This window comes from Benincasa hispida, chromosome 2, assembly GCF_027475165.1.
Source record: "Benincasa hispida cultivar pf3 chromosome 2, pf3_genome.v1.1, whole genome shotgun sequence".
Taxonomy (NCBI): domain Eukaryota; kingdom Viridiplantae; phylum Streptophyta; class Magnoliopsida; order Cucurbitales; family Cucurbitaceae; genus Benincasa; species Benincasa hispida.
The window spans coordinates 20,909,645-20,981,733 of record NC_143479.1 but is presented as its reverse complement, the minus strand read 5'-3'; the positions used below and the strand labels follow the sequence as shown (position 1 = coordinate 20,981,733).

The following is a 72,089-nucleotide window of genomic DNA, read 5'->3' as shown; positions in this document are numbered from 1 at the left end:
ATCCTTTGTCAATCATTCCGTTAATTCTTGTCTTTTATTTTGCGTTGTTAAATTGCGCTGCCATGATGAGTAGTATGCATATCCTTAGCAATATTTCTTATACATTGCACTTTCTGACTAACACTTAGATAATTCATCGCAATAGCGCTGCTTTACCTTTTCTATTTCAAGACTCTGCTCAAACCTTCTTTTCAAAATTTTGATTAAATGTTTTGTCTTTTCTGTCCAAAACAACGTAATGAGGACCTTTCGCATCTCTAAATTTGGGGGTGGGGAAGGTCTAAGCAGATGTGATCTAGCGGATGCGTTCATTTATAAAAAAAAAAAAAAATCATAAAACCTCTAATGCCAGCGCAAGGGAAATCCCAACCTGATAAGAGTTAAGTCGTGAAAGGTACCTTCGTAGTTGAATGTTCGCATGTCACCCATGGGAGCAATTCAAAACGAAGGTAGGTTTCCAGGATCGACGCAATATGAAAAACAAAAAAAGGGAAAATAAGAATTTAAGAGACAACTCCTCTGACCAGCAAAAGTAAAACTTGGCTGAGAATCAAGAGTTGAAGTTGAGATTGGTACATAATCGAAGACTCGTATGTCATCAATGAGAGCAAGCCAAAACGAAGGGTGTAACCACGATCAACAATCTCTAATAAAATGACGCAAACCAGGCCACCACATAAAGACGCACCTAGTTGTTTTTGCAAGAAGAGGTAAACATTCTTCTCAAAACTAGAAGGGAATTTTTGGGTAGAGATTTGTTGTAGAAAAGAATAAAGTAGAGCATGCGATGAAATGTTAAAGGATAAAAGGAATTTCCATTGTTGAGTAATTTTGTGGAGGTGGAGCATTCGAAGCAGCCGATCAACGCAAAGTTAGGATAGGAATTAAGTGAAATTTCCTTAGTTGAAGATATGCTTGAGGACAAGCATATATCTAAATTTGGGGGTCTGATAACTTGTAGAAATACAAGTTATTTATGCTGTTTTATTTAGATATTGTGGCAAAATGAAGGGAAAGTTGCGTCGATAGTATAAGAATTGGCTAAGAAATACGAAAATTATAAAATGTCATGAATGCAACCACTAACCTCATTACGATGTCGAAATAGAATGTTCCAGTCTCTGTTTTGCAGAAAATAGGTCACCGCATGCGTTAATGGCTCAAGGACAAAATGTACAATGCATCTACCTCGCATGCGCCAGTCGATAAAAAACGAAGAAATGATCAATGCAATGGCGGCGCATACGACGATCGATTAAGGGTTATAGAGATCAATGCATTTCAACTGCATGCGGTAATCAAAAACAACACCGCATGTGGCGATCGATCAAAGATATGAAGAGCAACGCATTCGCGGACGATTCTGACAAGTGTACAGCTTTCTATTGTGCAATTCTAATAGATTGATCGTGGAGCAGAGAGGAATTTTCCACTACGCCATGGCAGGAATTATCAGAATTATACAGTGGGACCACCAATTCAAAGAGTCAAGGTCTTGTCTATAAATAGCTTCCTTGAATTCATTGCAAGGGGAGAGAGGCTGGTCTGAAGAGACTTTACAGAGAAAATCCGGGAGAGCTACGAGACAAGGCTGAAAAGTGAGTCTCCGAGCAAGGAATTCTTCCGATTCTCGAAGCTGAAACTTTGTGCAAGAGGTCATTTCTTACCGGGAAAGCAAGCCTGAGAGAGAAGCTTTCCCCTCCACTTCATCCATATGCCAGCAAGCAAAATGTCTCCAATCAGGATCTATCTCAAGATGTTGACACTCTTTCTGTATTTGTTTCTATTCTTACATTTCATCACTGTGTTCATCTTCTTTAATCTCTCATTCACAGATCATGTATCAACGCTTATCTTTAGATTTAAATGCTATTATCGTCATCATTATCATCTCTCTGTCCCTTTCCATACATTTATCATCCATTTTCTCCATGATGTGTTCTTAATCCCCTGGGTAAAAAGGAAGAATTAAGCGAGTGAGTTAATCTGTGTTAAGGTAATCAACTAAGTTTAGCTAAAGCATGCTCGACGGCATCTTCACCTATGAGAGCAGAAGTAAAGATGTCATTCCGCCTATCGAGAGAGGGTTAGAAGAATGCGTTAACTAAAGCGAGAAGTATTTCCAAAGATGGAAACAACCTTACGTTCATCACATTCTTCTCTATTTCACCATAGACGTATGGGAACGCGGCCGATCACTGAAAGGTTTACGCCAAGGGAAAGTGAAACCTTAGTTGTGTCCTTAACATGATTGACGAACTTGCGATGTTCTATCTCTCTACTCATTCTTTTTCTGCTTCATACACAATACTTGTCATCGCATTCATTAGATTCTTTTGTACAACTTCACAGCCAGTCCTCGCCTATGTATCATAGTAGTTTAGGAATTTACTTTATCAACGCATTTTACTTTTAGCACAATTTATATTTTTGTCAAAACCAAAATTCTTTGTTCTTTATTATAACCAGTCGCATATACCACATTAGTATCGCATCTAACGACAACAATCCCCGTGTTCGACCTCGAATCATTCTGAGAAATTTGCGTTGGAATTATACTTGGTTTCAACGCAAGGAAACTTGTGACACGCACTACATCATCGCATACTACGAAGCATATCACTATCAACGCATATACTTAGAACGTAGTATCGCAAAGCACTTGAGCGCATAGCACAGCATCACTTTCATTCATTCATCAACGCAATAGATGAAGATAGATCCATTTTTATCGTCATTAAATTTATGGCAACATGAGCTTGTAGCATAATATCTATCATCACAGTGCATGTATAATGCTTAATAAAGATAACAAAAATTATTATTACAAGTTTATGGTGTCGTTGAAGGGGACATGAGCTTGTATGATTCATATTCATCATTGTACATATGCTTAAAGATTAATTTTTACCGTTACAAGTTTATGGCGCCGTTGCTGGGGACATGAACTTGCATTACATCCATCCACAGTAGCGTGCATAAGCGATACAAAACATACACAACATAACATACATTTTATATCCGTACAAACCATCATATTCAGTACGTGTTCACGAACAGAGGTGCCTTCCTTCATTTTGGAGCTGAAGATGTGTTTTAGAGCCTCAAGCTTGAGCTATCCAAACGGCTGTCCGAACATTCCCCGCAGGGACTCCATGATCTCACGTGTTGAGACCATGGGCTCATGGTTCTTGGGCAACACATCACTAAAACTGGCCAAGTATAGGCTCAGGCCTTTTGGTTTTCCCGTGTCCAACGCTCGTAGTTGCTAGAACATTTCAAGTAGTGTCATGAGGTGGAATAGGAGGGCAGTCCTCCATAAGGACAAACTTCAGATCCTCGATGATGAGTATTGTCGTGAGCATATGTTTCCAACTCGAATAGTTTTGGTCATTCAGTTTTTTGGCGCTAAGTAAACTAATAGTGGCTGTAGCCATTTAAAACCATTGCTGAAAAATGAATAAACTTTATAAGACTTTGTAAAAACCAAGTTTTTAACCAATTAGTTTTAGCAAAATAGATCCCAAGTACCCTAAGTGATAAGACTTCTATTTTGCAATGATGCTCCAACGAGGCAGGACAAACGTCACCGGTGGGGTGATCAGATGTCCCTTCACTGAGATGAAACACTCTCAACTATTAGGCAGAACCAACTCTTGGAACTGAACTTAACAACCACCATTCGTCGATCTAGAACAATTAACCCTTAATAATTCCACGTAAGTGTAACCCCTCGTTTTCAGCCCCAGAGTCCCGCTTTAATGCGCCCACCGTAGGGAAAAAGCAAATTAGGACAAGAGACTAAGTAACCTTATACTCTTACAGGAGATCAAATAAAGAAACGCGCAAAATAGCCATCCTATAGGCGGACAGGGTGCCTCGAGGCGATGCACAAAAACTTTATTTAATCCAATGAGAGAGACCGTAGGATATGTTGTCACACTTCTCACTCCCACTTACTATGAACATTCTCTCCATCCACCTTGATATTGACCTACCCAAACACCATCCTTTAGGGGGACACTCCTAGGGTGTCACAAGGTCGAGGATAGATCTCACGGTGTAGACTATGAGGGAGAAATGCGAGAGGTGTAAATGAGCACCAAAATCCCCAAGTACCTCCCACTAATGTTCTACCTAGGGGTTTATTAACCTAGACAATCCGGCTACTGATTATAATCTAAGTCATTTATTAAGACTGTGAGAGGTGTAAAAACAACTTTTGTCTTTGAAATAAAACAAGTCCAAGTAGTCACATTAGACTCTTTAAAAGACTGTCCTTAACTTGCATGCATGCATCAAATCTATCTAATTCACCTTTCCAGGTAGGTTTCTAGGTAGAGGTGTTTTGTTACCATCACCTTAAATGCCCCAGCTTAGACAGAACCCGCCTTAGACAAAAGGTCTCTTATAGATAGATTTACTACACTTTAACCTTTTACTAATTATTTTAGTTCTAATTTCATTTTATAACCATTTATAAAATAAACACTAAAACACACATGCCACATAAGAAGTATTTATAACGCTTATAAATATTACGCTAAATAAATAATGCATACATAAATATAACCCCTATATTATATAATGCATGACCATGCACTTATGTAAATTAAATCATGCTTCACTAAATCATAACACTTATAATAAAGAGAATATGCATGACCAACGCATAACCTAAGGTGGGATTTATCTATATGTGCATACCATATGACATAAAAAAAACATACATCACATGTATAAAACCATGGATTAATGGACCGGGATGAAGCAATATAAAACCGGAATGAGAAAACTATCTATTGCATTATTCTGCCAAGCAAACCAGGTCTTGAACCATAGGGCGAAGCTCCCATCGTTTAGTAAACGCCTCCAAGTAAACAATCATGTAGCGCACACTAGACGGTAGCACAAAAGCTAAACAATCACATAGACAACAATGAGGCCGCGAAGCCAGATCCTCTAGACGATCGCTTAACATGCGAAAGGTAAACGATTTACCACGTTATTACTCTGCGATCGTATAGTCAGTAACTAAGTGAGTAACAAAGCGATGAGGCTTGCTAAGCTATACGATCGTCTAGTGCATACGCGCGTTAAACGACAACTGAGCATCTGATACACAGCGATTGTCTACCTCATCGTCTACACGACACGACCAACGATTGATCATCTTCTTCTTCAAAGAACAGCAACCCTTGCTCTGAACTTCATCTTGAATGACTCAAAACTCAAACTAACTTTAAATTTACAAACTGGATAGAAATTAATTGTGCCCAAAAATGCGGGGGCCTTAATAATTAACTTGAGAATTCATCAAACCATGGTTACATACCAGAAAACTCCATTAATCCACACATCCACAAACGAATTAACAATTAAAACAGAGAGTAGACATGTTGCACCCACCCAAAATGTAAATGCAATTCTTTTGTAGTAATGAATTGGAATATGAGAAATCAAAAGCTCTGATACCAATTGAAGAAACTCTTATTCAAGAGTACCTACGAGCGGAAGCGGATCTTTCCAATTCATTGTGACAGAATTTCCATATATACATTCAAACATACTACTATGCATTCATAATGTTAAATTATTGACATGCTCAAAAGAACAATAATTAAGAGATTTTAGAGATCCTACCAGTTGAAGACTTATTCTTCACAGTAAATCTCGATTTTTCTGAGACGGTAAGCTATTACTCAGCAAAACCCAATCGTCTACCTCGAACAGTCTCCACAGGAACAGAAGAAAATGGGGATGATACCACCACTCAGAGCCCTAAGTATTCTTGGAGTGAGAATCCAAAGGATGAGCTTTGTTCGGATTTGGTAGAGGGAAGGAGGAAGGGAGATCGTATACAACAATCAAGCAAGTGGGAGACAGGCTCATCTATCGTATAGACAAAATGATTGATCATTTAGGTGAAGTACAATCATGTAGAAAAAGGTAAGCAATCGTCTAAACAATTGTGTAGGAAAAACTAAGCGATCGTCTACATGATCGTTTAGTAAATAGCGGGCGCTAAACGATCACTTAGGAAAAGGTAAACGATCATTTAGTAAATAGAGCGCGCGAGTGTAATCGTTAAGCGATCGCTTAACAATATCATATAGGTAAGTGATCGTTCAAGCACTATCGTATAGGCACAGGTTTTTCTAAGCAATGACACTCTTCAACACAATGTCCGCACATCCCATGCTTAACACAGCGTGAGCTATTTAAGTGTCTCAAAGTGATTTTTCAACTTACTCATCCATTATGAAAATAGAAGAGACGTCGTCCTATTACTCCTTTAACCGTCCAATTAATAGATAATGAATATCATCACATCATATTCATAACTTATGAATTAATATCATATATTAATCATAGTATTTTTCCTCCACTAGATATAAATCATATTTATATCCAATTTCCTCCAAATTAATGTATATCATACATAAAGTTAATTATATCATATATAATTAACTAGTTCAATTACATCATATATAATCGAACTCCCTCTTGTCAATTTGAACATTTCAAACTGACCCAAAAACTAACTCTCAACTTGTATCCAAGCTACCAAGGGGACCTTATGGACCTATGGCTCGAAGCTCCAACGGTACGTGAATAGCTGACTAAACTCTTTAGCCACGATATCCACCATCTGTTAACTGCCAGGCATTCCACTAAAGACCGATAGTTGAACTCTTCTTAACATAGATATATTTCTATGTCCATTGGATATAACCAATCATCATTACGATGACCTTTCATAGATGCTCATAATTACAGTAGGCCAATTTACCGTTTTTCCCCTGTAGTTACATCTTACTCCTTAAGTACCATTGATCCCTCTAATGAACAATACAACATAGTCCTACTATGTGTGAACACCTCTCGGGCCATGAGAAGGTGTGTGGCGCCACATTGTTCAAGCCCCAGGACCAGCCCTTAAGAGAGCAATATATCTACTTACCCCTGCTTTGAGGAAGGAGTGAACTTCATCTTGTGAAGTTGAGTTCCCAGCTCCCAAATCAGACAAATCCCCAAAGTGGTAGATTTAAGTCGACACTCTGGCCACTCACACCCATGCAAATCATAGGACTGTCCTCAATGCCAAGAGTTCCCAACTCACTCAGGATTGAAGTCATGTTACCTATGGTCATCCTAGTGAAGTGAAGTCTCAATCATGAATGGAGTTATATGTCGAGACATTAACACTTCGAGGTTAGGTCTTATACAAACTCTTTATATAGGATGCCCCTGCTCGCATGTCCCCTACACGAATGATCAGGATCAGACCATCTGTGACAAGTCACAACACTTGTAACAATTCCACAAAGCAGGCTGCATCTGTAGTGTTACCAGGATAAGGTATCCTTCCTATATCCATATACTACAGACTATTTTTTGTTGTCTTTTAAGACATGATCCACTTATATGTCACTACATACATGCTTAAGTTATATAAAGACAACCAGGGATATTAAGTCTTTTGGTTTGTGGTAAAATAAAAAAACATCTAAATGTGCAAAGTCAAAAAGTGAAGTAAATATCATATATATTATACATCAAGTGTTCTTACAAAGTTGTTTACAAACTACAGGACACAAGACTTTAGGGCACAAACCCCAACACCACCACGATTAGATCGTAGTATTTTTATCTTCTTACCTAACAAGTTTTCAACTTCAACCTTATACTCCTTGAACTTGTCAAAGGCTTCAGATTTACATTGTATTAAGTAGAGATATCCGAATCTTGAATAATCATCTATGAATGAGATGAAATATTCATACCCACCCCGAGCTCTAACATTCATCGGACCACAGAGGTCTGAATGTATAAGCTCCATGGCTTCCATGGCTCTGTGTAACCTTTTCCAGTAAAAGGTCGTTTGGTCATCTTGTCTTTGAGGCATGATTCACACACCGGTAAGGAGTTTTCTTCTAAACTCTTTAGAAGTCCACTTTTCACCAACTTCTCAATCCTGTTGAGGTTGATATGACCTAACCTTAGATGCCAAAGATGGGCTTAGGAGAAACCTTTGGTCTTTTAGTTGTTGTTTTCGTACTTAACATTTCAGTGTTAAACAAGGCTTTTATGACTAACGACCTTAGTATATATAAGTTACTTTCCATTGAACCATAACCAATCTTCGTTCCATTCTTAAAAATAAACACTTTATTCTCAGAAAAAGAGACAGTATACCCTTGTTCAATGAGACAAGAAACCGAATTTAGCTGCTCTGTCTCTCGCTGTCTTAAGAAATATAAGGAACTACAAAAACATTATCCAGTAACAGATAATGTTTCTTGTCAACAAATAACTTCAGCCTGCCTACAGTAACAACTGAAACAACCTCACCAGTATCGACTCGTAGAGTCATCTCTCCCTATGGCAACGTTTTCCAGGAACTGAATCCTTGGTAAAAGGAACTGACATGATTGGTAGCACCCTGAAGCTTGGTTTTATGAAGTGGAAATATGGATGCTATGCATTGATGGAATTGTGTTGTGCACTCAAGTTTCCCCAGCAGAATCCAAGTGTAAATTTCTCAGAGTTTCCTGGTAAGTCCAGGGTCAAACACAGGGACTTGTGAAAACAAATTGCGTTGGTAATTTTTACAAAGACTTTGCGGTAACCGTATAAATAAATAAAGTGTTTGGTTTTTTGTTTGCGTTGATGAAAAATAAATAACAAATGCGGCGGAGTTTGAAAAGAGTTGGTAAATGGGAGATGCGGTGAACGGGTTGAGTACGACAATACATAAACCTCTATTTCTATTTATGTAATGACAACATGACATCCACACAAATATGCGATCACATAATATCATTCTCATCTCTAGGATGCATGCGATGCAAGTTGACAAAAAGAGGTTATCTTTAAGTCCCTATCTCTTGTTTATGCAGTTCTAATCTTGCTCTCTCGAGTCCAAATTCTAACCTAGCTCTCTCGAGACATTAGGTTCTTTCTTTAGACTCTCTCTCGAGTAACTAAAAAGGGTATTTTGCACAACATAAAACATGACAATCGCAAGCAATGAACTTCCTAGGTCATATTAGCTTAGTTCTTCTCAACCCATTCGACTAGTTTAGCTACTCATCCATATTAAGAGAGTGAACAGATGTAGAAATAGAACTTCCATTATATAGATATGAAGATGAAGTACAAAATAATAATGCAAGTATAATAAAGAGCCTGGTAGAAATTTCTTGCTACCAGTCGTTTACACTGTTTGTACTCATGCTCAAAATATAATCTTGCTCTCGCGAGAGTCGGCCCGCTCTCTGTTCTTACGCCCCACGGTTCTCTCTCGAGTTGTCTTGAGTGATCTTCAGCACCACCACTCTTCTCTTGCTCCGCCTTAAAATGGAAGGGAAAACTATGGTCAGAGGCGTGAATTAAACGACGAACTAAGAAATTGGTTAACGGATCAACTAAATAATGCCCTTGGTATTTATAGAGCATCCATGGTGAAAAGCGGCTTCTCTTTCTTGGTTGTAAAGATGGGACAGCTTTAATTCCTGACTGATGTGCCGGATAATTATCACCGATAAAGTTGAATGTACTTTGTGACCGTTATTGGTTGTCCACTTAATTTGGATTTAACTGTCATCAGCTTTTTATACCATAGCTCTTAATTATCCTTTCACCTGGATACGCCCACCATGTTGTGCTGACCAAGTTGCAACGATCCTTCTCGGACGAATGTTTGCGAGCACGATCAATGCAAAGCCTTGCGATGAAGATGCATTCGACCACTGATTTCCTATGATCGCAATCTTTGCATTGCGTTAACGCATATTCTGCACAAAAATAAAAAAATCAACTGTTCTAATGCGTTGGACGCATGCGACCGCAATATTAAGAAACTGATGCTTAATGGACGCAAATTAATATATTTCATCAATGCAATCCAACATTGTTTAAGAACTTAGCACTATGATAACGTGCATTTCTGCCCGTTATCACACCCCTAAATTTAAACAATGCTTGTCCTCAAGCATAAGCTAAAGATTCCTTTAGCAAGTCAACCGCAAAGTTCTTTTCCTAGATTTCTCAAGAATACTCCGTTCAACTCCTATATATCAGAATTTTCTTAAGTCTTATTCAAGTCTCCTCTTAAAATATTTCTAAGACCTAGGGACTGCAAGTTTACCTTTCAAAAGAACTTTACTAAATTCCGGAACATCGCATGATTTATTTCAAAAAGAAAATTTTCTACCAGGTTGTCAAATGATTTTATCCTTGCACAAAATATTTCTTCATTGCTATTTTTTTCTAACCTTGCACTGATCCGAATGTCTTGCCTTCGTTTTAGCTTGCCCCCACGTGTGTCATGCGGACATTCAACTACGAGCAATGCACTCTTTCTCAGACTAAACTCATATCGATTTAGCAGTGTAGTTGCAGTCATGGATTTATGTGTTGATCCTAGTGACTTACTTTCATTTTAGATTGCCCCCACGTGTGTCATGCAGACATCCAACTATGGGTAAGTGTCTTTCACAACTTAACTCTTATCAACTTGGGTTTCCCATTGCGTTGACAGTGGAGTTTTTTTTTTTTTTTTTTAAATAGCAAGGTCGGAAATAAATACCTCACCCCCAAATTTAAAATGCGGTAATGTCCTCGTTGCTAAAATGTTAAAATAAGTCATGCAATGGCCATAAAATGCGTTGTAAAGAGAGTTTGAAAGAAAGCTAGTAAATCCCTAACTTCGAGAAATATTTTATGAGGGAATTATCTTTAAGGCTAAGTTGACTCTAATATATACGAAAGAAATAGAAGCATATTTTTCATCATTGAAATCATACTTGGCAAAGAAACAGAATGCGGTAACTCACTAAATTTATCTATGTCATACGATTGCGGTGATAAAACTTTGAAAACTAAAATGCAATGTGATAGAGCAAAAATTGAAATAAAGATAAGGAAGAGTACACCCCCGAATTTTGTGTTGACACTCGCATTATGTATTGACGCATCATCTTTGCGGCGATCTCTCTTCTTTGGGTTGCGGTGATGGAGTAAGATAAGTACTTTGCCGCGTAACATCTCTGCAATCTAGCACATCGATCATTGCTAGAAAAACAAAGAAAGGGTCAAATTATTTTAAACAAAATAAAACTCGTTATCGCATTTTTTGTTTTTTTGTAGAAATAAAAATAAAGATAGTGATAGTGACATAAAGATAGATCAGGATTGAAAAGATATAGTAAAAATTCAGAATAATGGAGAAGAGTTGAAGAATCGATGTTTCCCAAAACTTGCGTCCCTGATAGATTGCGATCATTTGATAACGCAGGGACCACCTACTTCCTTCTATATTCAAAGTTCTTTAGTTCCATGGAGTCGACTTGGCAATGCCAACCTTCTCCATGGTATGCCTTTACTCGCTGCCTATTGACTTTGAATATGTTGGTTCCGTCATCATTTGATAATTCAACCACGCCATGCAGAAATACTTGTCTAATTACGAACAGTCCGGACCAATGTGACTTTAGCATTCCCGGGAAGAGTCGCAGACGTGAGTTGAAGAGCAAGACCTTTTGCTCGACTCATATGTTCTTACCGTATATGCGTTGATCATGCCAGCGCTTGGTGCGCTCTTTATAAATCTTCACATTTTCATATGCGTTGTTCCTCCATTCTTCTAGCTCGACCAATTGCATTTTTTGCGCTTCCCCTGCCTTTTTAAAATCAAAATTCAGTTTCTTTACCGCCCACAGTGCCTTATATTCCAGCTCCAAAGGCAAGTGACACGCCTTACCAAATACCAACGCATATAGGGACATACCTACGAGTGTTTTAAATGTGGTCCGGTATGCCCACAACGCATCGTCAAGCTTTGTCGCCCAGTCTTTTCGTGAAGGCTTTACTACCTTCTCAAGTATCAGCTTAATTTCTCGATTGGACACTTCAGCCTGACCATTTGTTTGCGAATGGTATGCGGTGGCCACTTTGTGGAGGCTATTGTACTTGCGCAGCAGCTCCTTGATATTGTGATTGATAAAGTGGGCTCCTTCATCACTTATGATGGCACGAGGAGTGCCAAAATGAGTGAAAATACATTTCTTTAGGAACTGGGAGACTACCACCGCATCACATGCGGCGTATGCTATTGCCTCTACCCACTTAGAGACATAATTGATGGCTAATAAAATATAGTGTTTACCATTCGAAGGAGGGAATGGTCCCATGAAATCAATCCCCCATACGTCAAATAATTCTAGCTCTACGATAGTGTTCATTGGCATTGTGTTCTTCCATGAAATGTTGCCTGTGTGTTGGCACCGATCACATTTCATTGCGTAGTCAGCCGCATCCTTAAATAATGTAGGCCAAAAGAATCCACTTGCCAAAACTTTGGCTTTCATGCGCTACCCTCCAAAGTGCCCACCATATGATGAGTCGTGGCATTGTGACAATATGCGTTGTTGAGAAGAATTTGGTATGCATAATCGAACAATCTGGTCTACACCTCTCCTATAAAGATTTGGCTCGTCCCAATAATAATGTCTGCATTCATTCTTGAGCTTCTTCTATTGGTGGTAGGTGTAATCTTCAGGAAATTACTCGCAAACCAAATAATTAATGTCCGCAGACTAGGGCAATTCTTCTATGTGGAATAGCTGCTCATTCGGGAACACGATACTCACCTCAATCGCATTGCGATCAACTTCAGGATTTTCCAGTCTAGACAAATGATCCGCAACCTGATTCTCTGTCCCTTTCCGGTCAATTATTTCGATATCAAATTCTTGAAAAAGAAGAACCCATCTGATTAACCTCAACTTTGCGTCTTTCTTTGTCATTAAATATTTGATTGTCGAGTGATCAGTATGGATGAGTACCTTGGTTCCCAACAAATATGCCCGGAATTTCTTCTGTAGTGGTATAATTTGTTTAAGTAGGGTTTAAAGTCTTACTCGCATATGCGATGGGATGCAAAATTGTATTTCTCTTTTGCGCTAAAGCTGCTCCCATCACATACCTGCTTGCATTGCACATGATTTCAAATGGCAGTGTCCAATCTGGCGCAATCAAGACGGGTGCGGTAATCAACGCATCTTTTAAAACTTTCAATGCGTTGAGGTAGTTGTTGTCGAACTCAAATTTTCTGTCAGCCTCTAACATCGCACTCAGTGGTCGTGCTATCTTAGAAAAGTCTTTAACAAATCGTCTGTAAAATCCATCATGGCCCAAGAAGCTTCGCACAGCCTTCACGCTGGTTGGAGGTGGAAGTTTTTCAATTGCGTCGATCTTTGCTTTGTCCACCTCCAATCCATCCTGGGAGACTTTATGTCCCAACACTATACCCTCCTTGACCATGAAATGACATTTTTCCCAGTTGAGCACCAGATTCTTCTCTTCACATCTCTTCAGAATTTTCTCTAAGTTGGCTAGGCAGACTTGATAAGTGTTCCCATAAATGGAGAAGTCATCCATAAATATTTCCACAGAATCCTCGAGATAATCTGAAAAGATCGCCATCATGCACCTTTGGAACGTGCTTGGCGCATTGTAGAGGCCAAACGGCATGCGGCGAAAAGAAAACGTCCCATATGGACAGGTGAATGTAGTCTTGTCTTGATCTTCAGGAGCTATCATGATTTGATTGTATCCGGCATACCCATCCAAGAAGCAGTAAAAATCATTCCCTACTAGTCGGTTCAACATTTGATCAATAAATAGCAGAGGCAAATGATCTATCTTTGTGGCCGTATTCAACTTGTGGTAGTCCATGTATATGCGCCATCCAGTGATGGTCCTTTGCGGTATTAATTCGTTGTTCTCATTTGGGACTACCATCATTCCGCCCTTCTTCGGCATACATTGCACGGGGTTGACCCACGTGTTATCTGTTATGGGATAAATGATGCCCGCATCTAGCCATTTGATAATCTTCTTCTTGACGACCTCCTTCATCGCAGGGTTGAGTCTACGTCGATTTTCAATTGTTGCTTTGTGATCATCTTCAAGACGAATGTGGTGCATGCAGTACATGGGGCTAATTCCTCTAATGTCAGTGAGCGCCCAGCCAATTGCTCGCACATGTTTCTTGAGAATTCTCATCAACGCATTCTCCTGATCTTTGTTGAGCGCAGAGGAGATAATAACTAGTAGCTTTTCATTCTACCCCAAAAATGCGTACTTCAGATGGGTTGGTAGGGTCTTCAATTCATGTGTTGATGGCTCCACTAGGGAAGGTTGCGTTGTTTTTCGTTCTTCTTTTGGCTCTACTTCTTGCGTTGCGATCATTTCTTCTTCTTTGTTTGTTTTTTTTGTGATCGCATTTCAGGCAGCAACAGATGCGCTGGCATCCTCTTCTTCATACTCTTCATCAGACTTTTCTTTTTCAATCAAATTTAGGTCATCATTAGACTCTTGCAAATCTTCTTCATCCGAAAACTTCATGGCACGAAGTATATTAAACTTGAGCTTCTGTCCGTTGATACTTAGAGTGATTTCTCCTTTATACACATCAATTTGAGCACGACTCGTTGATAGAAAAGGTCGCCTCAAAATGATGGGCATATCTTTGTCGGCCTCATAGTCTAAAATGATGAAGTTAGCTGGCAGGATAAATTTGTCAATTGTTATCAGCACATCCTTCACCTTACCTTCTGGATGAACCAGAGATCTGTCGGCCAATTAGAGAGTCACTGATGTGGGCACAAGTTGCCCCACATTTAATTGTCTAAACATTGATAGCGGCATCAAATTTATGTTGGCTTCCAAGTCACACAGGGCTTGCCCAATATAGAGTCCTTCTATCGAGCAAGGAATGGTAAAGCTCCCAGGGTCGCTCATCTTCGGTGGGATAATTGATTTGGAACTTTGCATTAATGCCACCATGGCAAATTTTCTAGCGCCTCTCTTCTTAGTTATCATGTCCTTCAGAAACTTGGCATAGACAGGCATTTCCTCAATTGCTTCACTGAAAGGAATGTTAACATGTAATTTCTTTAACATAGATAAAAAACGTTGGTACTGTACCTCTTCATTTTTCTTCTTCTATAGTCTCTAAGGGAAAGGTGGTAACAGAAATTTCACGATTCCCGTTTCATTTGGCTTCGAGGTCGACGCAACCTAAGGTTCTACTGCTTCGTTTTCTCTTTCTTCTTCTTACGTTACCACAATCTCAAGTTCAGCTACAATGGAAGATGTTCTACTGAGCTCCTTCTTTTCTTCCTCCACAATCTTCCCACTACGCAATGTCACAACCTGACATTGCTTCTTACCTGATCCCCCCGGGTTATGTGGAAGTTCGATTGAAATTGGCAGCACCCCTTGCGGTCTATTTTTCAGCTCACTTACAATCTGGCCCATCTGTAATTCGAGATTTCGGATAGACTTAGCCTGATTTTGAAGCACGGTTTCATTTTTCTCTATGTATTACTTCAATAGGCTCTCTAGAGAAGAGTATTGTAGTTGTTGTTGTGAGCTACTTGCTTGATTGTTCGGTTAATCATTGTTGCGTTGGAAGAATCCTGGTGGCCCTTATTTTTGCGCCACAGGTTGAAAAGTTTGTTGTTTATTCTTACAAGCAAAATTGGAGTGGTTCCTCCACCCGGGGTTGTAGGTGTTTGAAAAGGGATTATTCTTTACAAAGTATACAGATTGTGGGTTTTGCGGGCAATCTTCCATCGCATGTCCATAACCGCAAGCCACACACCTTACAGTGTTTGACTGATTATGTTGATTTGCCCTCCTTGCAGTGTTAGGCTACTGATCACCATTTCTTAGATCAAACTCATCATTGCGGTCATTTGGTTTTGTAATGAAGTAATAGCACCGTTGTTTGCATCAGAATCTTTAATTCTCAATCTCTGGTCACTCTCTCTCCAGTATTCATGGTTCTTAGAGATGCGATCCAGGATATTCTTCGCCTCATCATATGTTTTGTCGAGCAGACCACTAGTGAATGCCGCATTGGCAGTGGTCTACGAAGCAGAATTCAAACCATGATAGAAAATCTCCATTTGAAGGCAGTCTGGTAACCCATTATGTGGACAGTCCTGGACCAACCTTTTAAATCTCGCCCAAGCATCGCTGAGCAATTCGTCCATGTCTTGTTCAAAATTTTTAATAAGCTTCCTTCGTCTTACGTTCTCAGTAGGTGGAAAATACTTTTTCATAAACTTCTCCACCACCTGCTCCCAAGAAGTGACCTCTCCTAGTTCGAGCGAATATGCCCATTTCCTAGCCTGATCACAGAGAAAGAATGGGAACAACGTTAGTCGAACTTCTTCAGCAGAGATGTTCAGGAACACAAAAGTATTGCAGATTTCAATAAAACTTTGGAGGTGAGCATGCGGGTCCTCGCCACACCTTCCTCTGCATTGACCTACAGTTTAGATCATCTGCAGCATCACCGGTTTCATTTTGAATCTACTTCCATCAAGGGCAGGCTTCATGATTCCCGGAGAGAAATCATAGAGGTTTGGCAATGCATAGTCTCTAATCGGCCTATTGCGATCATTTGCCAACAGAATCGGATTCGCCATGACATTATTATCATTTGGTGCTCCATTTTCAGGTTGCTCTGCCATTTCTTCTTTGTCTGATTGTGGTTGCTGTTGGCAGTCTCTATATCTTCATCTAAAAGTCCTCTCAATCTCCAAGTCGTAATTCGTCAGAGATTGAGAGTTCTGCAAAGAAATCAAAAAAATTACTGTTAATAAACTATTTTGTCGAAGTCCCCGATAACGATGCCAAAAACTTGATGATTGGTTTTATGAAGTGGAAATATGGATGTTATGCGTTGATGGAATTGCGTTATGCACTCAAGTTTCCCCAGCGGAATCCAAGTGTAAATTCCTCTGAGTTTCCTGGTAAGTCCAAGGTCGAACACAGGGACTTGTGAAAACAGATTACGTTGGTAATGTTTATAAAGACTTTGCAGTAACCGGATAAATAAATAAAGTGTTTGGTTTGTTGTTTGCGTTGATGAAAAATAAATAACAAATGTGGCGGAGTTTGAAAAGAGTTGGTAAACGGGAGATGCGATGAATATGTGGTGAATGGGTTGAGAAGGAGTTCGACTAACACTTCCTAGAATACGTTCATGCTTTGCTATCATGCAACATGCATACAACAGTAAACCACCTCTCAGTGTGAATATCATGGCTTCTAAGGCTAGAACACATGCGATATATGCGTTAAGTCTATAGGGTCTACACGTAAACCTCTATTTCTATTTATGTGATGACAACATGACATCTACACAAATATGCGACCACATAATATCATTCCCATCTCTAGGATGCATGTGATGCAAGTTGACAAACAGAGTTTATTTCTAAGTCCCTATCTCTTGTTTATACAGTTCTAATCTTATTCTCTCGAGTCCAGATTCTAACCTAGCTCTCTCGGGACATTAGGTTTTTTCTTTAGACTCTCTCTTGAGTAACTCTAAAGGGTATTTTGCACAGCATAAAACAAGACAATCACAAGCAATGAACTTCCTAGGTCATGTTAGCTTAGTTCTTCTCAATCCATTCGACTAGTTTAGCTACTCATGCATATTAAGAGAGTGAACAGATGTAGAAATAGAACTTCCATTGTATAGATATGAAGATGAAGTACAAAATAATAATGCATGTATAATAAAGAGCCTGGTAGCAATCTCTTGCTGCTAGGCGTTTACACTGTTTCTACTCGTGCTCAAATATAATCTCACTCTAGCGAGAGTCGGCCCGCTATCTGCTCTTACGCCCCCAAGGTTCTCTCTCGAGCTGCCCTGAGCGATCTCCGGCGCCACCACTCTTCTCTTGCTCCGCCTTAAAATGGAAGGGAAAACTATGGACAGAAGCGTGAACTAAACAGTGAACTAAGCAATTGGTTAACCGATCAACTGAAGAATGCCCTTGGTATTTATAGAGAACCCATGGTGAAAGGCGGCTTCTCTCTCCTGGTTGTACAGATGAGACAGCTTTAATTCCTGACTGATGCGCCGGATAATTATCATCGATAAAGCTGAATGTACTTTGTGACCGTTATCGGCTGTCGACTTAATTTGGATTCGACTGTCATCAACTTTTTGTCCCATCGCTCTTAATTATCCTTTCACCTGGATGCGCCCACCATGTTGCGCTGACCAAGTTGCGGCGATCCTTCTCAGGCGAATGTCTGCGAGCATGATCAACGCAAAGCCTTGCGGTGAAGTTGCACTTGACCACTGATTTCCTATGATCGCAATCTTTGCATTGCGTTAATGCATATTTTGCACAAAAATACAAAAATCAACTGTTCAAATACGTTGGATGCATGCGACCGCAATATTAAGAAATTGATGCTTAATGGACGCAAATTAACATATTTCATCAACGCAATCCAACATTGTTTAAGAACTTAGCATTATGATAACGTGCATTTCTGCCAGTTATCACACCCAAATCAAGGATCAAGGCAGAATCATCATTATCTACCAAACACATCTCTAAGACCAACAAATCAGATTTACTGTCTTTCCTCCTCTTTTGGAGAGTAGTGGGATCTGTGTCAAAACAACTAACACCACTGGCTTTGTCATCTATCCCTTTATGCTTGAAAAGTAAGAACTGACGTTCAAACAAATCTTGTAATGAGTCCATGATCTCGGGTGCAATGACCATGTTCTCAACTTTTTTGGCCAAAACATCAGGTATGTTAGCCAAAATGTGAAGTCGAGCCAACGAATTACCCTTCATCCACACCTCATATACATTGTGAACACTTCGCGGTGCATCAAGGGTTGGAACTTGAGAACACTCCTCAACCATGAAAAATTCGAGATCTTTTGTCATGAAATACATTTCACACGATTCTTTCAACTGTATGTAGTCAGTCATATTAAAAACACTAAATGGAAATACTAACGAGTTACTGAAAAGAAAAACACATTGACCTACATTAGGTTTTTAAGCAAATACCCATTGTAAAACAAACAACATCCAATAAGGTTTTAGCAAAACTAATACGTTAGGTTTTTAAGCAAATACCCATTGTCAAAGGTTTAGGACAAAAGTCGTCGAAGGGAGGTCAATTATCCCTCCTCTAAATTGAAAAGTTCTCAACCAGTCATTAATACCAGAAAAACTCTTGCTCCTATAACGACTAGCCATCATTGATTTGGTTAAGAGATCATTAACTTACTTAACAATCTCCCGTAAGTGTAACCCGCCATTTTAGGCCCTAGAGATTCACCCCAAAAAGCCAAACTGAAGGGAAAAATCCGATTGGGGATAAACCTAAAGCGACCTTATCCATTTCTAGAGTTCACCTTGATCTTGACCAACTACATAAAACCCATCCGAAGGGGGACACTCCCAGGGCACCACGAGGGAGTACAGAATGATCTTACGATGTGAACCAATGACAGAGACCATAGGACGTGTTGACACACACCCTTCACCCACTTACTATAAACACTCTCTCCGTCCACCTTGATATTGACTCATGCAAACACCATTCGAAGGGGGATGCTCCCAGGGCACCACGAGGCCAAGCATGAATCTCACGGTGTGAACATACAGGGAGAAACGTTAGTGAAATCATAGGCATATTAGATACATTTCTTCCTCCCACTAAGTATTTTATAACTTTTACCTTGGATAGTTAAACAACCTTTTGATCATCATCCATTAAACTCTTTAACGGAGTCTTTGACCAAATTGTCGCATGCTTGTTGAAAATCTATCTAATTCACCTTTTCAAGTAGGTTCCTAAGTAGGGGTGTTACGTTTTTGTCAACTTAAGAACCTCAGCTTAGACAGAACCCGCCTTAGACAAAAGGTCCCTTATAGATAGATTTAAAACAAATTTAATCTTTTATGCCAATCAATTTAATCCTATTAAACCAATTTTAAAAGATTAATCTAGGTTACTAAAATCTTTAGAACCATTTGAACCTAGATTTATCTCAATCCAATTTTAAAACCCTTTAAAAAAAAAAAAAAAAAAAAAAAAAAAAAAAACTTGAGTTCACCCTAAGTCCGCATGCAACTCTTTCTTATTGATTTTAGTTCTAATTTTCTTTATAAAACTTATAAACAGAAACAAGCAAAACCACAATGCTAAGCTAACACATGCAAGGCATTCATAACGATTATAAACAGCCTAAGTGTCATGCTCAATGCATTGTTCATTCATTGCTACTTCTTTTATATAACACTTATACAAAATAGCAATGAAAAAAGCACAACATGCTTCTATTCACCCTTAGACTATAACACTTATAATAAAAGGATGATGCATAATAATGCTCACTGCATGCAAAATATAACTCTTATATTTCATGATGCATGCGCATGCTTTCAAGTAATTTCTTCATGCTAGATTATAACATTTATAATACATAATGCATAAATAATTGCACAACCTAAGGTGGGTTTTAAACTATATGTCAAACACTTTGCTATATAAGCACCATACATCACATGCATAAAAAGAAATGTTGATGAACCGAGTAAAATTTCCTTAAAACACAAAATTAAAGCTAACTATTACAAAAACAAGGAGTCTCTGGTTCAAACAGGTGAACCGGGTCTTAAACCGCTCAGGTGAAGCAACACATCTCCAACCATCGTGTACTAAACTCCTCGCGATCGTCTACACGAGAGAACAAACACTTCGCTCTACCTTAGGCTACACGATACGACCAACTCTTGGTCTTCTTCCTTGTTGAGAACTGCATCTCCATGCTTCGAAACTTCATCACGAACAACTCGACTAACTTAAACTCTTTGAATTATAGACTCGATTGCAAGTTAATTACGCCCAAAAACACAGGGGCCCTTACAAATTAACATTTTGTACTTGAAGAAAGTTTTAACTAAAGGCAATTAAACCCGAAAACATTCATCAACTTCATCCACAAATGCACTTAGCAATTAAATACAAAAGCAGAAAACCCACCAAGACTTTAAAAAAAGTTCAAAACAGAATTGAAATTTGGAATATCATAACAACTTGGCTCTAATACCAATTGAAGGAAATCTAACACGAGGATTTCCATGAGCAACGAAAAGATCATTCCAAATTATAATCGTATATGAACTTTACAATTAAAGTCATAAACAGAAACATACGATTATGCATTAATTACAGAAATTACAACATGAAATACAAAAGATCAAGGACAAACGCTACACACTTTTGTAGACTCATCGCCAATCTCCTTGATCATGCATGCTCGATCACAGCAACCATGAGCGTTCATCCAACTCGATCATTACATTGCACGAACACCGCGCACTCGAACTCAACGATCACCTAGGTCACGAACACCCCGAACAACACAAACAGCCTCCACAAAACCTCGATAGTGTTGAGTTGAGTATGACACCACCAAGAAGGCTACCTTGGTATTCTCAATGTGAGAATTCAGAGGGTGGGTTCTGTGTGGGCTTGGTTTAAGGCAGAACAACAAAGGAAATACAATCATGTAAACGATTGAGCAAGTGGGAGATGGCAGAACCAATCGTATAGGTCGATGCTCAATCGTTTAGGAAAAGCTATACGATTGTTTAACTCATTGCTTAGCTGAGTGTCTATCGCCTACTAACACTCCACGATCGTTTACCTTACTCCAAGTTGTCACTTAGTGAATCCAATTTACTTGACAACTTCCGTGAGGATTTTTTCGAGAGAGGAAATCTCAAAAACACAATTTTTCCAAACTTGCTAAAATTAGGAAAACATTTTTCCTTTTTATCTCACGGTTACCATGAAACCACCAATAACCTCCGACTCAATTGGTTATTACAGAAAAAGAGATAATTATCCAATAATTAATATTATTATAAATATAAATGATAACTAACTTACCATAATATATTTTTGTAACCTATAGTTTTAATATTTTATCTTATGAAACATACAAACCATAGCACTTTTTTTATTCCATGGTACTTAATATAAATCTCATTTACATTAATCCTCTACTAGATGTATCTCATACATCATACCGATCATATTTTATATAATCGAATTACCTCTTGTCAATTTGAACATTTCAAATCAATACCAAGAACTGATACAACTGAATCCATTAAGCTACCAAGGGGACCTTATGGACCTACAGCTCGAAGTTACAACGGTAGGTGAACAATTGACTAAACTCTTTAGTCACGGGATCCACCATCCGTTAACTACCAGGTACTCCACTAAAGATCGGCAGCTGAACTCTCCTTACCACAGATATATTATGTGTCCATCTTAACCAATCAACAGTGTGACAACCCTTCACAGATCGCTCGTAAGTACAGCTCGGCCAATAACCGTTATGCCCCTGTAGTTACATCTAACTCCTTAAGTACCACTGATCCCTCTAATGAACATAAATCATAGTCCTACTATGACTGAGTCCTCTCTTCCAAAGAGAAGTTGTGGCCACTATGTTCAAGCCTCGGAATCAGGCCTTAAGAGAGCAATCTCTCTACTTATCCCTGCTTCGAGAAAGAAGTGAATTTCATCTTGTGTATTGAGTTTCCAGCTCCAAAATAAGACAAGTCTCCAAAAAGGTAGGCATGTTGAGTTGGCAATTTGGCCACTCTCACCCATACTAATCAAAGGATCGCCCTCAAAGTCAGAAGTTCCCAAAACACTCAGGATTAAGGTCATGTCACCTATGGTCTTTAGGTGAGATGTAAGTCTCCAGTATCAACGGCGTTATATATAAAGTCTAGTCATCTCGTGGTCTAGTCTTATACAAACTCTTTGTATAGGACACCCCCACTTGCACGTCTCCAAAAAAATGAATGGTCAGGATCTACCATCTGTAGTAGTTTACAACACTTACAAACCTCTACAAAGCGGGTCATATCTGTAGTGTCACCAAAATCAGGTATCCCACCTTGATCCTTATATTACATACCTATTTAGATTATCACTTAAGTCATGATCCACTTGTATATCACATATACATGTTTAAGTTCACACAAGATAGCCATGGACCTTTGTTTATTGGATATGAGTAAATGTCAAAATGAAGTAACAGTTATTGTATTCATAACAAACAACGAGACTCCGGGAGAATTAGGACACCAATCCCAACAACACGATCGTCTATACTCGCCCAGCATTACTTGACAATCACAAGGAGCTTGTGGATGATTAAGGAGCGAGGCTTTGCCCGGGTGGTTCAAGACCCAATTCGCCTATTTGAACTGGTTGACTCGATGGCTTATGTAATAGTTAATTTTATTTTCTTTTTTTTAGAGGCTAATTATCCCTGTTCATTAATTTTTTTTTTTATGAATGTACATGTGATGTATGTTTAATTATATGTTATAAAGTATGCCATATAGTTTTAAATCCCACCATAGGTTATACATTTTTTCATGCATCATCTTTATATTATAAGAGTTATAATATAAAAGTTTGCATGATTAAATTACACTAAAGCATGCTCATGCATCATATAATATAAAAGTTATAATATATGAATGCATTAAGCATATCCATGCATCATCTTTATATTATGAGTGTTATAGTATAAGGGTGTATGAAAACATATATGCTTAGTTCATTACAAGTTATATAAGAGTTATATATAGTAATGAATGAACATTGTATGAAGCATGACACCTAGGTTAATTTATAAAAGTTATAAATACCTAGTCTAGCTAGCAATGTGGATGTTTTAGTTGTTTCTTTTTATAAGTGTTATATTTAAAGAAATGAGAACTAAGTTATATATAGTAGTGAATGAATATTGCATGAGGCATGACACATAGGTTAATTTATAAAAGTTATAAATACCTAGTCTACCTTAGCAATGTGGATGGTTTTAGTTGTTTCTTTTTATAAGAGTTTTTAAAGAAATTAGATTAAAATCAATAAGAAATACATGCATGCAAATTTAGGCTTGAATCATGTTTTAAAAGAGTTTTAAAATTTGATTGAGATAGACCTAAGATCACGGTTCTAATGAGATTATAAACCTAAGTTTAATCTTTTAATCGGTTTAATAGGATTAAATTGACTAATAAAAGATTAAATATGTACCAAATCTATCTATAAGAGACCTTTTGTCTAATGCGGGTTCTGTCTAGGCCGGGGTATTTAAGCTAGTGGAAATGGAACATCCCTACCTGGGAACCTACCTGGAAAGGTGAATTAGATAGATTTGTTGCATGCATGCAAATTTGATGATAGTCTATTAAAGTGTTTAATAAGACTTAATTCGAACTTGTTTAATTATCAAAAGCAAGAGTTGTTTTTGAACAAATTAAACTCACACTTAGATAAAATCAGTAGCCAGATTGTCTAAGTTAAATGAAACCCTAGATAGAACATTCAGTGGGAGGTACTTGGGGTATACGATACTTTACTTAAACCTCTATACGTTTCTCCCAAAAATTTCACACCGTGAGATCTATCCTTGGCCTCGTGGTACCCTGGGAGTGTCTCCCTAAAGGATGGTGTTTGGGTAGGTCAATATCAAGGCGAATGGAGAGAATGTTCATAGTAAATGGGAGCGGGACGTATGGCAACATATCCCACGGCCTCTCTCATTAGGTTGGATAACGTTTTAGTGCATCGCCTCGAGGCACCTTGGGAGTGTCCCCCTAAAGAATGATAGTATTTGTATAACTCTTTATCTAATCTCCTGAAAAGGATAAAGCTGCTTTAGTCTACGGTGGGCACATTAGGGCAGGACTCTAGGGCCTAAAATGAGGGGTTACACTTACATGGAATTGTTAAGGTTGTTAATAAATTCTGGACCGAAAAATGATGATTCAGTTACAAGAGTTGTTTCTGTCTAATGGTTAAGAATGTCTCTTCCTAGTGAAAGGGCACTTGATCACCCCAACGGTGACTTTTGTCCAACCTCGCTAAGGCATCATTGCAAAATACATGTCACTTCACTTAGGGTACAAAAGAACTAATTTGCTAAAACCTAAAATTGGTGTTAAAAGTGGTAATGCAAATAGACTTATTAAGTTTGTTCTTGTTTTCAGCAATTTTTAATTAATGGAAACCGCTACTTTCGCTCTCTTAGCCACTGACAAATTTACTGGCAATAACTACGCTAGTTGGAAAAACACGATAAACACAATACTTATCATCGATGACCTTGGGTCTATTCTTACGAAGGAATGTTGTCTTATTCCAACTCAAACATCCGTTCGAAATGTTCGAGAGGCCTATAAGAAATGAACACGGACGAACGAGAAGGTCCGAGCTTACATCTTAACTAGCCTGAATGACGTCTTGGCCAAGAAGCATGAGCCCATGGTCTCTGTTCGTGAGATCATGGAGTCTCTGAAGGGAATGTTCGGACAACCGTCCAGATAGCTCAAGCATAAGGCTTTATAGTTCATCTTTAACTCCAAAATGAAGAAGGGTATATCTGTTCGAGAACATGTTCTGAATATGATGGTCCATTTTAATGTGGCGAAGATAAATGGGGCTTGCATCGATGAGGGCAGCCAGGTTAACATCATTTTGGAAACGTTGCCAGAAAGCTTCCTGCACTTCGTAAGCAATGCAGTTTTGAACAGGGTTGATTACACCCTTACAACTCTCCTCAACGAGTTACATACATTTCAATTCTTGCTGAAAAAGTAAGGAAAAGAAGGTTGGTGAGGCAAATGTTACTTCATCATCTAAGAAGTTCCATCGAGGATCGACCTCAAGAACTAAGTCTGCATCTTCTTTTTCCAACACTAACAAGTAGAAGAAGAAGAAGGGTATTAAGGGGAAGGGGAAAACGCCTGCTAACCCACAACCGTCTGCTCGTGGGTAGGCGACCAATGCCAGTTGAAAAGGGAAAATGTTTCCGCTATAACCAGGATGGGCACTGGAAGCAGAACTGCCCACTTGGTTAAAGGAGAAGAAGAAGGCCAAGGCCAATCAAGGTAAATGTGATTTACTGGTTTTGGAGACTTGTTTAGTGGAGAATGATGATTCTGCGTGGATTATAGACTCTGAAGCCACTAACCGTGTATGTTCTTCTTTTCAGGGTGGGATTAGATCCTGGTGGCAGCTTGAGGCTGGTGAGATGACGATGGGAGTAGGCACCAGGCACATCGTCTCAACTGTGGCAGTGGGAGGCCTCCGGTTGACTTTACAGAATAGATTTATCATTTTGAATGATGTGTATATTGTTCCCAAGTTAAAGAGGAACTTAATTTCTATAAAGTCCTTGCTTGAATGTAAATATACTCTCAACTTTTTAGTTAATAAAGTGTTTATTCTGAAAGATGGTGTTGATATATGTTTAGCTAAACTGGAAAATAATTTTTATGTGCTAAGGTCAGTAGCAACAAATTCCCTCCATAATATAGAGATGTTTAAAACTGTCGTAACTCAAAATAAACGACTTAAAGTTTCTTCTAAAGAAAATGCCCAACTTTGGCACCTTCGATTAGGGTACATCAATCTCAATAGAATTGAGAGGTTGGTGAAGTATGGACTTCTAAAAAAGTTAGAGGAAAATTCTTTACCTGTGTGCGAATCATGCCTTGAAGGAAAAATGACTAAAAGGCCATTTATTGCAAAAGGTTATCGAGTCAAAGAGCCTCTAGAGTTAGTGCATTCAAACCTTTGTGGTCTGATGAATGTGCTAGTCATGGGAGGTTACGAGTATTTCATCACTTTTACTGATGATTATTCAAGGTATGGGTATGTTTATTTAATGCAACATAAGTCAGAAACCTTTGAAAAGTTCAAAAAGCTCAAGGATAAAGTTGAAAGCGCATTAGATAAACGAATTAAAACACTTTGATCTGATCGGGGTGGAAAGTTTTTGAATTCTGAGTTCTCGAACTATTTGATAGAACATGGAATCATTTTCCAACTCTCAGCACCTAGTACACCTCAGCAGAATGGTGTATCAGAAAGGAGAAACAGAACCCTATTGGACATGGTTCGATTGATGATGAGTTACACTTCCTTACCAGACTTATTTTGAGGTTTTGCAGTAGAGACTGCAGCTTATATCCTCAACTATGTTCCCTTCAAGAGTGTTGCTAAAACATTTTTAGAGTTGTGGAATGGGCGTAAAGCTAGTTTGTGTCACTTCCACATCTGAGGTTGCCCAGCACATTGAAGGAAATCAAACACGATGATTTCCATGAGCAGTGGAAGAGATCGTTCCAAATTCCATTTGAATTGAACACAACATAAATATAGTCTAAACAGAAACTGACATGTCATGCACAACTAGAAATTATAGCATGCTAAACGATGATACAAGGGATAGAGGATGCATACCTATGAACAACCATTCTTCACAAATACCTCGATCAGTCTACAAGTGTCCAAGAACAGAACAATCGAACGCAACGACTGGTATGGCCAACGAACACGAACACAATGAACGGCCAATGGCTCCTTGAATCCAATCGAGTTTAACTCGATCCACGAACTGAGTGAGGACACCACCACAATGGTTACCTGGATCTCTGCAAGGGTATTCTGATCAGAAAGAAGACATCGAATATCAGATGGTAGTCAATCGAGTAAGAAACTAACTATAAAGTGAGAGAACAGAGCAACAAACTTCATTTTCCAATTATCCTAAGATCCCTCAACAGCCTCTAACCTTAGCATCAGCAGGAGATAGAGAAGGGCGCTTGATAGGGAATGAGACCAGGGCTATTCTATTCTTTCTTTATCCACGGAAACAGAGGCAACCTTGCAGGAAATAATTGATTCTCAAGTGCTTGGGGTATTCTCGGTGTGAGAATCCAGGAGTTGTGGGCTCCGTATGATCTTGGCTTGAGAAAGAGACTAAAGGACTATGATCGAGTATACGATCCAGCAAGTGGGAGATAACACTGTCTATTGTATAGATGATGTGCTCGATCATTTAGCAAACAGCAGCTTATCGTATAAACTTAGCCACTCGATCGTTTAGTTATAATCAGCTGAATGACTATCGTATAGTCAAAGGTAAGGGATCGTTTAGTTTCTGCCAGCTATCGTTTAGTAAAACTCTTTCGCTTGATAGCTTATCTGTGAGTACTTTTCGAATGAGGCAACTCTTTAATTTTAGGAAAACAATTTTCCTTTTATCTCACGGTTACCATAAAACCACCAATAACCTCCCACTCAACCGGTTATTAGAGAAAAATAAATTAATTATCATATAATTAATATATCATAAATAAATATGATAACCAACTTATCATAATATATTTTTAAACCTATAGTTTTAATATTTCATCATATGAAACATATAAACCATAGTTTTTTTTCTATTTGATGGTACTTAATGTAAATCCTATTTACATTAATTCCTCCACTTGATGCATCTAATACATCACACCAATTATATCATATATAATTGAATTTTCTCTTGTTACTTTGAGCACTTCAAATTAACCCCAAGAACTGATTCTCAACTTGAATCCATTGAGCTACCAAGGGGACCTTATGGACCTGTAGCTTGAAGCTCCAATAGTACGTGAATAACTGACTAAACTCTTTAGTCACAGGATCCACCATTCATTAACTGTCGAGCACTCCACTAAAGACCGATAGTGCACTCTTCTCATACAGATATATTTATGTGTCCATATCAACCAATCAACATCGTGATAACCCTTCACAGATCACTCGTAAGTACAGTTGGGCCAATTTACCATTTTGCCCTTGTAGTTACATCTAACTCCTTAAGTACCACTGATTCCTCTAATGAACAAACTCTTTGTATAGGACACCTCCGCTCGCATGTCTCCACATGAATGGTTAGGATCAGACCATCTGTAGTAGTTCACAACACTTGTAAACCTCTACAAAGTGGACTGTATCCGTAGTGTTACCAAGATAAGGTATCCCTCCTTTATCCTTATACTACAGACCATTTAGGTTATTACTTAAGGCATAATCCACTTGTATATCTCATATACATGCTTAAGTTTACATAAAATAACCGCGGATCTTTATTTATTGGATAAGAGTAAATGAAAATAAAATAACTCTTATTTTATTAATAATAATGTGTACAAAGTTTACAAACTACGAGACTCTGGGAGAATTAGGACACCAATCCCAACACACATGTGCTTCAGGTTAATCCTAAGAAACTGGAACCACGTTCGAGGCTGTGCCTATTTGTAGGTTACCCCAAGGGGGTTATTTTTTTAATCCTAAGGAAAACAAGGTGTTTGTATCGACAAACGCTACCTTTCTTGAGGAGGATCATATAAGGGAGCACAGTCCAAGAAGTAAAACCGTGTTGCGTGAGCTTCCCATCAAAACTACTGAAAACGTCAACAAGAGTTGTTGAAGAGCCTGCTACATCAACAAGAGTTATTGATGGGAGTTCATCTAGTAGGTCAAATCCAGCTCAAGATTTTAGGGAACCTCGACGTAGTGGGAGGGTTGTGAATCCACCTATTCGTTATTTGGGTTTAACTGAAATCCTAGCTATGGTAGTCGATGGTAAGGTTAAGGATCCATTGTCTTACGAGAAGGCAATGGAAGATGTTGATAGAGATGAACGAGTCAAAGCCATGGATCTCGAGATGGAGTCTATGTACTTCAACTCAGTTTGGGATCTTGTAGATCAACCTGATGGTGTTAAACCTATAAGTTGTAAATGGATCTACAAGAGAAAACGGGGTGCTGATGGAAAGGTGCAAATCTTCACGGTTAGACTTGTGGCAAAAGGTTATACCTAGGTGGAAGGAGTTGACTATGAGGATACTTTCTCGCCTGTTGCCATGCTTAAGTCTATCTGCATCCTCTTATCCATTGCCTTATATTATGACTATGAGATATGAAAAATGGATGTCAAGACTGCCTTTCTGAATGGTAATCTTAAGGAGACCATTTACATGATGCAACCCGAGGGATTCATAGCCCAAGGTCAAGAGCAAAAGGTTTGCAAACTGAATTGGTCTATTTATGGATTGAAGCATGTATCTCGATCTTGGAACATAAGGTTTGATACAGCAATCAAATCTTATGGCTTTGACCAAAACGTTGATGAGCCTTGTGTCTACAAGAAAATCATCAATAGTACAGTAGTTTTGCTAGTGTTATATGTCGACAATATCCTACTCATTGGGAATGATGTAGGTTTACTGAGTTCGATTAAGAATTGGCTAGTGACCCAATTCCAAATGAAATATTTGGGAAAGGCTCAGTTTGTTCTTGGTATTCAAATCTTTTAGGATCAACAAAATAAAGTGTTAACACTATCTCAAGCATCGTACATTAACAAGATGTTGATCAAGTACTTGATGCAGAACTCCAAAAGGGGCCTTTTTCCTTTTCGGCATGGAGTTACATTGTCTAAGGGACAGTGTCCTAAGATACCTCAAGAAGTTGAGGAAATGAGACAGGTCCCCTATGCATTTTCCTTGGGCAGTTTGATGTACGCGATGTTATGTACTAGACCTGACATCTGCTACGTTGTGAGGATAGTCAGTAGATATCAGTCCAATCCAAGTCAAAGTCACTAGACAGCTGTCAAGAACATCCTCAAGTATCTTCAGAGAACGAGGGACTACATGCTTGTGTATGGTTCTAAAGATTTGGTCCTTGTCGAGTACATGGATTCTGATTTTCAGACTGATAAAGATTTTCATAAATCCACTTCAGAATCAGTGTTCACTCTTAATAAATGAGATGTAGTATGGCGAAGCACTAAGTAGGGGTGCATCGCAGACTCCACCATGGAAGCCGAGTATGTAGTGGCTTGTGAAACTGCTAAGGAGGCCGTTTGGCTCAGGAAGTTCCTAACTGGTCTGGAAGTTGTTCCAGACATGTCTAGGCTCATCACTCTTTATTGTGATAATAGTGGTGTTGTGGCGAATTTCGGTGAGCCTCGGAGTCACAAGCGCGACAAGCATATAGAGCGGAAATACCATCTCATTAGAGAGATTGTGCATCGAGGGGACGTGACTGTCACGAAGATAGCTTCAGAGCACAATTTTGCTGATTCGCTTACAAAGGCTCTCACGGCTACAGTGTTTGAGGGTCACCTACAAAGCATGGGTCTATAGGACCGACCACGACTAGACTAGGGCAAGTGAAAGTATTATTGTACTGGGCCTTTGTGCCCTAGTTTATTGTTTTGTACTTGTAATTATCTTATACACCCCATTAGCTTTAGGATAAGTGAGAGATTGTTGGGGTTGATGCCCTAAATCTTGTAGAGTCCTATATTTTGTTAAAGCCTGTATGAACAAACATTTGTGATGTAATAATATGAGATACTTTATTCACTACAGTCTATGAAACATGAGATATTTTAGTTGCATTAACCACAAACCGATAAACTAAGATCCCAGGTTGTCGTTGTAACTTAAGCATATATGTGGAGACATACAAGTAGATCGTGCTTTAAGTGATAAACTAAATGGTCTGTAGTATATAGATAAAAGAGGGAAACCTTATTCTGGTGATGCTACGAGTGTGGCCCACTTTGTAGGTTTTACAAGTGTTATAAAGTGCTACAAATGGTCTGATCCTGACCATTCATGTACTAGACATGCGGGCAGGCATGCTTTATACAAAGGAGTTTGTATAAGACTAGACCATGAAATATTTAGTCTCATTATATAACACCGTTCATGACAGAGACTTTCATTTTACTAGGATGACTATAGGTAACATGACCTTAATCTAGTGCATTCGATTTGCATTGGGTTATGGTGGAGTTTTTAACTGGTTTCATGTCATGATTTTAACTCCAAAAATTTACTAGAATTAGGTAGGTATCCCAAAGAGAAGAAGTATTCCTAATTTCTTGATTTTGTATGGGAAAATAGGAAAATTTTCTTATGTTAAGATTAAATAAAAAAAAGTTATATCAACAAAACAGAAAAAGGTATTTCGATTCTTTTATTTGTTGATGAGTTACCCCCGCCCTTAACCCATTAACGAAAAAGAAAAAATCAAAAGATAAGGGGTGAGTTGGGAACTCTTGCCTATGAGGGTGGTCCTTTGATTTGCATGGGTACGAGTGACCAGATCGTCGACTCAAACCTACCACTTTGAGGATTCGTCTGATTGGGGAGCTGGCTATTGAGGTTGATGCCCTAAATCTCGTAGGGTTTTGTAGTTTGTCAACACCTGTATGAACAAATTATTTGTGATGTAATAATATGAGATATTTTATTCATTAAAATCTATGAAATATGAGATATTTTAGTTGTATTACCACAAACCAATAAACTAAGATCCCTGGTCGTCGTTGTAACTTAAGCATGTATGTGGAGACATACAAGTGGATTGTGCTTTAAGTGATAACCTAAATGGTCTGTAGTATATGGATAAAGAAGGGAAACCTTATCATGGTGATGCTACGAGTGTGGCCCGTTTTGTAGATGTTATAAGTGTTGTAAAGTGCTACAAATGGTCTGATCCTGACCATTCATGTATTAGACATGCAGGTGGGGATGCTCTATAAAAAGGAGTTTGTATAAGACTGGACCATGAAATGTTTAGTCTTGTTATATAACGTCGTTCATGACAGAGACTTTCATTTCACTAGGATGACCATAGGTAATATGACCTTAATCCTAAGTGAGTTGGGAACTCCTGCCTATGAGGGCGGTCTTTTAATTTGCATGGAGCGAGTGGCCAGCTCATCGACTCAAACCTACCATTTTGGGGATTCGTCTGATTGGGGAGCTGAAAACTCAGCTACACAAGACATAATTCACTCCTTCCCCGAAGCAGGGGTAAGTAGATAAATTGCTCCCTTAAAGGTTGATTCTAGGGCTTGAACAATGTAACGTCACACCTTCTCTTGGCTCGAGAAGTGTTTACTCATAGTAGGACTATGATGTATTGTTCATTAGAGGAATCAGTGGTACTTAAGGAGTTAAATGTAATTATAAGGGTAAAATGATAAATTGACCCAATTGTACTTACGAGTGATTTGTGAAGGGTCATCGTACTGTTGATTGGTTATATCCAATGGATACAGAAATATATCTATAGTGCGAAGAATGCAGCTGTCGGTCTTTAGTGGAGTGCCCGACAGTTAACGGATGGTAGATATCATGATTAAAGAGTTTAGTTAGTATTCACGTACCATTGGAGCTTCAAGCTACAAGTCCATAAGGTCCCCTTGGTAGCTCAATGGATTCATGTTAAGAATCATTTTTGGGGTTAGTTTGAAGTATTCAAATTAACAAGAAGGAATTTGATTATGATATAATTAAATTGTCTCAATTATATGTGATATAAATGATTTGATGTATTAGATACATTAATTGGAGGAATTGATATTAAATGCCATAAAGGAGAAAAAGAACTATGGTTTATATATTGCATGAGATGTGATATTAAAACTATAGGTTATGAATATATTATTTATTTATAATTAAATCAATTATGGGATAATTGGTTTTGGTTGTTTCTCCTAATAACCAATTTAGTGGGAAATTGTGATCAGTTATGGTAACCGATGGATAAAATGAAAATCAGTTTCATTTTTTCATAATCGAACGATAAGTGAACGCGCAATAAAAAAAATAGCTATACGATAGCTTGAGAGTGTAAAAGATTATGCATTGAGCTTTTCTATACGATAAGTCGCTCACTTCTAAACGATTGAGTACCTAAGACTACACGATAGTCTCTTGTCTTCTCCCACTTACTCGATCGTCTACACGATCGCGCAATTCCTCCTTCCCTTTACCAAATCCATACAGATTCCACAACTCCTGGATTCTTACACCAAGAATACCAAGGTAGCCTTGTGGTAGTGTCTGCTTGCTGTTCAAGGGTCGAGTGTTATTTGTTGCTGTACGAGGATATTGTTGTGCTGTTGAACGTTCGTGCTGTTAGATCGAGGGATACAAGAAGAAAAATTCTTCAAGGGTGTTATTTTTATGAAGCATGTTGTAATTTGAAGTTTTTGCATAACTGTTACTGTGTGATTATAAATGTGTTTGTTCTTTCACAATGGGATTTGAAATAATCTTGCTTCCGCTCACTGGTTCTCTTTGTTAAGATTTCCTTCACTACAACTCAGCTACACAAGACGGAATTCACTTCTTCCTCGAAGCAGGGATAAGTAGATAAATTGCTCCCTTAAGAGCTGATTCTGGGGCTTGAACAATGTGGCGCCACACCTTTTCTTATCCCGGTAAGTGAATGCTCATTGTAGGACTATGATGTATTGTTCATTAGAGGAATCAATGGTACTTAAAGAGTTAGATGTAACTACAGGGACAAAATGGTAAATTGACCTAGCTGTACTTACGAGTGATTTGTGAAAGGTCATCGTACTGTTGATTGGTTATATCTAACAGACACAAAAATATATTTGTAGTACAAAGAGTGCAACTGTTGGTCTTTAGTGGAATGTCCGACAGTTAACGGATGGTGGATATCATGGTTAAAAATTTTAGTAAGTTATTCAGTACCGTTGGAGCTTCAAGTTACAGGTTCATAAGGTCCCTTGGTAGCTCAATGAATTCATATTGAGAATCAGTTTTTGGGTTAGTTTAAAGTGTTCAAATTAACAAGAAGAAATTTGATTATATACGATATAATTAAATTGATTCAATTATATGTGATATAATTTATTTGATGTATTAGATACATTATTTGGAGGAATTAATATAAATATGATTTATATTAAATGCAATAACGGAGAAAAAAGAACTATAGTTTATATGTTGCATATGATGTGATATTAAAACTATAGGTTATAAATATAATGTGATAAATTAGTTATTATATTTATTTATAATCAAATCAATTATAAGATGATTGATTTTCGGTTTTTATCTTCTAATAACCGAATTAGTGGGAAGTTTTATGCAGTTTTCATAACTGATGGATAAAAATAAAAATGGTTTTCATTTTTTTTTCTGTATCGAACGCATTCCAATAGCATAAAGAGAAAAAGCTATATGATAGCTTTGAGAGAGTAAACGATCAAGCATCGAGTTTGCTAGATGATAGCTCCTCGCTACTCAACGATCGAGTTCCTAGTCAATACGATAGACTTTCTCATTCTCCCACTTACTCGATCGTTTAGTTCCTCCTTCCCTCTACCAAAACCATACAGAGCCTACACCTCCTGGATTCTCACACCTAGAATACCAAGGTAGCCTCTTGGTAGTGTCCAGATTGTTGTTCGAGGATCAAAGATCGAGTATTACTCGATTGTGTTCGAGGATATTCCAGTTCAAGTTTGCTGGGTTTGTTTGTTGTGTTCGTGCACTTGATCGAGTTTGCTTGGACGCTTGGCTGATTGATCGAGGATACTAGAAGAAAAGTTCTTCAAAGGTTTGTCCTACTTGATCCCTTTCTGTTTATTCCTTGATGCATGCTGTAATTTACTCGTTGATGCATACACTTGTTAGCTGCTTGTAAATATTCTTGTTAGCATAATGGGATTTGGAACAATCTACTTCCGCTCAATGGTTCTCTTGTATAAAATTTTCTTCAAGTGGGACTATGATCTATTGTTCGTTAGAGGGATCAGTGGTACTTAAGAAGTTAGATGTAACTACAGAAGCAAAACAGTAATTTGGCCAGTTGTGCTTACGAACAATTTGTGAAGGGTCATCGTACTATTGATTGGTTATATCCAATGGACACAAAAATACATTTGTAGTACGAAGAGTGCAATTGTTGATCTTTAGTAAAGTGCCCGACAGTTAACAGATGGTGGATAATGTGATTAAAGTGTTTATTCATGTACTGTTGGAGAGCTTCAAGCTATAGGTCCATAAGGTCTCCTTGGTAGCTCAATGGATTTAAGTTGAGAATCAGTTTTTAGGTTAATTTGAAATATTAAAATTATTAAGAGAGAATTTGATTATATATGATATAATTAAATTAATTCAATTATATATGATATAATTGATATAATGTATATGATACGTTATTGTTTGATTGGAGGAACTAATATTTGAATATGATTCAAATATATTTTCTATGAATAAGATTCATAGTTATTAAATTTAATATAAATATGATTTATATTAAATGTCATTAAATAGAGAAAAAGAACTATGGTTTATATATTGTATATGATGTAATATTAAAATTATAGGTTATAAATATAGTATGGTAAGTTAGTTATCATATTTATTTATAATTTATTAATTATATGATAATTAACCTTTTTTTCTCTCTAATCACCCCTTAGTGGGAAGTTATTTAGTTTTTGTGGCAAAAACGGATAAATGAAATTTGTTATCAGAATTTCAAAAGACAGACGAACATGCACAATCAAGTATCTACATGACTATTCTTCAGAGCTCATGCGATAGACTTGTCTTTCTAAACGATCAAGAGACTTAGCTATACGGTAGCCTTGCTCCTTTCTCGATCGTCTTTCTCCTCCAACTCCAAACTTCTCTTCTAACCAAAATTAGCTAGAGCCCATTACTCCTGGATTCTCGCACCGAGAATACCAAGGTCACCAAGTGGTAGTGTCCTTGTTGGTTCGAGGATCGAGTTTTGCTTACTGTTGATCGAGAAGGGAATGAGTACGATCAAGGGATTATCTTGAAGAACGGTTCTTCAAAGGTATAACCTCTTAATCCTTTGTTTTATTTCAAAAGCATGTTGTTAAGTTTTATGCATAATCTATTCTTGTATGACTGTAAATGTATGCGTTTAATCGAAATGGGATTTGGACGATTTGCTTCTGCTCAAAGGTTCTCTATAAATAGAGTTCCTTCAGTCGGAGACTAAAGTTGGTCACATGAAGGTGGTATTGGAGTTGGTTGTCGAAGTTCGTCAGCGAATGTGGTTTTGAAATCCTGGTGTTGGTTAGGCAAATGTGGTCGTCAAAGTTGATCATCGAAGATGATTTTTGCTGGAGATTGTAGTCGAGGGTGGCTGTTGAAACCCGAATGTTAATCGCATGAAGGTGATATTACAGTTGGTTGTTAAAGTTTTTTGTCAAAAGTGGTTGTCGAAGCCCCGAGTGGGTCGTTGAAGTTGCTCGTTCAAAGGTGGTCATTGAAGGTGTTTTTCATTGGAGTTTATAGTCGGAAACGATTGTCGGAGCTTGAAATTAATCATCGAAGTTGGTTGCACAAAGGTGGTCGTCAGAGTTGAGTTTAACGGAGGTGGTTGCCGGAGCTCGGAATTGGTTGTCGGAGTTGGTTGTGTAAAGGTTGTCGAAGCCTGTAGTTAGTCATCGGAATTGTCATCGGAGGTGGCTATTGGAGCCCAAATTCCGTCATCGAAATTGTCATTAGAAAAGGTTGTCGAGCCCAGAGTTGTTTGCCAGAGTTTTCATCAGAGGTGGTTGTCAAAGCTCAGAGTTAGTTCCTAGAATGTGACAATGACCGATGAGTGAAGCCATTGAAAACATTGGAAGAAGTGAGAGTTGAGGTGAGTTGGTAAAATATACCAACTCAACTCCACCACCATCTAAAATTGGTGGGCCAACCAATAAATTGATATATTATACTAACTCAACTCAACTCATGTTGGTGAGCCAAACACTCCTTATTATTTTATGTTAGGATGGACTTTAATACACATAATTATGATATATTAATCAGTTTAATTAAAGATGATGTTTTAATATCTTCAAAAAGAAACGTGAATTTGTGGCCGAATTTCAACACAATCACAACCACAGCAACAGCAAATTTCCTCCAAAAGGCTCATTGTCAAGAGCTATGGCGACATGACACCTCTGACCCTTTATTTCTGAATGCCAAGGAAAGCTTCGAAAACAAAAACAATATAATAAAGTTTCAAAAAGCAAAAGAAAATTATTAATATACATGTGTTGATGTAGTGTAGCCCCAACAAACACCACGAACTTCCCATTCCCATCAATCAAATTATTGATTTTCTGATTGAATTTGAAATCAGAAAGGTCTGAATTCAGTTGGGTTTTCTTCAAATTTCATCATCTTCATCATCTTCTTCTTTTCGAACCATTCCTTTTCCCCCAAAACCCAAATGGGTTCGAGCTGTAGTCATCTGGGGACGCGCCCTTCTCGCTCCCGAGATTACCGCACCAACCGCTCCAATTTCTGCTCTCTATTTTGCGGTGCTTCCTCTTCTCGCGCGATTCATCAGGTTAATTTTTCATTATCATCATCGAATCTTTTGTTCTCTCTTTATTTACCTCGTTTTCCCATTTCTTGTGCTTCTTCGTGAATTTGAATCTAATTCGTCCTTGAAATCTTGTTTGGATAACCTGAGATTGACTATCTTCATGTCAAAGATTGACCCTCGATAGCATCTTTTAGTTGGAGATATTTTTTGTGGTTTCGTTTGATTGAAGTCTTGTATCCGTTTGGTGTGGTTTTTAGTTGCTTGAAGTTCTGGTGTTGCTTTTGGGGGGATTTTGGATGAGTTTTGATCTATCAAGAAGTGAAGAAGATCGGTGAACTTCACAGAAATTAGGTCCGACATTGCTGTAGCTTTTGTAATATGTTTGTGTTTGTTTTGCTTGTGCGTGGGATGATGTTTTGTTTTGTCGATTGTTGATGGGTATTGATCACTATCCGATTGTCTGGATTTTGAACCTTGAATCCTGCAAAAGTTGGTTGGTGGTTGGGGAAGATTGAAAGTTCATACAGTGGAATTGCTAATTGACCTGAAGTCGAAATCTTGAATGTAGTGTTTGTGTTATTTTTTATGTTTTTGTTGACATCGATCAGAGTGCCTCTCTGTTCTGTTTCCAATCCTTTTGTAAACGAATAAGGAAGAAATAGAGAGAGAGAGAGAGGGATAATTCAAGTGTTGGATTATGTATTTTTTTTTAACAATACATGGGGTGGAATCAAAGCTCAAATCTCGAGGTTGATAGTACAAGTTCTTTGCTAGTTGATCTATGCTCACGTTGAATTATGTTACAATTTTTTGTTTAATTTAAAACTTTCTTTTTAGTTTCAGGTTTTGGCAATTGAAATAGCTGTGTGTAGAGTTGTTTTTCTTGAATTTGCGTGTAAGGCATGCAAAGTGATCATCCAGGTCTTTTATGCGAATTGACATTTTTTTTGCTAGTCTTTGAAAGAGTAGTTCTATTAGTCATTCTGTTTTCACTTCAATTCACCTCGTTGCTTACCATTGACAATGATCAATATGTTGAAAAGATCAAATATAACTTTGGCCAACAACTTGAGGTTTTGGCATTGTTATAATTTAACATTGTATCAAAGTAGGAGTTTCTAAGTTTAAATATTTGCTATGCCATTCCAATTTATTTCTCATAAATAGTTTATGTGTTGGGCCAATGTTGTTAACCCATTAGATCTTTTTTAGTGCTGTTAACTGAATAGCTTAAGCTTTCGATGTAGTGATAATTTAGCACTCATGCATAGAAGGTATCTTGATGCTCTTTATGGCTATGCTTATATTGTTGTAGACTGACAAAATTTTAGATGAATTACTAAGCCAGTTCATCTAGGTGGCAATATCTTCACTAAATACAAATCTAATGGAACGTAATTATTGTACCATTCAAGTCATGAGTCTAGGCAATTATAATTAGTTTCTAACTATCTAAGTTTGTCTGTTGCTTGCATTTTGAATGAATATTACTTTCAAGTTTTAACAAGCTTAGATGGCAGATTAAGTCTTAAGCTGACACCTACTTTTAACAGATGGAAGATTCTACAGTTCAATTTCTTGTCCATCCGACAGAACATCAACAATGTAATCACAACATTGATGAAGTTCAACTCCCCACAAATGGATCTATAAGATTGGGACTTCCTAGTGCAAGCGCTTACTCTGAGACCTCCTACGAGAACCACATTGCAGTCAGTGAGGAACGCTGTGCTGTAGATGATCCAAGAAATATCAACATCAATGTTCATGGGAAGTGTTTGTCTCAAAATAAGGAATTAACTCCTCTTCAACAGGTTAGTGCTGATTACAGTCATGATGAATCTCATAGATATAGTAATGCTTCCAATGGTACTTCATTTAAAGGACATCAATCTTCGGAACCAGTATCTGTAAATATTTTGGCTAACGAGGATGCAGTAAATGGCATTGATAGTTCAGTGGACAAGGGTGCATCACCAGTCTGCACGAAGGTCATGTTTGCAGCAAGCAGTTCGACTACTCAAGAGGCTGGAGATTCATGTTCCAATGAGCTGACAGGTTCCATTCAAGAGGACGAGGTGACAGTTTACCAGGTCCCAGATTCTGAATGGTCTCCTTCTGGTTCTGGTCTTCCATTGACTTTTCAATCCCTTGGAGATGAATCTTCACAAGAGGTACCCTCAAGTTTAGACATCACTCTTGTGTCTGATAATAGGGATCTAGGCCAAGAAGATGTGGGTATGCCTCATGTTGATATGGTTGGTATTTCTTCCAATGTTTTATCTACAAGTAGCACTGATGCGAGTTCTCTTGAGGTCAGAAGAAATAGCAGAAGACTGTTTTGGGATGCCTTTTCAAGACGTAGTTTTAGAAGACAAAGTGAATCTCCATTTGTTTTCCCATCTAATAACTTTAGAAATACAGGAGATCCAGATAGGTGGCTCCTTGATATAAGTGGTGATTTTATTGATGATGAAGTGAGTGGCGATTCAAGACATTTTTCCAGCAGAATTCACATATTGAATGAACAGCAAAGAAACTCAAGATCTCAGGTTGCATTCTGAATATTAACGATTATGAATTTCTTTTATTATTACTACTTATCTACAATATCTCATTTTGTTATCTTGAAAAGACTATATGCAGTGATCCTTTGAACAGAAATAATAAATATGCTTTTACCAATTGTTAGTATTATAACTGAGATTGGCATCATTTAGCAGTCCACTGAATTGAAATGTTCCATGTTTTCATTTTAAGTAGTAATAGAACCTAGTTGTAGTCTTCGACTGTGTTTATTCATAATTGCTTCTCAAATAGATGCAGATATGGGAAAGACTCCGAAGTAGTCTCAGCGAAAACAGTCGGCAGAATTTATCTTGCCCATCAGGCATTCACCCTGATGGTCCTTGCTCGTGTGACTCATTCTCAAGGATAGAACACTCAAGTACCCGTGCAAGCATATCACGGATAATCATGCTTGCTGAAGCATTATTTGAGGTAGTTTTCCCCTGATCAATTCTTTAAATTTTAAGAAGATAGATGATATTGTGTGAAGTAAACCATACATGCTACATTCACTTTAATTGGTACTCTATGCCATCATCAATTACTTTTAGACAATTGGATATTCCTAATAAAAGTTCAGCATTCAAGCACCGTGTACTTTTTCGGTCTATTGCTGTATTTCAACAGCTATCTCACATCTTGTTCTCTTTGTATCCGAAGGTTTTGGATGAAATTCATGGCCAGCCAGTTTCTCTTGCCTTGTCCATGGTTTCACTCCCAGCGCCAGAATCAGTTGTCGACTCTTTTCCTCTGAAGAACCACGAAAAGACAACTAATGGAGGGGATGAAATTGAGCAGTAGGTTTCCTCTTTCCATGTACTAAGTTCTCAGTGTATGTTATTAAGCATTGATATGGAATGTGATACACTCCACTCTTATCAAATTGGAAACTTCTCCTTGTGGTTCTGATTTTCCAATATATAACTAACAAGCTCTTAACATACTGTTGATGCCATGCTCAAAGGTTCAATCTGAATAGTTTGGAACTGAACATTGTAATATACTTGTTTAATTTCTAATTTGAAAATGTTTACAAATTCTGGTTAGATGCTACATTTGCCTGGCTGAGTACGAAGAGGGTGATAAAATAAGAGTCCTTCCTTGCCGCCACGAGTATCATATGTTATGCGTTGATAAATGGTTGAAGGAGATTCACGGGTACGTCACACATATACTTCAATTACTGCCTCTTTACCTATATTATGCCCTGCAATCCTGCAATCATTTTATTCATCAACTTATCTCTCCTTACCTCACCGTGTTTAACAGAGTATGCCCACTTTGTAGAGGGGATGTTCGTGCAGGCTCAAACACTGAATGTTCAGTTCCAAACTCTGAAGTTCCAACAATTTGATAGAATTGTATATAGCGATAACGGAACTCATTTATCCTGTTTCCTGTTAATACTGGGGATAAACTGAATCCCCATGATTTAATTTTGTAAGGCATCTACATTGTATAGCAGTTTCAGAAAAAATATTTGCACAAGTTCTTTACTCTGGGCCTGAAAATTTGAATGAATAGAAGCCAGTTTGGTTTGAATGGTTCAAACACTAGTACAATGTTGTCCGACAATGCGGAACGAAGGAACCATATTGACAACAGATAAATGAGACAGGGAGAGTAATTTCAGCTGTCTCAGCTTACAACTACTTGAGCGTCGAAAGACCAGTGCTTGGTCTCCAAAACGGGTTCTCATAGGCAGGATCGGATCTCATTTGATGAGTAGTTGTGTTCTTTGATGTATCATCAAAGAAAGGATTGTTTTCAAAGCACTTTGGGTTGTTTATGTTATTGAAGAGATTTGGCTGGCAGTTCTCATCGTCGTCAAATGTTGTCCATCGCATCGAATTGCTGCTATTACGTCGTTTCTCACTTGCTGCATTTCTCTTAATCTCCATCTCTCCCACATGGTCTTTGAACTCTTTCTTTACCACATCAATTACTACATCTCCATAACGATCGCACCATGACCTTATTATGAGGGGAAACAATAGCAGATCAAATTATGACTTTGATGCTTTTCATAACTATAAAAAATGAGGGTCGGATCTTACTTCGGAAAGAAATTCTTGAGGTCTGCTTTGTCAACAGGAAGCCTGGTGGAAATAGCCTCGATTTGATCATCCCTGAATTTGAAACGATTTTAAAAGAAGAAGAAACAGAGGAAAGTCTGACACCAAAAATGAATTTTGTAAATCTTACGAGAATTTAAGGTTAGGATTTGAAGTGTTGAGCTCTGATTGGATTCGTGAAAGCTCTTTCTTTATCTTCTCGCCTAAAACCTTCTGATTACTTACAAAATTAGAAGACGATAAACAGAAAACAAAAACTTCAAAATTACAGGGAACCGCCATTATAGCAGTTGATTACCTTGTCAATGAAGAAATCCGATGGAGATCCATCTGAATGCAACTTTCTTTTCATCATTTTAGTATTAGGCCCCTCCCCAATTGGACTCGTTGCAAGCTGAGTTGAATTTGAAAAACCCCAAAAAGCCTCACTGTCAGATCTTTCATGTAGTGGCAATGGAGCTGTCTCGTCCTCTGTTTCGTCCCTCTTCCATTTCTTTAATCCATTGAAGACCCATTGCTTCTTTCCAGATTTGTTCATCCTTTCTTCATAATCTGGTCCATAATTGCCACCATCGCCACTGCCACCGCCACCCTGAAACAGAGTCCTAAAGGGTCGTCGTTTTGCCTTTTCCTCACTCATCTCCTTGTTTGATGAACATTCCGCCATCAGAATCGAATTAGTCTCGCTGCTATTGCACAATTGATTTTCCGAATCGAAAATACTTTTCTCTTTTCTGTTCCTTTGTGATCTTTGAGATGACCCAAAACTAAAGACGGACGCGGCTCCTCTTATCTGCTTCATACTCAACATATGCTTTGATTTATTCTTCGAATTGGAGTTCGATTTCAGTGAAGTCTTTTCATCTCTCAAGTCAATAGTTGACCATTCTTCTTCTGAATTCTCTTTCAAACTCTCTTTTGGGTCAGCTACAATCACATCTCTGGCTTCAATTTCAGCTCCTTGAACCGCTAATCTCTGAAGCAGAGGCCTCTTCGAAGAATGATACTCATCTGCCGTTATGCATTTCGCATATAGAAGCTCCTGATAAGAACAAACATACAAAAAGAAAAAGAAATCTCATTTGGTTCCTATAACAAGAGAAACAGAGCACACACGTATAAAACAGAGCATTTATGAACTACGAACCTGCAAGAACAACAACTTATCTCTCAATATAACTTGGTGTTCATGTTCCAGCGGTGAAGCGATCAGAGTGTCAAGCAAATGGGTTTTGAAATCTGAAACTTCATTTTCAGCTAGAATACCTTCATTGTGAAGACCCATCAATTTGAGCATCTGGTGGAAGGAATCTTGCTGCCATTTGAGGTTATCAGATTGGAGCTTCGCCAACTCCTGATCGGCTGCCGGTAAGCACCGTTTCTTGAAGCTGAAAGGAAGAATGGATTTACAGAGAGAGGTGATTGAATCATGGAGAGTAGAATAGTAAGTGGGTGTGTAAGAATACACCATTTTCTTTCTGGTAATCTCTGAAATTGGAAAGACAGTGAGAGGAGAAAAAGAAGTTGAAATAATGTTTGTGTTGTTTGTGGGTGGTTTTTGTAAGAGATTTTTGAAGGTCCTTGTCGAGTGTAAAATGTAGTATAGTAGTTGTATAGTTGTTTCACAATTTGAATTGAGGGATGCTAGAAACGGTCACAAGAAAGTAGCCGTTGGGACTTTGAAGGCTAAAACAGTAAAATCACCCGTTTAGATTTTGGCCCACATTTTGACTTTCTTCATGGTCCTTGGTTGTGTAATTTTTTTTTTTTTTTTTCTCTTTTTTAAGATACCAAAATTGTTAAAATATGGACAAATTTGTTCTCACCCTGCAACAAAAATACATAATATTAATAAAATTATCAATAAACAGAATAACTTCAATGAGAACATCGATTCCAACAAGTGAAGTCTCCTTTCAATAAAACAGATCAATCGTCTCCAACACATTTGATTCCAAATCAGTCGTCACCTTTGAAAATTACTATAACTTCCGAATATGAACATTGCAACTTTTACTCATAACTTTGCATCCTCCTAAAATTGCTCGACCCTCATAATCATGATTGATCCATTCAGTTTATTAAATTCCTTCACCTTTGGATTCTTTATGACATAACTGAAATTTTTTCCTTTTATCATCTTTTTTTCAATAATTGTATGATTTTCTTTTATCACTTGAATTATAGTTTAGATTGATCATCTTTCCAACGGTATATATCTGATCCATTTGACAATAAAGTTCTATTGAATTGTTTTTTAAAGTTAATTTCATCAATTTACCTTTGAACAATTCTACATTTTTTATTCATATGACTCCAACAGATCAATTCAATAATAATTCTTTTCATTCATATGGCCCCAACTACTACATCTAGACATTCACAAGCACTATTAATTAATATTTAAGTGCAAAACATCCCATAGCGGACCTCTTATATATATATCCAACGAGAAAAGAAAAATAGTTGATCATCTATCCCATGTGGTATAAAAGAAGTATTAGGTAAATTAAGGTTTGTTTGATAAAGAATCAAAAAAATTAAAATTTAAAACAATGGATTAAATGAAAATAGAGTTGTATTTCATGTTTTCAGAAATGTACTTAGTAGCAAAATTCAGAAATTGGATTATAATTTAAACAATTGTAAACTAATTATAGTTACCCATTATATATTAGTTGACAATAAATTATTGTTATTTATTTATGAACATGCTCTATATTAAAAAACTATATAATTATTGTTTTGTAATATTATATCATTTATAAAAAAAAATGATATTTTAGTCCCTATAATTTGGAGTAAGTTAAAATTTAGGTCTTATGATTTATAATTAAAATTTACTCCCTTATGTTTCATAAAACTTTCATAATAAGTAATCACTATGGTAGTGACTATCTAAGAGAATTTAACCAAACATAGAAACTACATATAAAATTATATCAAACAATAGGAACTAAATTCTAAAATTTAAAGTGACTAACTTTATCCAAACCATATGAACTAAACTTGGAATTTAACCTTATTTAATTTATAATACATCACATAATGCACATTATAATTTTAAAAAATTAACTTGAATTTATAATATGACATACAAAATTTTTAACTGTTTTTATCTTTATTTAATATAATTCTGCATTTTAAATTTTAATAATCAAATTCTAGATACAAAGTAAATATAAAAATATTGTATTCAGATTTTGCACTGTTTTGATCATAAAATCCAAAAATAATTTTTGAAAACTAAATTTGTAATACCCCAAATTCGACATCTAATGGCCCCGACATTCCCCTGCAACCTGACTATGTCATCCTTGCGTGCCTTAAATGTTTCTAGACCCCACAAACCAACATTAGTCATTCCAACATGCTTTGTCCTTACTCACATACATCCTAGGAAATATCTCAGAAGGTCACCCAACATAGAATTGCTCCATACTAAACACGCTTAATTTTGAAATTTCTATGATTGAGCCACCAAAAAGGAAGATGCAACTTGTTGGTATAAGTAGTAACTTTTAATTCTTTTAAGTGTTTCTTCACCATACTTTCATGTTCTCAAGATCCCTCTCATCCGAATATAATATCGATCCATTCATGTATCTCAAGATCCCTCTCATCCGAATATAATATCGATCCATTCATGTATCCCTCCTAAATTCGAGTCGTTCCAGAATCCAAGTTGTATGTCAAACACATATTCGTTGAATTAAGTGAATCTGAAAACATAAAACAGAATCCGAATTGCAAACCAAATAAATAGATATCTATCCCATGTGCACCTTTTTGCCAACAATAGGGAATTTTTAAAATAAAAATAATAATAATTTGTATAATGCTAATTCATAGCTAAAAATATACAGCGCTACGATAATTATTCTTTTCCTGTAACCGTGGAGCACTTTAGGTCTCTCCTTTTGAGGCTTTGTGAAAGAATCGAAGTGAAAACATGAGAACTGCACCAATATATTAGCTTCTTCTAGACCACTGCTTTGAATTCTTCTGATAGGTAGCAAATATGAGCTCCATCTATACATGACATTTAAGAATCAATTTGAAAGCCATATGTTTCATTTCAAACCAATTGGTTTTCTGAGATAACTCCATAAAGGTTTGCATGATACCAAAAAGGAAAGGTGATGAACCAAACCAAGTTGCAAGAAATCTCCAATTCAAAGTTGAGCTTGCTCGAACATGCGTGTACATCGGTTTATCTTCCAGAAGAGTTTCAACGAAGCTTAGACTATAATAAAAAAGGGCCTGATTAAGATAATTGTTCCTATGTTACCAATAGTACAAATCCAGCAAGATGAATCAAAATAACTGTATCATGTAAAACATGAGACTAAAGAAACTACAAATTGCTTGATTGGTAGAACTGGTGACTATTACTGAATTCTGACTCTTACTGTGCACTTTGCCTCTTCCTGACATGAAGTATTACTCAAAAAGTTCTGCAAGGATGCTTTTATAAGATTATAAAAACAGCACAAAAGGCTGACTAAAATCAGCTGTAACAGGTTACAGATATTCTTACATGACCCAAATTCATTTTCACAGTTCTCCCTTTTCCCAAGTGCATCTTAGAGAGATGACGTGCGACTTAACCATTCACTTCTTTGGTTCCTTTTGTTTTTTAGGGTACCCCGGGAATAACACACCATCTCCTGAACTGCAATATACTGTATACAACAGGTTGGAAATGTTGTGTCAATGAAAATTTCATGGAAGAGTAGATTATTACTTTTTCTAGAAAAAGACATGAAATTTTTCATTAAGGGAATGAAAAGAGACTAGTGGTCTGAGATCCAAAAGATAATACAAAACATAGTTTTCAGATTATTACTAAAGAATACCAGGCCAGTGAAGATATAAATTTACTAATAATTACAAGGGACGGCGGGAAAAAGACCTTTCATTTGATGGGGTAAATAACTACATGTTTTATGATGAATAAGATAGCTAAAACGGCTTTTTCAACAATATTTTCCCCACATGTTGTACAAGACAAAGTAAGTCGCATCAATATGTGGTTAACATTGACCGGAAACAAATTGACTCACTCTGTAATACTGCAAAAGTGTGATAGGCATCTTGGCGAATTTTAATAGTAGAGATCAAAGTGACAATATCCCCATACAAACCCAGGCTATTCGAGAGAGCTGTATTCTCTCTCAAAATCTGTCCACAATTTCTGATACCTAGATCCCTAATTCTAACCAGCTAACCAACATATGCAGACGTACCACTAATTCTAATTGGAGGCATCACTTCCAACTTTTGCCCTTTCTTGTATAAACATTTAGAATTGAAGGTTTCACATTAATCTTTATGGAATTAAGTTTCACGATGGGGGCCTAACAGAGTGATTTCCAGTCTAACTTTGCAATAATAACTTGATGTCCTTGCTCTTTCTATATCATAGATTATAGCAAAACGACAAAAATACCTTACTTCATGTCATAAAATGATAAAATTGAAAACCAATAAAATTGCATTAAAATTTTTAGATAAAAATGTGAAATAATAATGTGATGTCTGACAGTTCATATCACCAGAGGCAATGAAGCAAGAATTAGAACCTATAGTGAACAAAGAAGTAATCAAATTTCAATTAAGAATCCATGTATGATGAGAGATGGAGAGAATTTCAACTTATACAAGCTTAAAAACTAAAGTGCAACTCTCTTATATTAAATAGTATTGTTTCTTTGTCTCCCGAGAGGGAGGGAAAACAAGTGATCTAGACTCGGGTTGGTTCCATCAGAGGTCTTTGTTATACTTCCAAAATGGCTAAAAGCGTTATCAGAGTTAGCATGCTTAGCAATGAACAGAAGTGTATGAATATAATCTAAGTCTTCCTATTTGAAAATAATCCTAAGCATGTTTTATCTGCATGGAACCAAGCCAATGCTCACAAACAAACAAGAGGAAATACTACTCCACGTATTAATCAACACCTTAGTGTGTGTTAAATGCAGCCTTATGTCAACCCTGTAATGTGAAAACTCCGCAGTTTTATGATAATGTTGATGATCAAAACCAGAAATATGGCAAGTCAAAAAGAGATGAGTTGGAGAAAGCCGTATAAAATGTAGTTCTACGATAAGGTGGACCTAACTGTCTCAGATTCTCCATTCTCAGAACATCAAAAGTTCTGGTATTAACAATTAATATTTTTCTCTTGAGGAAAATCTAATGCTCAGAATCGGAGATTAGGATTGTAGGGATTATGAGGTTGTAAACCTTAATGATTAGTAGAAACCAATGACATTAGAATTTAGAAACTTACAGCTCTGGATAGCATTTACACCATATTTGCAACATATGAGACTGACTTCCATTCACAGAAACTGCAAGGCAAAGCAATAAGATTACCGTTTAAGAGATTTAACTTCTGACTGATGCTCAATTATGGTTATTGGTACCTTAAAAGCCATAAAATGATGAACAGAAACCCCATTATATTTCTTCAAATAAGTCCTTACAAATATATTTATTCAAACAAGCTGTTGATATTGCCCATTAATATTTGAGTTTAGGATTATCAGAAAGTAACCTTTGGCAGAGTGGTCATTGGACTAGGGAAAACTAGATTGTGCCCCCCTAGGTCAAGCGTTAAAAAGATTATAAGAAAGTAATTTTAAAGAATGAGTGTGAGGCCAAGAAAAATAACAAAGTATGAACCTTGATATTGTATATTTGAATTTCGAAGCCCTGCAGCAAGACCACGCAATTTACTATTACATCCTTAGGTCAAAGTAGAGGTCTTTCATATTGCTCAAGTAGATTTCAGTTGTGAAGAATCCAAGACCTGCAAATTATAAAAGACTAGTATACTCAAAAGGAGGAGAGAGGCAGGACAAGCCAATGAAAAGAAAAGAAAGAGAACAGCATTGTGTACAAGGACTAAGCATTATACTTCATTTGAAAATTTCCAAGACTGATGCTACTCACTGTTATTCAGTAAAGTGCTTGTAAAGTTGCATTTTCTTGGTTTTTAGGGTATCGTGGTGCAACAGATGTGAAAAAATTTTAGGAGGGAGAATTCCCTTAGACATCATATCATAACATAGGGTTTGAGCCTTCTCCATATCTCCACTTCTACAACAGCCGGACAGTAGGGCAGTATAAGTCACTGTATCAGCCTCTATTCCTTGATCAACCATTTCCTCAAAGAGGACAAAAGCATCATTAAGGTTGTTCATTTTGCAATACCCATCAATCAATACAGTGTAGTAAACAACGTCTGGAGTAATCTTCATGTCCTTCATTTCATTAACAATTTCTACGGAGGAGCAAAGCTCTCGTACTCTGGTTTTAAATCGACCATCAAGCAAAACTGTATAGATAAAAATATCAGGTTCCCTCCCTCGATTCTTCATATCACACAGAAGTTCATAAGCTTCTCTCAAGAAATTAATCTTGCAATAGCCATTTATCATCACTGTGTAAGTGATGAGATCCGGAGTCAAGCCAGCACAAACTAAACAATCAAATAAACTTTGGGCCATCTTCATATTTCTTGCCCGGCATAGGGAAGCTATGACTTTATTGTACACAATCTCATTAGCCTCCACATTCATAATTGGAAGTTGTTTTATCACCTCAATAGCTCTAATGCTAGAATCTTCCATGCAAAGCCTGCTAACTAGCCTAACGAGAGAACTTCTTTTAATAAGAACCCCTTTCTTGGACAAATTAACAAAAAGTTCATATGCAGATTTCGTACGGTTGGCTGCACAATACCCATTAATCATGGCAGAATAGTTATCTACTGTCTTTACTTCTAAACTATTGAAAAATACAGTCGCTTCTTTCACTTTGCCTCCTATGCATAAATTTTCAATTACCAGGTCAGGCATTTTAGGGTCTTTTCTCAAATCATGTTCCTCCATGTAGTCTAGAAGGCCTTGGACGTTAGATACAAGACCGTTTCTACATAATCCAGCAGCAAGCACATTATAAGTGATGGTGTCAGGCTCAACACCATTTTTCTTCAAATTTTCAAACATCATCATTGCTTCATGAATTTTTCCTTGAAGAAAAAAACCTTTAATCATTGTTGTATAATGCACAACATCCATCTGGATCTGTCTACTTGTCATATCTTCTAACAGCTCAATAGCTTCTTCCAATTTTCCTAGTTCACATAGGGCATGAACAACAATATTGTATACAACCTTGTCCAAAAATACCCCCTTTTCCTGAAATGCTTTAAATTGGTTCACTACCTCTGAATACATTTGCATCCTAAGCAAGCATTGAAGGATAGAGCTGATGATCACACAATTTGATTTTAGACCTTTTGACAACATGAGACTGTGAAGAGACAAAGCTTTTTGCAAATTCAATTTCTTGCAATAACCATTGATCAACACGCCGTAAGTTTGTGCATCTGGAACTACTCCATACTTTTCCATATCAAGAAAGACATATTCTGCCTCATCTAGTTTCATCTCTTCACAAAATCCACGAATTACTACAGAGTAAGCATATGCGTCTATTGGGAATTGTTCTGCTCTCCATGCTTGTAGCAACTGATACCCTGAAGTTGAACAATCGTAGGTACACAACCCTTCAATATATGCAGCACAAGCAAAGGCATTAGGAACCACCCCAGATTCACTCATCTCCTCAAAAATGTCTATAGCTTCTTCCATGTTACCTATTTTACAAAGTGCTTTTATTACAGTAGCATAAGTGTAATCATTAGGTTGGCAACCAAACCTCTTCAATTGCTTGTACACAACTAGAGCCATATTCGTTTTCCCATGCTCGATAAGGCTGTTCAAGAGATAGTTATAAGTAAAAATATGGGGAACAAATCCCTTCCTTTCTGATCGGAGAAGTAAATCCATAACACTATCAAACAAGTTAACACTGACATAAGCCTTGATTAAGGCATCATATGCTCGAATAAATGAGCCATCCACCACACACTCTTGATTAAGTGAGTCAAGCAAATCTAAGACATCAAATTCCATTTTCTTGGAGCCAATGAGATTCAAGAACAGAGATTCAAGCTTTCTCCCCAAACCCCAAGAGCACAATATCCTAATTAGAGCTGCGTAAGTAGAAATGTTATGTTGAAATCCCCATTCCTCCAATTCGCGAAAGAAGGAAAAGGCAATGTTGGGCTCCCTTCGGAGACTTTCTAGAATTTGGACCACCTTTGACGGTTTACATCGAATATGCAAAGTTGTGTTGAAGGAGGTGGTACTTCGTTCATCATCACTGTGTGAAAAAGAACATGGGTTTAGTTGAGCAATTGCAGTAGAGGTGAATTTGACTAGTTTGAGCTTTAATATATTGAGCTTGATGGGATTATTCACAGCGAGTAACAAACAATTCATGAAAATGGGTCGTTATTTGCTTTTCCTCTGTGGTCTAGAGGAGGAGAAAAACTACAAAAAGTTGCAAATATATCCACTGCTTTTAGCCACTGCACAGTCTATAGCCGTTTAAGTAGACCTCCCAGAAATCATACCAAAAGTGTCCTGAAACATTAACAAATTCATTGTAAATTAACAGTTACCTACAGCCCGTATTTTCCAATACAGCTATTAAAAAAATAATGCAAAAATATAACTATTACAAACCTTTACAACTTATGACACAAATCAGCAAAAGCAAGTTATTATAAACAATTTCTAAATCAAACTATCAAATCCTAAGATAAACATCCTTTGATGTCCTGAGCCAGAACCTCAAACTTCACTTCTTCAAAATTATCACCTGATCTGTCATCTAAAAATATTTTGGAAAAGAAAAAATGGGTATAAAAATACTCAATAAGCAATTCACATGTCAAGCTTTGAAATTCATTTCCTTTCAAAACTTTTGTAAACAAAAATACAAATCATTGCCAGAGCTTTCAGCTATAACTTTGTTACAAATGATAGTTTCAAAATCAAAATCTTTCAAGCAAATAAGTTTTCAAGACTACACATTTCAAGTTCAAACTTTGAAACAGTCTTTAAATCAAAACAAAACCTTAAATACTTTTTATGAAAACAAATCTTTAAATACTTTCAAATACAAAGCTTTCAATTGGTCAACACTTTCAATCAAACAAAACTCTCAATCAATCAATACTTTCATATAATAGTCTTCTTTAGTGCTTTCACTTACAGAGTAGGATAGATGCATAGTTGAAATAGCCCACCGTAGATGACCAAAATAGAAGTCAATTACTTAAGTGCAAGGTCATGTGACTGCAATACACATAAATCTTCATTCCAAAAGAATGTCAAACCATTAATAAGTGTCTTCCCACAAATAAATTTCCAACAAATCATATATCGTCAATTCCACATTTAGCTACTATAAAACAAGCATACAATCCAAAAAAAAAGGTATATCCGAATAGCTCTATCAAATTGTCCATAAGCATTTGAAACAAAAAATTCATTTCAAATAGCAATTTTCATAAGAAATCATCCAAGCTCAATAATTTTGAGAAGTAACAAAACCTAAATATAAGCACTTTCAATTCGAAAATCAATCAAGACCCTTGCAACTATCATTCAAAACAGTCTGGTACTTTCATTTGACAAAATTTTCTAGAAATATACAAAAAAATTTCAGTTGATCCTCAAATCGCATATAGCATACTTTCAAACATCCAAAACACATTCAAATCACAACAGTGAAAACATTATAAAAAACTTACATCATGGAAGGGATGTGGAAACTACTAACCTCGATCGACAACCTACTATTCTCAATTCGAAAATTCACTATTCGAAAATTCACTTCCTTGAACAAACATCAACTTCTAAACATAATGTTTAAGTGCTAGAACTCAACTCAAAAACCTTAATCAACACCTATTGATTTTTAAGCATGTATATTCTTATCCAAAACCCACCATAAACCTTAACTAGTCACTTCGAAGTAGCCCCAAAACTACAGACAGCAAGCTTTCACATGTTAAAAACTAATCTAACACACTTCAATCAAATCCAAAAAGGTTCGAGGCATGCTAATACTGATGGAATCTCAATCAAATACTTCAAAATCTATCCAAACACAACAACAGAAGACTTCCAAGAGTTTGGACTCTTACCAAATCTTACCGAAAGGCTCGAACCTTGCTGTTTGGTGTTCGAAAACGTCCAAGCTTGCATATTTGAACCTTAAACGTTATGGGCAAACTGATTTGAGACCAAACGGAGTGTGGGTCAATGTCGAAACTCGCCGAAACGGAGAGAAACGCTGCTGCGAAGGTTTAGGCGAAGCCTTTTGAAGTGAGTTTTCACGTCTCTGGCTAACTCCGCCAATGGACGTATATCGTCGTTGGTCACCTGGTGATTCGTCATTCGCCGAAAGAGAAACGTGACGGAGAGAACTAGAATTACGCCGCTCGTGCACGTCGCCTGAAGAAAAGCGAAAGCTCTAGGAATTGGGTTGATAGACCGGCAACGACAGCTGCAGGAATTGGTGACTGTTGTCCGATGGCAAGACAATGAACCCGGCGGCGGCAGCAAAATTTGTAAATCGTTTGAGGGGAAATTTGAAAATTAAGGATTTTGTAAGGGTTTAAGATTGATTTTTGTTTGCTTTCATTTTTTTCCTTCAATATCAATCCATCATCAGAAGGTTATTTTAAATCATTTTAAAATGTCAAAACAAATCTGCCTTTCATATCTAAATCATTTGAGGTAGATTATAACTTTAATATATAACATAAAAAACTTGAAGAAGGGCAAAAGTCACTCTTTGTTAAACTAATGACCTCATATTTCCACCATTAGTACTTCGTAGATTAGGCTTTAGGTTTTTCGTCGATTTGTAACAAGTTGAACCAATAATGACCTTTCGTTTGTCGCTTTATTTGTTGAATGTGAACTTCCTCTCTATGTTTTTCTTTTTTTTTTTTCCCTAATATTACAAGTTTGTCGCTCCTCATCGATGTGTGATTCATAAAGGCTAGTCTAAGAAAATGGGTTGATTGCAACCATAAAACTATAACTAATTAAATTGTAAGTTCATGTATGTGATAGTTTGTAACTCACCCCATATTCCATAAGTGGTTTGTGCAATTTTTTTCTTTAATTATTTCTACCAAAAGTATTGTCCATTGTTTAGGAAGCTAATTTTGTGTTCACTTTTTTTTGTCAAAATTAAAAATTCAAATTCTTTTCCTCTTCTATAATAAATTTTCAACTATTTGGTTGATGAAAGTTTTCAGCTATTTTGTATAAACTTCTTTATTGGTCGTGGATGCTGGGGGACTCGCCAGACGATGCATGACAGGATGGCAGGGATGGCAGTAGATTTCTTTCGGGGTTGTTTAGGGTCTCAGCCAGTGGGTTATAGGGATCTTACTGCCCGAATTGGGGATATTGTGCAATTCAGCTGGTCCAAGGAAGGGATGGAGGCGCTTGGTCGCCCAACGAGTCGGGATGAGATTAAGAAGGCTTTATTCTCGATGAAGTCTGGAAAGGCTCCTGGGCCTGATGGGTTTTCGATTTATTTTTACAGAGCTGCTTGGAATGTGGTTAGGGATGATTTCTGTGATGTTGTGCTGAATTTTTTTTAGTCCTGTTACCTGCCTGGTGGAGTTAATTCTATTGTTATCACTTTTGTCCCAAAGAGGCGGGGAGCTGAACGTATGGAGGAGTTTCGTCTTATTTCTTATTACAATGTTGTGTATAAGTGTATCTCGAGGATCTTAGCTGAGATATTGTAGTTATGGTTGCCTGCTTTCATCAGTGGTAACTAGTCTGCATTTATTCCAGGTAGGTCGATTTTCGAAAACATATTATTGTATCAAGAGCTTGTGGGGGGCTATAAGGAGGGCAAAGGGAAGTCGCGTTGTGTGTTGAAGGTAGACCTTCAAAAGGCATATGATTCATTAAATTGGGATTTTTTGTTTGGTGTGTTATTGGCTATAGGTACGCCCTTCAATTTGTTAGTTGGGTGAGGGCTTGTGTTACTTCGCCTATGTTCTCTGTGATGGTTAATGGTTCCATTGAAGGGTTTTTTCCTGGTAGGAAAGAGTTGAGGCAGGGGGATCCGTTGTCTCCTTTTTTGTTTGTGATGGTGATGGAGATCTTGTGTAAGTTGTTGAATAATCCTCCTTTTAGGTTCCATGATCGGTGTGAGTGTGTGGGCCTGACTCATTTGGTTTTTGCAAACGATTTGATGTTTTTCTGTGCAGCTGAGAGAGATTCTTTGGAGTTTGTGAGGCAGTTCCTGGCAGATTTTGCAGGGTTATCTGGGTTAGTTGCTAATGTTGGAAAGAGTTCCATGTTTGTTGCGGGTGTGGAGTCTGGGGAGGCAAAGGAACTAGCTGCGTTTATGGATTTCTCTCTTGGTTCGCTGCCTGTTAGGTACCTGGGTTTACCTTTATTGGTGGGTCGGTTGAGGGCTGAGGATTCTGCTCCTTTGATTCAGAGGATTACAGCACGTATTAGAAGCTGGGCAACGCGGCCCCTCTCCTTTGCTGGAAGATTACAACTTGTTAGGTCTATCTTACAATCCTTTTAGGTGTTTTGGTGTAGCATCTTCATGTTGCCTGTATGTGTAACTCATGAGGTTGATCATCTGTTACGTAGTTATTTATGGAAGGGTAGTGCGGTGAGTCGGGGTGGTGCACGGGTGGCGTGGGATAAGGTGTGCGTGCCGTTGGGCGAGAGGGGAAGATTATTGGGTATGGGTGTCGGATGCGAGTGGTCGATTTTCTATCGCAAGTGCGTGGGAGAGTTTGCGTCCTCGTCGTCCTAGGGTGTCTTGGGCTGGTATTTTGTAGGCGAGAGGTGGTATTCCACGCCACTTCTTCTGTGCGTGGTTAGCTGTGAGGGACAGGTTAGGTATGAAGAATTGGTTGAGGAGTTAGGGTGTGTTGTCAGAAGAGGGGTGCCTTCTGTGTAAGGGAGGTGTGGAGTCGCGAGATCATTTATTTTTTTAGTGTGGAGTTGAGTTGGTTGTGTCGAGTGGGGTCGGGTAAGGGGGTGTGTAGTAAGTTATTCTGTGTATTCTGGTGTGCTTCTATATACTACATCTGGCAAGAACGTAATCGACGACTGCATGGAAGTAGTCCAAGGTCGGTGTTAGCTCTGGTTCACCTTATGATCTCTACGGTTCGTGCTCGTGCTTCTTCCTGGCGGGTTGATCTTCTTGGTCTTATATTATGTGTTTACAGATATTTTCTTGTTGTACTTTTCGTTGTTCTTTGTTTTGCTGTTGTCCCTTATTTATGGGATTTCTTTTCTCTGTTTTTCTCTCTAGTGGTCTGCGAGTTTGTTTTTTGTATTGGTTTTGTTCTGATCTTATCTTGTAGGCTTTGTTTTTGGTTTTGTTACCCTATCTTTGCTTGTGCTTTGATCCTTTGATGTCTTTATCCTGGGCTATGGGATCCCCCTTGTTGTTGTATAATAATATCACCTATTCTAAAAAAAAAAAAAGTTTTCTACACTCTTATGATATTCAGAATGCCATTATTTTTATGTGGAATATTTGGTACTAAGAAACACCTCCTTAACTTTGAAGCTCCTTGTAAGAAGGCTACTACTCATCAATTGCTCAAGTTTATTAATGATTATATTTCTTCATCTTCTATTGGTGCCAATGTGTTTCCTACTTTGGTGAGATTAGAGAATCGTATAAGTCAGAAAATGGGTCCCCTCCCCCAAGCAATTTCTTGAAACTCAATATTGATGCTTCTTGGAATTGTAAAAAAAAATCGGCAATCTTGGATGGGTTGTTTGTGACTCCCAATGATCCCCTATTTTTTTAAAGTACAAATACATTAACCGGATATGGCTCATTAAAGCTTTGGAAGGCAAGGCTATTAGAATTAGTTTATCTTGTATTCTCCAGCTTAGAAAGGAGTTGTCTAAACCCCTCATTATTGAATCTGATTCAGCAAATATCATTCATATTTTTAATAAGCCATCAACTGACATTTTTTTAAACAAAGAACGTGGTTGAGGCTATGTTGGATCTCACAAGTCGAACAGGTGTTATTACTTTTCTAAAGTTTAATCATTCTTATAATTTGGACGCTCACTCTTTGACGCAAGCAATTCGTAATGCTTTTGTCCATCCTAATTCTAGCTTAGGAATATGGTATATTCTCTTAAGTGGCGACGTAGATGCAAAAATGCCTATAAATATGAAATGAATTTGTTAGGAGTACTCAATGTCAATGTCATATATAATTTTATTGTTTGAGTACATTATATTTTTATCTTCGAAGATGGTGAAAGCGAGTGTGAATTTTGATTTCTTAGAATATGAGGCATTCTCATTTCCACTTAATCTTAAAATTAAGTAAAAAGTATTGTGTGACTAAAGGCTGGAATTTTGAGTTAATTTTTCTCTTATGTTTTGATTTTGTAAAAATAAATAGTTTTAACCATTTTCAATTTTCAATTTTAGAATTTACTTTCAATAATTTTGAATTATCTTATTTTACAAACTAGATTTATATGTCTTTCATTAAAGTTCAATTTTGCTTTCACATCTTATTCGTTATAGATTTCTTTTAAAGCAAAGTTATATATAATTGATACATGAATATTTGAACAAATATATGTTTATGAAAGTCACTGATAGACATTTAAAGAGTAAGAGATTGATATATGATATGTGATGTATAATAAATAAATAGAATACAATTATTAATGTTAGTTATACTTTATTTTTTAGTTGAACAATATATAAGAGAATTGTTCTAAACTCCACCAATCATCCCTATCATAAAATAATATGGGAGAATTCTTACCCTAAAAAGATTACATTCCCCACACGGTTACTTTATTTGCAAATTTGGCCATGAAAAAATTAGCCATATGTTCATCAGCTGCCTTTTTGCTGATAGGTTTTAGAAGTATTTTATCCTTTTGTGGATGGTATACTGCCAAATTAAGTGATAAAATAGGGTGATTTTGAAAAAAAAAAAAAAAGCAAAATACAGATTGTCTGAAAACTATCTATCAAAATAGAGGTAATTTTTTGTCTTATTAGATTCAGTCTCTACAAGAAACTAAAATCTAAATATTTTTTTTATCTTCCTTTGAATTTCGTCTTCATTGGAGACTGAAATTGTGACACTCGAGTCCTCACAAAATTCCTTAGGTTAAGAAAAAAGTTCAAACTTAAAAGCCTTGAAAGGAAAAGATTGGCCAAATACCTAAACTATACCTTGAAAGAAATTTCTAAGTATTAGAAACATGTGGTTGATCTAGGAGTTGGAAGCATACTGGAATTGTAGGAGTTTTGGGCGCATACTTGGACAAGAATAGCTCACATGGACGCATGCTAGGGCAAGAAGAACCATTTTTGGATGTTTAGGGCTAGGTGAACGCATGGGGAAAGAAAATGATTAAGTGTTGGATAACCACGTGTTGAACTATATACAACTAAGTGAGAAAACTAGGGTTGGACGCATAGCAAAAAGGTAATGAACGCATAAAAGGTCCATACTGGAAATTTGGCTAAGTGTTGGATAACATATAACACAATAAGTAGATAGAACCTTAACGTTTGAAGGGTTGGACGTCTAGGAAGTGTGGTGGACGCATAGAAGGCTATGTGAATGTCATTGTGTTTAGGGTTTAGGGTTTAGGGTTTAACCGCTCCTTTTACGAGTTTAAGAGCAAACTCGATCCTTTCCACGATTTAGGATCAAACCATTACAAATGTTGAAATTTTTTAAGAACACAATACAACTCTCACTAGAGTGGATTTACAAGTTTAAGCACTCGACAAATTTACCCTCACAATACAATAACACTCTCTCAAGAATAAGATGAAAAGAAAAGAAAAGAAAAAAATTGGGAACTTAGAGAGAGCAACAATGGAACTTTTGAGTTTTGGAAAATTATGAAATGTAAATTTTGTTCCTTTAAAATTTGGAGAGGAAGATAGTTTATATAGAGATGGAAAATTTTTTTAGAAATCACAATTAATTAGGACCATTGGATTTTGGAAACAAACAAAATATAATATTAAATTCCTTTTCTTTTGAAATTTATTTTTTTAAAAAAACATACCATGTGTCAAAAACTAACCGTTAGACACAAACATAAAATAATATTAAATTCATTTTCCTTTTAATTCATTTTCTTTTTAATTCATTTATTTTTAAATTCATTCTTTTTAGAGATCCACCATTCATCCAATATACTGCCACATGTCTACATGCAAAAGCTCTGGTTATGTCACGTCATCTACCACGATATTTTCTCTATAGATTTGTTTCGGTCATATCGTCTTCGTTTTAACTCCGATTTGAGTAATTCAAGAGGTGTTGGAATCTATGTTTTGAGCTCTATGCTATGGACATATTAAAATACTAAAATTTTCAGTAATTAAAAATTGAGTTTGTTATCATCAAAACATTGATTAATTAATTAATTTGAGATTAAGGGCCAAAAAGCCAACAATCTTCCCCTTTTTTATGATGAAAAGCCATTCAAGAAAAATAGCTTGAAATAATGTAAACCATATGTAGCATATGTAGCACATAATAAAATTCAACATATCACCATAAAGATCATTCTTGAAATTCACTCAAAAAAAAAATAAATTCTCCCCCTAATTAATACAATCAAAATCAAAACAAATTTATAGCATATTTTTCTTAAACTTCTCCCTCTTTGGAATCATCAAAAAGAATAATTAAGAAAAATTTAAAACTACATAAATGTTTCCTTTAAAAACATGAACATAAATTTAGCACAACTCCCCCTAAGAATATTAACACATGCTTTCCATATCTCCCCCTATCAAAATACCTTCTAAAAGATTAACAAATAAAATTATAAAATCAAGAGACACCACAATGAATAATACTGAGCTCAAGCGTATTTTTGCAAAATTTTTCTTCATTCAAAGGCTTGGTAAAAATAACCGCTAATTGATTATTTGAACCTACAAATTCAAGAGTAATATTATTATTTTGCACATGCTCTTTAATAAAGTGATGTCTAATATCAATGTGCTTAGTCCTAGAATGAGTTCTAGAATGATGTATAGGATTTTTAGTCAAATTAATAGCACTAGTATTATCACAAAATATAGGCACATTATCAAACTTTAATCCAAAATCACAAAGAGTTTGTTTCATCCAACATCCAAAGAATTTGAACACAACAACTAGCAACTGCAATATATTCCGCTTCGGTAGTGGATAAGGCAACCGAATTTTGCTTTTTACTAAACCAAGAGACTAAGGAACTACCAAGAAATTGACAAGTCCCACTAGTACTCTTACGGTCAAGTAAACTACCTGCAAAATCCATATCGGAATATCCTACCAAATTAAATTCAACATTTCTAGGATACCATAGGCCTAAATCAATAGTACTAAGCAAATATTTAAAAATTCTTTTAACGGCATGTAAATATGATTCCTTAAGACAAGATTGAAATCTAGCACAAAGACATACACTAAACATAATATCGGGTCTACTAGCAATTAAATAAAATAAAGATCCAATCATACCTCTATAAGTTTTTATATCCACACATTTACCTTTTTCATCCTTGTCAAGCTTAGTGGATGTGCTCATAGGAGTTTTTGCAGTTTTACTTTCATTAAATTTGAACCTTTTGAGCAAATCCCTTGTGTATTTTTCTTGACTTATGAAAATACCATCATTGAGTTGTTTGATTTGGAGTCCAAGGAAAAAGCTAAGTTCTCCCATCATACTCATCTCAAATTCACTATGCATACACTTAGAAAATTTTTGACACAAAAATGGATTAGTAGAACCAAAAATAATATCATCCACATATATTTGTACTAAAAGCATATCATTTTCTTTAGTCTTAATAAAAAGAGTAGTATCAATTTTACCCATTTTAAATCCATTCTCAAGCAAGAAATTACTAAGTCTATCATATCAAGCTCTTGGAGCTTGTTTTAAGCTATAAAGAGTCTTTTTCAATTTATAGACATGATTAGGAAAATCAAAACTTTCAAACCCCGAAAGTTGTTCTACATAAACTTTCTCCATGATATAACCATTTAAAAATGCAATTTTCACATCCATTTGATACAAAATGGAATTCTTATAAAAAGCAAAAGCAAGCAACATTCTAATAGCTTCTAATCTAGCAACGGGTGCAAAAGTTTCTTCATAATCTATTTCTTTCTCTTGATAATAACTTTGAGCTACAAGTCTAGCTTTATTTCTAATGATATTTCCATTTTCATCCATTTTATTTCTAAAAACCTATTTAGTTCCAATTATGGAAGCATGAGAGGGCTTAGGGACTAACTCCCAGACTTTATTCCTTTCAAATTGATTTAATTCTTCTTGCATAGCTAAAATCCAAAATTCATCATTTTCGGCATCTTTAAAACTTTTTGGTTTGATTTGAGAAACAAAAGCAAAATTATTAAACATATTAAGAGAGGAACAAGTTTTCACACCTTGTTCAAGATCACCAAGAATTAATTCTTTGGGATGGGAAGGAGCATACCTCCACTCTTTAGGCATGGATGAAGAACCAACGTCGTTCTTTTCGATTAAGCTCACCTCTTGCTTACTTGAAACAATTTCCTTACCTTTGTCACTAACAAGTAAATCTCCAAAATTTTCTTCTAAAACATCACTATAAATAGGCTCATTAGAAATAACATTGCAAGATTCATCAAATACTACATGCATAGATTCCTCAATTACTAAATTTCTTTTATTGAAAACTCTATAAACTTTACTAGTAGAGGAATAGCCAAGGAAAATACCAACATCCATCTTAGAATCAAAATTTCTAAGTTTTTCTTTGTTATTCAAAATAAAACATTTGCAATAAAAAAATTTTAAATACCCAATATTTGGAATTTTGTTATGCCAAAGTTCATAAGGAGTTTTATCCAAAGAAGGTCTAATTAAAACTCTATTTAAAACATAACAAGCGGTGTTAACGACTTCCGCCCAAAAGTATGTAGGTAAACCATACTCATGCAACATTGATCTAGCAAATTCTTGCAAAGTACGATTTTTCCTTTCAACTACACCATTTTGTTGAGGAGTTCTTGAAGCGGAGAAATTATGAGAAAAACCATTTTCTTCACAAAAAGTTTCAAAAGCATTGCTATCAAATTCTCCTCCATGATCACTCCTAATTTTAGAAATCCAAAAAAACCTTTTTCATTTTGAACTCTTTTTGCAAAATTAGAAAAGCTTTTCAAAGCATCATCCTTATGTTTTAGCATCAAAACCCAAGTAAATCTTGAAAAATCATCAACTACCTCAAAGGCATAATAGTTCCCTCCAGAACTAGCAATTCTAGAAGGGCCAAATACGTCCATATATAATAGTTGAAGGGGTCTAGTTGTAGAGATTACATTTTTAGATTCAAAAGAGGACTTAGTTTGCTTACTCATTTGACAAGCATCACAAACTTTGTCTTTTTCAAATTTAAATTTGGGAAGACCTCTAACCAAAGAATTTTTGACAATATTTGAAATTAAGTGCATACTAGCATGTCCTGGTCTTCTATGCCATAACCAAGAATCATTATGCAAAGTCGATAAACATTTATCATTAATAGGACAATCATTCAAATCAATAGTATAAACATTTTCATCTCTATTTCCAACAAATATAACTTTTCTATCACTAGCATTTTCAATGATGCAATTATTTTTATCAAACACAACTCAAAGTCTTTATCACACAATTGACTAATACTAAGTAAATCATGCTTCAAACCATCAACCAAAAGTACATTTTCAATTAAAATAAAAGATTCATTACCTATACTATCTTTAACAATTATTTTACCTTTCTTGTTGTCACCAAAGGTTACAAGACCTCCATCCTTTTTGGAGAGAGAGACAAACTTGGATGGGTCTCCCGTCATGTGCCTCGAGCAACCACTATCCAAGTACCACTTATTTTTCTTAGAGTCTTTCAAACAAAACTACAAATACAAATGTTCAAGTTTGATTCTTTGGTACCCACATTTGTTTGGGTCCTAGATGGTTAGCATTGACAAACTTGGGAATCCATTTCATTTTTACATAGACATTTAAGGCATTGGATTTAGACAAGTAACAAGAATAAGTTGTATGTCCAAACTTACCACATGAGAAACAAACAACATTGTGCAAAGATTTATCTCTTACAACAAATTTATTCACTCTACTTTTATTGGAGAAATTATTCCTTGGAGCATTGTGAAACTTTGCCCTTTGAGAAAAATTTATTCTTGGAGAAGTAGTATGAGCATATTTCAATTTAAAACACTCCACAATAATGATATATAGGCACAAAGTTAGATTTAACATGCTTAGACACAACCTTAGGCATATTAAGCTTAGGCATATTATGAGATGCTTTAACAAAGATAGTTTTAGAACCTGAAGGAGTAGAACATTCATCAATATAGCCTAAACCTCTTTTATCACCAAAAGGCTTGTTTACTTCAATTATCTTGTCTAATCTTTAAGCACCTATTGTCAACTTTTTAATAGATTCTTTAGCCTTATCAAGTTCTTGCAAAGCACTAAATTCCTTTTCTTTGAGTAATTTAATCAAATTATCTTTTTCACAACTATCATGCTGAAGAAATTTAACTTTGTCAAGCAAGGCATTTTTCTTATCACAATCAAAAGCATGCTTGTCACAAGAGATGTTCATTTCATCAATATGCATAGCATCATGCTCATTCTCTTTAAGCAAGCAATTTCTTCAAGTAAAGACTTATTTTTACTAGATAAAACATTGTATTTCTTTTTAAGCACAACATACTTAGAACTAAGTTTTTCTAAATCATTTTGCATATTTTCAAAAGCTTCGAACAATTCATTATAAGAAAGAGGTTCTAGAGTTACCTCATCATTTTGTTCATCCTCTTTGTCACTATGAGCCATGAAACAAAAATTGGCCATTTCTTCATCGCTATCATCCCAAGTAGCTTTCATTGCTTTCTTCTTGGATTTCTTGGATGATTTGAGAAAAGGACAATCATTCTAATATGACCCGGCTTCTTGCATTCATAGCATATTACCTCATCCTTTTTGCTCTTTTCACCTTTTGACTCTTTTTGGTTGGAGAGATGCTTCTTGAATTGCTTCTTTCTCTTGATGAAGTTCTTATACTTACGTGAAAGATAGGCAACATCATCTTCATCAAGGTCATCTTCATCTTGGGAGTCAACTTCTAAAGAGATGGTCTTTAAAGCTATACTCTTTTCTTTCTTTTTCTTCCCATCCTCCATGTTTTTTTTTATCTTTATCTCATGCGTCAACAACGAGTCCATGAGTTCATCAATGGAGAGAGATTTGAGATCCTTTGCCTCTTGATTGGCGGTGACTTTAGGCTCCCATTGTTTAGGAAAAGACCACAATAGCTTCTTTATCTTCTCAAGATTTGAGTACTTTTTCCCAAGTCCTTCTAAACCATTGATAATGTTAGTAAATCTAATAAACATATCGGAAATAACTTCATTTTTATCAATTTTAAATATTTCATATTGATGAACTAACATGTCAATCTTTGTTTCTTTTACTTGACTAGTTTCTTTATGAGTAATTTTTAATTTATCCTATATCTCTTTAGCGGTTTTGCAAATAGACACTCTATTATACTCAACTTCATTCAAAGCACAAAATAAGCAATTAATAGCTTTGGCATTTAAAGAACATGCTTTCTTTTCATTTATTGACCATTCTTCCTTAGATTTTATAGTGCTAACACCATCAACATCTTTTGTTGGAATTTTAAAACCTTCCTCAATAATGTCCCATAAATCATAATCAATAGAAAGCAAGAAAAATCTCATTCTATTTTTCCAATAACTATAATTAGTACCATTAAAGAAAGGAGGCTTTGTATTAGATTGACTATGGTAAAAGGGATAAAACCTAAAGTTGCCATAGCTCAAAAACAATTAAGTTTATCAAGAAATAAATATTTCAAGAAGAGCAACCCGCTCTGATACCAATTTTTGGATCGATATGACAACCCTAGAAGGGGGTGAATAGGGTTTAATTAAATTTTTTTCGAAATTAACCCAATTAAACTAATTAATAAATAATAAGAAAAATTCAATTTATGCAACAAATAAAATGACAAAAAATGTGATAATTTAATTCTATCAACTTTTAGCAAATAAATAAGAACAAACTAAAACATACAATAAATTGCTTAAATTAATTGCAAAAATAAAAATGAAAGAGTTAGAGAAGAAGAAACGGTAATTTTTATAGTGGTTCGGTCAAACTTGACCTACTCCATTCCCCAAGCGCCTCTTGGGAATTTGAATAAAATCTTTCCGACTCTTTCCATGGATTAAAGCCCAACCGTTACACCACCGCTCTTTTTACGGGTTCAAGAGTAAACCCAATTTTTTCCACGGTTTAGGATCAAACCGTTACAAATGTTGGAATTTTTTAAGAACACAATACATCTCTCACTAGAGTGGATTTACAAGTTTAAGCACTCAACAAATTTATCCTCACAATACAATAACACTCTCTCAAGAATAAGATGAAAAGAAAAGAAAAAAAATTGAGAACTTAGAGAGAGCAACAATAGAACTTTTGAGTTTTGAAGGATTATGAAATGTAAAATTTCCTTTAAAATTTGGAGAGGAAGATGGTTTATATTGAGATAGAAATTTTTTTTAGAAACCAGAATTAATTTGGACCATTGGATTTTGGAAACAAACAAAATATATATTAAATTCCTTTTCTTTTGAAATTCATTTTCTTTTTAAAAATTAATAAAAAAACATACCATATGTCAAAAACTAGCCGTTAGACACAAACATAAAATAATATTAAATTCATTTTCTTTTTAATTCATTCTTTTTTAAGTCAATCCAAAAATAAAAAAACATACCATGTGTAAAAAACTAGTCGTTAGACACAAACATAAAATAATATTAAATTTATTTTTCCTTTTAAATTTCTTTTAAATTTCTTTTTTTTTTTAAATCAATCTAAAAATAAAAAATCCATCATATGTTAATCTCTTAATGATCCACCATTTAACCAATATGCTGCCTCATGTCTACATGCAAAAGGTCTGGTTACCACGATATTTTTTCTATAGATTTATTTCGGTCATATCATCTTCGTTTTAGCTCCGATTTGAGTGATTCAAGAGATGTTGGAATCGTTGTTCCGAGCTCTATACTATGGATATATTAAAACACTAAAATTTTCAGTAATTAAAAATTGAGTTTATTATCATCAAAATATTGATTAATTAATTAATTAAAATTAATTAATTTGAGATTAAAGGCCAAAAAGCCAACACAACTATGATCGAACCCCTCTCGGCCGAAAAGAGGGTTAGACGCCTCATTGTTCAAGCCTCGAAATCAGTTCTTAAGGGAATAATTTATTTCTTACCCTAACTATAGGGAAGGAGTGAGGGGTTCGGTCATATTCAAATATTCAAATATTTATTTCCTTAAATTAAATTAAATTAATTATATCACATATAACTAACTTCCTCAATTAATTTGAATTTTCTTAAATTAATTTGAATAATTCAAATTAATCCAAAAAATTTATTCTCATTAATTCCCATTGAGCTACAAAGGGGACCTCATGGATATGTAGCTTGAAGCTCCAATGGTACTAATTAAACTCTTTTAATTAAATTATTCACCATCAGTTAACAGTCAGACACTCCACTAAATACCAACAGTTGCACTCTTTGCATTACATATGCATTTCTATATCCATTGGATATAACTGTCAACAATACAATGATCTTTCACAAATTGCTCGTAAGTACAGTATCAAAATTACCGTTTTGCCCCTGTAGTTATATCTAATTCCTTAAGTACCACTGATCCCTCTAATGAACAATAGATCATAGTCCTACTATGACTATACCCCTCTCAGGCCAGGAGAGGGTGTGACGCCACATTGTTCAAGTCCCAGAATCAGCCCTTAAGAGAGCAATTTATCTACTTATCCTTGCTTCGTGAAAGAAGTGAATTTCATCTTATGTAGTTGTATTCCCAGTTCCCCAATCAGGTGACTCCCTAAAATGGTAGACTTGTTGAGTCGGCGATCTAGCCACTCTTACCCGTACAAATCAAAGGACTGTCTTTATAGGCAAGAGTTCACAACTCACTAAGGAGTAGGGTCATGTTACCTATGGTCATCCTAGTAAAATGAAAGTCTTTATTATGAACAGTATTATATAATGAGACTAAGCATTTCGTGGTCCAGTCTTATACAAACTCTTTTGTATAGAATATCCCTGCTTGCATGTCTAATACATGAATGATTAGGATCAGATCATTTGTAGCACTTTATAACATTTGTAACATCTGCAAAGCGGGTCATACTTGTAGTGTCACCAGGATAAGGTACCCAGCTTTATCCATCTACTACAGACCATTTAGGTTATCACTTAAACATGATCCACCTGTATGTCTCCACATACATGTTTAAGTTACAACAATAACCTTGGATGTTAGTTTATTGGTTTGTGGTTAATAAACTAAAATATCACATATTTCATAGACAAAGTGAATAAAATATCAAATATTATTAATCACATACAAGTTTGTTCATACAAGGTTTACAAACTATAGGACCCTATGAGATTTAGGGCATCAACCCCAACAACAACGTTGCAGCTGGAGCGTTGCGTTGCTATAAGGCAGAAAGTCTGCTCTGCTTCGTCCGTTCATTAGATTTTCTCCGTTCTTGCTCCAAAATATCTCGAAGCCCGAACTCCATCACGAAGGATACGAACAATTACAGACTCAATTATATGAAATTAAATGCCCAAAATACCGGGTAATTACAACTTTAAACACCTTTAAAGTAGTAAATTCTAGGCCAATTTCGAAACCATCCAATTTGCAAAATCCATACATTCAAAATGCAATATGCACCTACAAAAACCCTAAATTAAAGTTCGAAAATAAAAAATTGGGACTCAAACGACTACACTCTGATACCAATTGAAGGGATTGAAATTTCCCACAACATAAGAAATTACGTCCCAATTTTAATTTTACAGAATAATAATTAAAGGACGGAAGCACAAGATAAACAAAACTAATTAAACATGTTTTCCACTGTACAAGAAGAAGAAAAAGGGTTAGGATATCACATACCCGTTAAAGATCTATTCTTCACGTTCCACTCCATAACGCATCGTCTTCTCCTGATCTCACAAACTCGGCATCCATGAACACAAGAACGAACACCACTAAGGGTTTTCCTCGTTATTCTCAGGGACGAGAACCATGTAGAGTTGTGGACTTACACTCAACTTTGGTTAGAGAAAAGGAGAGAGCTTGAGAGATCTTTCTAAGAAAACCATTTTCTGCAAAATCTCATTTTTCACCGAGAGAACGAAAGGAAGAGAAAAGATCAAGAGAGTACACCTCACATCCTTTCTCTCTCTTTTTTTTTTCTAGTTTGTTGGGAGTTTGAGAAAATGATAGGTGAGGGAGTTACGACTTTCTCCCATTTAATTTTATTAAATTCAAAATAAAAAATTTTAATTTTAATAAAATTATATATATATATATATATATATATATATATATTAACTAACTTAATATATACAAATATTAAACTATATGTTATATCACATATAACATATAACCTATAACATATAACCTATTGTTTATATTATATCGTATATATTATAACTATAGTTTTTATATAAATCACAATCATATAATTTAATAGTTGAATCTCATTCAAATAACAACCCCTCTCATCAAACTATATAAATTTGATATGAATTATATTCATACTAATTTTAACATATAGTTCCCATATAAATTATATTCACATAATTAATATTTGAATCATATTCACATATTTATTTCTCTCATAAATTTAGTGTGAACCATATTCATATTAAATTCTAACATATAGTTTTTATATGAATCATATTCATATAATTAATATTTGAATCATGTACAAACATCTATTTCTCTCATAAAACTATATAAATTTAATATGAATCATATTCACACTAAATTTTAACATAGAGATTTTATATGAATCATATTCATATAATTAATATTTGAATCATATTCAAATATTTATTTCTCTCATAAAAATGTATCAACATACATTATATTACATCATGTATAATATACATTATTTAATTGTATCTTATACAAATTCCCTTTAATTAATTTGAACAATTCAAATCACACCAAAATTAATTTGGTTCCCATCAATTCTCATTGAGTTAACAAGGGAACCTTATGGACCGATAGATTGAAGCTCCAATGATACGAGAATAGTTTATTGAACTTTTTTAATCAAATTAATCAACATTCATTAATTTTCGATCAGTCCACTAAAGACCGACTGTTGAACTCTTCGCACTGTAGATATATTTACGTGTCTATTGGATATAACCAATCAACAGTGCGTTGACCTTTCACAAATTTCTCATAAGTGTAGTTGGGTCAAATTACCATTTTACCCCTGTAGTAACATCTAACTTCTTAAGTACCACTGATCCCTCTAATGAACAATTAGTCATAGTTCAACTATGACTAAACCCCTCTTCGCTTAGGAAAGGGTGAGGCGCCTCATTGTTTAAGCCTCGAAATCAACCTTTAAGGGATTAATTTATCTTCTTACCCTAACTATAGGGAAGGAGTGAATTCCTTCTTGTATAGTTGTGTTCCCAGCTCCTCAATGAGACGAATCCCCAAAATGGTAGTCTTATTGAGTCGGCGAATTTGGTCACTCTCACTCATACAAATCAAAGAGTCGCCCTTATGGGCAGGAGTTCGCAACTCACTCAAGATTAAGGTCAAGTTACCTATAGTCATCCTAGTGAAATGTAAGTCTCTTCTAGCAATGACATTATAAAGAGAGACTTAACATTTCGTGGTCCGGTCTTTATACAAACTCTTTTGTATAAGATACTCCTACTCATATGTCTTTACAAGAATGATCAAGATCATATCAAGTGTAGTACTGTACAACAATTATAACAACTACAAAGCGGGTCGTATCAGTAGTGTTACTAGGATAAGTCACCCAACGTTATCCATATACTACAGACCATTTAGGTTATCACTTAAACATGATCTACTTGTATGTCTCTACATACATGTTTAAGTTACATAAGATAACATTGGATCTTAGGTTAATGAATTATTGTACAAGTAATATAAAATTAATCAACCATTGATTCAACTAACATAAAACTACGAGGCTTTAGGGCATACATCCTAACAAAATTTTGGTAAACCGAAGTTTGGGGTGGAGGGTGGAGATGCAAGATATGGAACAACCACTTCAAAGGAAGTATGTGTTGAACATATGCAATGGAGGACATGACTTACCTACATGCAAGTAGGTGGTGGCTCAATCGGAAGAAGACACTCAAATTTCCTTCAAGGAGGAAGTGGCAGGCGTTTGAGGCTTTAAGGATGACAATGATGATATGAAGTTGCCTATAAATACCTTCAAGGAGTTACCTTTAACTCCATAACTTTCTGATCTCTTGAGAAATCTTATAAATGAGTGATTGGAGAGAATTGGAGTTTAGAAAGAAGACCATGCATTGGAGTGTTGTATCAGGCATCCAAGCTTGACTGTTAGGTGTTGAACAGGTTGAACCAGGCATTGTGTTGCTGTCCATGTGCTCAACTTGGCTGTGAAGTGTAACCCTATATCCAACATCAGTTTTTTTCCCCCCAAATTGAAGGTATAGTTTGAGCTTGGTTGGTTGGTAAGCTAGGGTTAAGGTTAAGAAAATGTTTTGAGATTATTTTTAACCTTAAACACGAGATTTTAAGTTGATATTTGGGTTAATACAGACTCAAGATTCAAGAGGACAGAAGATTAGGGAACCCTTTTTTTCCAGTGAACTGTAAATGGTTCTCATTTCTCTGTCTTTGTGAATTGATATGTCTTTATGTTTATAAATATGTGTGTGTGTGTGTGTGTGTGCATGGTTTTAAAAGTTGTGACATGATCGGGAAATATGTTGTCTTCATTGATTTCATATTGTTTTGACTCTTTTCCTGATATTATGTGGATGTATGTTTATTGTGAATTGAATTGGAAACTAGAACTGTATCCGAGATATTGTTAGCACATCCATGGATGCCTGGCTGGGATTATCAGTGTACATGAGTATGTCTAGCGGGATATTGTTGACATGTGCACATTCAATAGGTTGTATTGGATACTGGAATTGGTTTCCTTTGGAGTTGTGTTTGGTCGAATTATTGCATTTTTGGAGAACATATGATCATGCCAATATCATCTCGTTCTTTACATTTCTTCCTAGCTGTTTGGCCTGTAGTAGGTATCTGGTTCACCGCTTTAGGTCCCAAAAATGATTTTCAAACAATAAATCTATTTTTATACTAACTTGCTACTCACTGAGCTTTCTCAACTCATATTTTCCAAATATTTTATCCCCCCAGGTAGCACAAGAGTGGAGTTGGAGGATGCTGCTAAGGTCAATGTCTGTCACACTATAGCCACATTTCTGGATGAAGGTCTGCTCACTATGAGTTTTGTAGCCTAGGAGTAGATTTATCTAAGCTAAATCTAGAGTT

The 72,089-nt window shown here is 36.2% G+C and overlaps 3 protein-coding genes across 19 annotated transcripts; 1 reads left to right on the top strand and 2 right to left on the bottom strand.

Annotated features, from left to right (window-relative positions):
* Positions 1-37,551: 37,551 nt before the first annotated feature.
* LOC120069259 (uncharacterized) lies at positions 37,552-42,068 on the top strand. Of its 2 annotated transcripts, none has more exons than XM_039020979.2 (6): positions 37,552-37,965; positions 39,498-40,496; positions 40,771-40,944; positions 41,173-41,309; positions 41,560-41,670; positions 41,782-42,068. In XM_039020979.2, exons 1-6 carry the CDS (start codon positions 37,846-37,848, stop codon positions 41,864-41,866), a joined length of 1,626 nt encoding a protein of 541 aa, XP_038876907.1. In that variant the 5' UTR covers positions 37,552-37,845; the 3' UTR covers positions 41,867-42,068. The 2 variants fall into 2 exon arrangements, with proteins under 2 accessions (XP_038876907.1, XP_038876906.1); XM_039020978.2 differs by having other exon boundaries at positions 37,611-37,965; positions 40,765-40,944.
* Positions 41,978-44,190, bottom strand: LOC120069260 (uncharacterized). Of its 2 annotated transcripts, none has more exons than XM_039020980.2 (5): positions 43,735-44,190; positions 42,886-43,629; positions 42,718-42,800; positions 42,570-42,641; positions 41,978-42,486 (listed from the first exon to the last, which is right to left on the bottom strand). In XM_039020980.2, the coding sequence occupies exons 1-5, from the start codon at positions 44,056-44,058 to the stop codon at positions 42,162-42,164; spliced, it is 1,548 nt and encodes a 515-aa protein (XP_038876908.1). In that variant the 5' UTR covers positions 44,059-44,190; the 3' UTR covers positions 41,978-42,161. The 2 variants fall into 2 exon arrangements, with proteins under 2 accessions (XP_038876908.1, XP_038876909.1); XM_039020981.2 differs by having other exon boundaries at positions 42,718-42,797; positions 43,735-44,189.
* A 2,540-nt stretch (positions 44,191-46,730) lies between these two features.
* Positions 46,731-54,319, bottom strand: LOC120069250 (uncharacterized). 15 transcript variants are annotated; one of them, XM_090310512.1, is made up of 7 exons: positions 53,662-54,249; positions 52,725-52,807; positions 49,548-52,090; positions 49,278-49,404; positions 49,150-49,196; positions 48,883-48,943; positions 46,731-47,272 (listed from the first exon to the last, which is right to left on the bottom strand). In XM_090310512.1, exon 3 carries the CDS (start codon positions 51,944-51,946, stop codon positions 49,550-49,552), a length of 2,397 nt encoding a protein of 798 aa, XP_090166638.1. In that variant the 5' UTR covers positions 51,947-52,090; positions 52,725-52,807; positions 53,662-54,249; the 3' UTR covers positions 46,731-47,272; positions 48,883-48,943; positions 49,150-49,196; positions 49,278-49,404; positions 49,548-49,549. The 15 variants fall into 15 exon arrangements, with proteins under 15 accessions (XP_090166638.1, XP_090166643.1, XP_090166642.1 ...); XM_090310517.1 differs by lacking the exon at positions 49,150-49,196 and having other exon boundaries at positions 46,731-47,044; positions 47,128-47,272; XM_090310516.1 differs by having other exon boundaries at positions 46,731-47,044; positions 47,128-47,272; positions 52,725-54,244.
* Between the last annotated feature and the right edge of the window lie 17,770 nt (positions 54,320-72,089).

Bases quoted from the DNA above. Each gene is read 5' to 3' on its own strand.
- LOC120069250 (XM_090310507.1), bottom strand. From the start codon at position 51,946: ATGAATTGTTTGTTACTCGCTGTGAATAATCCCATCAAGCTCAATATA.
- LOC120069259 (XM_039020978.2), top strand. From the start codon at position 37,846: ATGGGTTCGAGCTGTAGTCATCTGGGGACGCGCCCTTCTCGCTCCCGA. The intron at 40,945-41,172 runs GTAGTTTTCCCC...TTGTATCCGAAG, and splicing joins TTGCTGAAGCATTATTTGAG to GTTTTGGATGAAATTCATGG. The intron at 41,671-41,781 runs GTACGTCACACA...CGTGTTTAACAG, and splicing joins TGGTTGAAGGAGATTCACGG to AGTATGCCCACTTTGTAGAG.
- LOC120069260 (XM_039020980.2), bottom strand. From the start codon at position 44,058: ATGGTGTATTCTTACACACCCACTTACTATTCTACTCTCCATGATTCA. The intron at 42,801-42,885 runs GTAATCAACTGC...GTAAGTAATCAG, and splicing joins CGGATTTCTTCATTGACAAG to AAGGTTTTAGGCGAGAAGAT. The intron at 42,642-42,717 runs GTAAGATTTACA...TTTCAAATTCAG, and splicing joins AATCCTAACCTTAAATTCTC to GGATGATCAAATCGAGGCTA.